Raw genomic sequence first — 60,948 nt, forward strand, 5'->3', positions numbered from 1 at the left:
AACGCCTTCCCGCCACTGAGATTTGCAGTTTATCAGGGATCAATAACCCCTCTTTGAACAGAAAGGATCACAGGGTTCCCTGGATTCACCTTGTCAGTCTTCTTCACAGGAGGAGTGAAGCGCTTCTTATATTTAGCACAGTCAGTGTGGATAAACTCAAATGCTTAGCAGTTCGGGTGATGGCTCAGGATTCCCCCCCTGCCACAAGACATGTGATAAATGCTCTGGAAAGTTTAGATGTGACGAGGCGTTGGAAAGTCCAGCACGTTGTCAGAGGACCCTTTAAGCACGTCACAGTCATGACCAAACGCTCACTGAGAGCACCAGGACGTGAACCTGCTGTACTCCACGTGGAATAAAACAAGTGTGAAGCTGAGGAACGTCCGTAAAGGAGGCTGTGTCTGTACACACGCTCGCAACAATAAACCCATTAACGCGGAAGGATGTTACAAGTTCTGCTCTGTAAGCCCTGATTATTAAAAAACAGAATGTATGTGTGTTTGAGTACTGAAGACACAGGGTTCCTCTCTGTATTAAAATTTCTGTCGCAGGACGGCACCATTGGAAGGGTCTCGGGGGGTACAGCTAGGTCATGCACTAAACCTCAGATAGCACAGTAGTTCATTCTAGCCAACCATGCACACACACTCCTCTGCCTTGGCCTCAAAGTGATATACACACATCTGTACACTATTATACACAGTGGGGCACACACTTCATGTCGCTACCCCAGACAGAGAAGGGATACCAGGGTGCCCAGATGCTACAACAATGGTGCTTTCCACCATTTTCAAAAATCTGGTTCAACAATGAAATCGCTGGTAACAGTGTTCCCTCCCACTCGGCGTGTAATGTTGTTCGTTATTTCTTCAATTCTACCTTCAGAGGTATCACAAAATCCAAGGGTCAAGTACTACATGAGTATATAAGGACATACAGCGAGTATATATGCATTTCACACAATTCATAATGCATAAATACATACATGCATACAGTCGGCTGTGCTGTATGCACCATGAGGGATAGTGAGGGGTTACACATCCTTGTGAGATTAATTCAACAGAAATAAACTCCACAGATAAACACGTACACACATTAACATGTACTCAGGAGATACAGGAAGTCACCTGCAGGAGCACCAGGCGTGTCCATGAGGGGATGTGTGTCACGAGTCCCGACAAGAGGAAAAAAAAACAAAAAAGCCATGACAGCAAAACCAAAAATAACAGACCGCGTGAAGTCTTAATCCTGATGTTTATCCTCCTCCTTCCTCTTCATCTTGACGGCCAAAAGTTCACAGGTTACAAGTTCACAAACACAAACTGTTTTTTTATCAAGAAATGTTAAAATACCGCTAGAATGTGACTTGATGTTACTTAAACGGGAAGCCTCCCTTTTCCCCCCTGAGTGATTCTATATATGCATAAGAAGCCCCACAAGCTCATGACAAGAAAACAGCGGAGCTTAACACAGATCCCTGGTATTATTATTATCTACTGTATGTGTGTGCAATATATGTGTGTGTGTGTGTGCTGTGATTTGGCTGCCAGCATATCCTACTGTTTGTTTCAAGTAATTTGGCAATATACAGAGATAGCTTATTGTTTTACTCGAGAAACAAATGGCTTCTAGAGGAATGAGCCTAAAAACCCTGCTCCCCTCCCCCCGCCAGCGCCGCCGCCGTCTACAGGTTCGCCGTGCTACAAGTGGCAGCAGCTTTGGGCTTCTGCAAGTCGTGGGTAAAAACGTAACGAACAAACAAATTGCACGGCTTGCTCTCGGGGCAGGATTCAACACTGTTTACATAGCACCTGTTATGGTGTGGAAATGTTCACAACCCTAGGACACAGGTATTCATTTTGGCTACATCATATGCAGTGATAAACGACCTCGACAGAACTCACCAGAAGTTAAGAAATCTAAGAAAAGACAGATCTTTCCCACGCCTTCTTGAACTTTACACTGCCCGGCACTGTACAAATATCCATTGATGATTCTTCCTCTAGTATTTTTTCATATTTTTTTACAGTTAGATATACACAAAAGGTAGCAAATATTTTTGTAATATTCAGCTAAGTGTAATATAACCCTCAGTATGCAGCGTTTAATTTAATTCAAGCAATTTATGAGAAAAAAACTGGAAGTGCATGGCATTGAGACGTAATTTAACTTCTAATGTTTCTGGAATTTTTGCAAACTGAGGAAAAGAGTAGATTTGTCTGTTTGTGTGTATGCATGTACTGTATGCGTGGCCACTCAGCGAGTAAGATACTCCATTTCCATCCTTTCATTTCATCAATACACCTTTTTGTGAAGACATGTATGATGCAGAAACAATTATGATAAAACAGAAAATCCAAAAAACAAACACTGAACATTTAAAATCACTAAAGTGAGGAACAGAGGGAAATTCTTTTTTTTTTTCAGCATAACACATCCCAGGAAACCACTGGAGCAGATTTACACCACATCACTTCTTTACACTTTTTTTTTTTTTTTAATGTCTTCAACGGGAACAACTGCACCGTGCACTCCTTCAATCTTCACTTGATATTTAGTCCTTGTATTCCACCTGAATCCTCTTCTGATAAAGCAGGGTCTCTTTGATATCAACAGACTGGGTGTCAAAGGAAAATTGCATAATTCTAAGATTTGTGAGTTTGAAATAGCTTCCTTCTTTTTGTTGTTGTTTCACAGGAGGGCTGATGTGCAGTATCTCTAGAGTCTGTCGGATTGTTCATGGTTCACCAGTGTGGGAGCGAAGGTAAAGCTCTCGAGAGGAAGTCTTCTTCTGTAAACACAGGGTTCGTATTTTACGTTGTGCTGATGGCAGGTTTGGCAAAAAGGATGTTGTGTGTCTGATCTTCTCTTGCACTACACAGTTCAGACCTGGAGAGGTAAAGGATGAGATTATTATGAGAATTCATGCTGTACTAAAAGCAAGGAAATATCCAAAGACAAATGTCACCAATCCACATTTATTTTCACTCATTTGCAGCAGCTAGCTATTATCCTAAAGTTACTGCTGGTACTTCCTGCATGTGCTTTACAACAGTGTTGTACTCAAGATCTGTCTTGGACATGAAGCTGGTATCAAGACCACTTGTTTAAGGTCTTGGTCTTTTGTCTTAGAATTTATAGCATTTTTACTTTGTCTTAGGCAAAGAGAACTTTTTATTTCAAGACCGGTCAAGACAACAACTGTGAGGATATCATTAAATTGCCTGTGCATATTAAACATCATTACTGTGACTGGATGTAAAATTTCCTGCCTCAAGTGCAACTAATAACTTGACTTATTTCTAATTTAAAATTTTTGTTGCTGTCATATTTTTCATGGTACACTTACACATACACCTTAGACCAATGATTGCCAACTGGTGGGTCGTGGGTCCGTTCCGAATGGACCGAATGACTTGCAAACGTGTCAAGTTTGTAAAAAACATACTTTATTTTTAGGTACAGTGAATTTCCGGTACAGAGCTTTTATTTTGAAGTGCAGTTTCCTGCTGTATAATGAATGAGAGAACGGACAATTATAGAGACAGTAAACTAGCTAGACGACATGGCCAAACGCAAGTATGACGCTGAATATATTAAACTGTGTGGACCTTAAACTAATGACTAAGGAAGAATCTGGACCCTGTGGCTGGACCAGTTGGGAACCACTGACTTAGACTGGATGATGGACATAGCTTCAGCATTTCGGCTGCCGCCAACTTGTTTTTTTAAGTTGGGCAATTTAACAGGGTGGTGTCTGGGGATTTACTCTGTCTTTTAAGCAGCCTCTAGTGGCAATCTGATGAACTGCAGTGTTTGGCACTTCCGCTATGACTCGGAGGGTGCTGCTTGACATACACGCATTTAAACAGTATGTTTAACAACATACTGACAACAACAAACAGTTTGTTGTCTGTGGATGTTTTTATGGGAAAAGGAATCTTTCAGATTGAGTTGAGCAGTGCCTTTGGTTTAAATGTTCCACAATTTATCATAATTGTGTCATGCAGTTTGAACACTGGTCTGATCTTAGTCTTGACTCACTTTTGCCCTGTCTTGGTCTCGGTTTAGGTGGTTTTGACTGCAGCTTCACAATAAATGCATTTTAATGTGAAAGCAGACGTAGACCTTTAAATTGGCACCAGAAGTGCTGAAAGTTACTTTTACGATTAGCTTGTGTTTCCAAAAATCTACTACATAAACACCAAATAAATACTTTTTTTTTTTTTTGCACTTTCTGTGGGAACATTTTTTTTTTAACCTTTGCATGGATGTAAATGTAAATGTGATGTCTTGAAAAATGAGAACAGTTCAGGAAAGGAGGTTTGATATCATATCTTATTAAAAACAAACTTTTAGCAGCTGCAGTTGGAAAAAATAACTAGTGGAGAAGTTACGTTGTTCAGCAGGTTGCTTTTGGTTTGGGGAAAATGATGAACTCAGTCAAAGTGGTTTAGTGAAGAGATGCAGAGGCATGTAATTACTTGAGAGAATCTTTTCCATGTGGATTCACAGAACAATGGGCGCAGCATCGACTCTGATTATGGTTTATCACAGCAGTTCACTACTTTTATCTTCAGGTCTGTAACTGTTCACAACACCAGTAATTCTACAGCACCAAAAACCTCCTAAACAACATAAATACAATTTTTGCGAGTCTAAAGTTGAAAGTATGGATGTTTCCACTTCTCGTACATGGTCATGTTAGCTGACACATATCTTCATCAGGTCTGCACAGAAACCTTTACAGACTTTACATTTTGGAAAAAAGAGAACTAGTACCAGATCTGTACTTGGCATCAGCCATACCCTGAGTTTAGGAGTTGGAATCAGGGGAGAAAAGGTTGCATTCCTAATTCCTGCACCAAAGTAACATAAATAATTTCCCCTCGGGGATCAATAAAGTATTTCTGATTCTGATTCTGATTCTGAAAGAGCCTGTTAAGACCTGGTATTAACATGTGTTTCATTGATCTGAACACAAGTGGACAGCTGAGACACATTGCTGTTAACACCTGTGTCTATCAAGTCTACCACTTATGTTCAGAATTTGTCTATGTCACTCACGCTAGAAAATCGAAGGACCATGCGCACGGTTATAATGCCCACACTCTTGCTAACTGCTCGCTAATCATGCTAGCAGTTGTGTTGGTACAGTTGCTGTCAGCAGATTCCTTTCACAAAATGATGGACAGCCACGCAACATTTTTTCCTACTTGTTGCAAAATGGGCAAGTTATAAAGCATTAGCATGTTATCACCAAAACAACCCTCACATCCCTTCATTGATGATGTAGCCCTTTATGGAGATGCATTAGGTTACATTAGGGTTTATACTACAAAAGATATTTGGTCAAATGCAGCCCAGACCAACTCTGCAAGTGGTCTGTGTGATCAGATACATCTTGGTGGTCATGTCCACTTGTGATTGGATCACCCAAGACGCATGATAATACCAGGTATAAACAGGCTCTAGGTATGCTCACTTTTGCTCACATGCCACATGGTTTACTTTAATGCACCCAACACTCAAACATACACACCTGCTCTGCTCCTCCCTGGCCTGACCCTCTCAGCCAGGTACCCAGCTCTGAGAGGTCTGCTTGGTGCTCGTGAAGTTGCCAACTCCGTTCATGTTGTCCACAGAGTCAAAGGTAAAGTCCAGGTCATCTGCCTCCATCAGCTCATTCCTGATGATGGAGTCCATATCACACTCCAGGCTGCTGTTGAATATGTCCAGGTCCAGATCTGTGGGGAAACGGTCCTGGCAGATCCCTCCACTGTTGCTAACTGTTCCGTTTAGGAAGATCGAGGTGTCGATCTGCATGGAAGAGGAACCATTTCCTCCCAAGGGCGAGAGCAGGAGCTGCTGCTTGGCATTAGCCAGAGCGTTAGCCTCGTTGGCTAGGTTCAGGCCTCCGTTTAAAGACCTCAGGGAGCTCTGGTTGTGGTTGTTACTGTGTAGTATCTCCCCTTGGCTGCTCTGAAGTCCAGTGGTCCCAAACGTCATTACGGGATCATTACGGAGCATGAGTCCACGGCGGGAGTTCTGGGAAATGACGGCAGCGGCGCTGGCCTGTGACATCAGAGGGTCAGACTGGGTCATCATGACATCGCTGTGGCTGTGGCTGTCAGAATTGAGCAGGTCTTGTAATGTCTGACTGCCAAAGCGAGACAAGCTGATGCTAGAGAAGGATGTCTGCTTGTTCTCCTGGATGGTCTGCATGGGGGACGGACGCAGAGAGGAGCCCGTCGTGTGGGGGCCAAAAATGGAGTTACTGTAGCCATTAACTCCACCGTTAGAGGAAGAGTTGTTGGAGGGAGAGGAGGTGGAGTTAGGTGAGCTTAGCCCATTGGGTTTGGACCCAAAATTGAACCCTGAGGAGCCATTTGGAGTGGCTGGTCCTGAAACGGTTGGCACCAGGTTGATGTTATCCAGCAACTCATCCATCAGGTCATCTGTGAGTCCGTCATTCAGGTTCATTGTACCTGCCAGGTCTGCCAGGCGGGGCAGCTCAGTTGGTACGGCCTTCCCGTTGGTCGTGGCATTGCCAGGAGACAGTGCTCGGCCAGGGCTGGAGTACAGCATTGGCGAAAGAGGAGGCTCGTCATCGGGCACCTCGTCTAGCTCAGGGTTGGCCAGAATAGGGGAGAGGCGACCGCTCAGTGTGCTGGCGTTGGAATTAGTGCGAGAGCGGAAGTCTGTCCAGGCGTCCAGCTCCTCACTGCTGCGTGACGTTGGGCTTCCAGGCCACTTGGAGAGACCTGAAGGACTGTCTCCGCCGCCTTCACCAGCTGCAGCAGCTGCAGCCTGCAGGGCTGCCTTCTTCTTGGCAGCACGGCCACGGGCGGACTTCGTGTACTTGTTGCTGTTGTCCATGGAGACTGCACGGCGGCGAGGAGCCTTGCCACCCTTCCCTCCCTCTGGGTTGATCATCCACCAGGAACTCTTCCCTGTTCCCTCATTCTGGACACGGATGAAGCGGCTGTGGAGGGAGAGATTGTGCCGGATGGAGTTCTGTAACACAGAGAGGAAGAGAAGAGACTGTTGAGTGATGTGTGCAAAATCCTTTTGAAACAATTACTCAAACAATGACTGGCATCAATTTTGATTTGTTGTATTCTTTCTTTCCTTTTACCAATACAACATTCAATGAATACCTCTCATTAAGTCCAACAACACTGATCCATAAACCACCCACTACTGATTCTGCAGCAATGTAAACAGTTGCTCTGGTGACTAGACACACAAACAAAGCAAAAATCCTTTTGTTTCAATTGTTCACCCACTGAATATAGACAGGAACACACATTAACGTGCAGCAGCACTTAGCGCTGATGTCTGCATTGTTCCCACTGTAGCTTTTGTGTTGCGGTTATAAAGGAGAAAACAGAGACAGTGGTCTATAATCAAGCGTCTCCTCGATTATGAACGACACATACAAAGAGCCCCTGTGTTGCTTAAGGAGCTTGTTCTATGTCAGATCATGTGTGTTAGTGTGCGCCTGTGTGTGCGTCTTGTCTGGTTTGTATTGATCAACTCTGAGCTGCTTCCTTGTGTGAGCCCCAGAGGCCCATTGTGGGGGAACTGGTGCACATGACAGCCCCTGCTAATGATCAAGAGGTTTATTCACAGCACACAGATGTATGTACACATTAAAAGGCCCAATCTGCCATATAACACGCCTGTTGAATCACTTGTTGCCACACTGCTTGTTTTGTTTACATACACACTGATCAGACAGATATTCTTTCTTAGTTTACACACATGTTGTGGTGGTTGTACACAACTTTTTAGCCTTGACAGGCTAAAACAGTGACATGGCTCTTTATGGCTATAGATTTTGGTTTGTCCACCATCTATTGGATTAATTTCCCTGAAATTTTTTTCAGACACTGCCACTGACTTTGATGATTCAAAAACTTTTCGATGTGACTATGCTCACATTTTTTACAGGTGGATCTAACTTCTATAACCTTTGTCACATTTCAGTCCAGCTAATAATTGCAGTGTTAATCCTGGGAGAAAACAGTTTTAGTCAGAGAAGGAGAAGAGGAGCAGGATCTGATTGAATCACTGGTGGACCAACCAGCAGGGATTTTACATTGATGTCACAAAGTTCAGTTATATTTAAACCTCAAGAAAAGAGACAAAGGCCAGGAAACCATATTAGTATTTCACGAATCTAGAGCACAAAGAGCAGATCTTGTAAGTTTCATTGTTGCGTGTCATAATAGATTTCCATTTGCACATTAAACAGAATTCAGAAAACATGTTTACACGGCAGAGATGTCATTCCAGCTCAGCCACAACTCGTCTTCAGTAATTGATTAGTGCAGGTCAAAGTAAGGATTGTATAATGTAAGCTCTGGCTTTGCAGTTATTTAAGGCTCAAAATTCCAACTTCACTTGATCTGTAAATTACACCCATGCACATGTGCATTTGGACGACCCCCCTCGCTTGCACAAAAGCACGCACAGACACCCACACAAATGCATTCTCAGCCATCTGGTTACTGAAAAAGACATAATTTCATGGTTCTTGTGTGGCAGCGTAAGAATGATGCTGAAAATGCTGAAACAAACATGCACATGCATTGTGTCACATTCTCACAAATCAACCATAAACCTTTATAAAACTGCATTTTAAAGATAATTAGTATATATTTTTATTTGACATGTCTCAAGCTTCTTCTTCCCTCGCTTCTTGTGCCCTACAGCCCACTGAAGGCTTTGTTAAATTCATTATTTTGCCTCAGTGTCCTTCTCTTTCCATACCCCCTTCCTCTTCCGCAGTTTCTGTTGTTTCACAAACACATAGCTCTTATGGGCCCTGAGGGACTCTGGGGCTATGCTATATCCTCCCATATAAACAACCCAACCGCCATCCACAACATGCATGCATTTTTCCCTCCCGTGTATATTTTTACTCCCTAAAACAGAACAGATTTCTGGGTTCCAAAAGGCGAGGGCCAAAATCTTTGAGTTTTTGTGGGAATCACAATATTGTTTTCCACGAAGCAGTCCCGTCTTTCCTGGGCAACCGTTTACAGACAATTTGGTCTGGATTGTTATTCTGGTCAAAGGCAGTTCAATCAGAGAGGAAAAAAAGAGAAGCTTAAGTTACAGTTCTGAATGCTACGTTGGCAGAGTGAGAAAGTCTGATCTCTGGAGCCAAACTGAACCTATGACCCCATGTGAGTGTGTGTGTCTGAGCACGTGTGTGTTTGTGGTAGTTATATGAAAATGCCCCGTTTTGCATTTGCAGGTTCTTGAGTGTTTTGTAATTGCAAATGCAAAAGTTGGTTCTGCAGGACTGTGTGCTTTTTGTGACCACTGCTGTGCATTTGCAAACCCATAAAGGAGCAGTGTGGAAGATTTAGGGGGATTTGGTGGCATCTAGTGGTGAGGACTGCAGATTGCAACCAGCTGAAACTTTTCCCAATTAGAATTCCTTCAGTGTTCATTGTTAAAGAGGTTTTTACCAGGAGCCTAAATTTCTGCAGAAGTCTCTTCCTCACCCAAAACAAATGGACCGGGTGATTTAAACCGGTAAAAACAAAGAATAATGTAGTTACACGTGACAAATAAGTGTTTCTCTGATGCTGTTTAGCACATTGCAAAGGGGCCACTAGCCTAGCACATGCTATTCTCAGTCCACATGTCAGGATGTATATAAAGGCAGACCACTGCCATCAATATTTCAACCTCCTCCACCGTCGTCTCGTTTGATGTTGTATGAAACTTTTGACTCTGCCCTTAAGCGCCATCTATTGGCTGAGTCTATGCCATCATAAAGGACTCAGGGAAGTATGAGAGCAGTGACGTTTACAGCGTTTGAAACAGATGTATCCATGGCACCTAAGGGGAGTATACATGAGCCTTAAGATAACGAAACTCCCCAAACTCGTATTTTCAGGTGATCATTCACTAAAAAAAAACATACTTATTATATTATATTCCATTTCTGCCAATATAATCCCCCTAAATCCTACACACTGGACCTTTAATCATGAATGGTGTGTACATATGAATGCACGTTTCCCAAGTGTGTGTGTGTGTGTGTGAGATCTGTGCAACGAGGTAAGATGAGAAGAGATACCAGGGAGACCAGTGTTTATCCTCTGCCAGCATCTCTCGAGGCCTGACGTAATGTTGCTTTATTACAGAACATTTTACAAACACACACACACACACACACACACACACACACACTGGCTGAATGTTTCCAGCTGCCAGGGAGATGTAAATACTGGCAGAAGATAGACTTTGTAACGGAAAAAGAGAAACTTTCGGAGGGATGAATGAGAGCAGAATGAATGGAATGTGAGTTTCCTTCTCCCGCTGCTGTAAACATTTACCTGCCAGCACCCGACACTTCATCAATCCTTCTCCCTCGCTTCATCCTACACCACCTTTATCCCTGCACTCCCTCCTCCCAACATAGCCACTTGTTTAATGTTTCTCTTTTCCGTGCCACTGCTCGTATCCTTCAAATGTCAGATGGGATTTTTCTAACTCGGCGTGATGGAGCAGCAATAAAAGAAAACGGGACATCTGCAACCGAAGCACGGACAGTGATAAAAAGAGGAAGGAAAAAACTGGGTGCCAAGTGAAAATGTGTGAGTGATGGTGAGAAAAAGGGTGAGAGGAGGATGATTACATGATGAAAGAAAGGAAAGTGTGCCTGCTATGTATCAGTATTACGTGTGATGCTTGTGTGTAGCAGTAGTAGATCCTCCCACATATTCTCTGTCACTTCCATGATTTCTGAGCTATATTTTCTGGAAAGACACATTTTTCAAATGTCATTTTTCAAAGCTTTGAGCACCACAAACAAAATCTCATTCACATCAGTGGTATTGAGACGGAGGAAAAGTCTCAGTGGCAGAGATTTTGGCACGTAAAACAGAAACACTTGCGGTTCTGTGAGTGGAAAGTATGTTGTTTTATGATGTTAGCTGACGGACCTTTTAACCATTTGTGTTTTGACATTTCCTTTGCTTCACATTTCATGTAGACATTCAGTCTCTCCTGCAGACCACAACATCTCGTTGCCGACTGCCACGATTCTCACTGTGTCTAATGACAAAACCAATCATGTTACTTTACTTCCCGGGGGTTCATTAAGCTACTCTTAAATCACACCTGGGTTTGATAACAGCCTTCATACTTCACTTAACATCACTGAACTCTGGAGGCTCAGATGTGGAAAGAGAGTCTCAAAAGGTTCGCTGTGTACAAAATATTAGGAAAATCCTCATGACACACAAGGGGAACGCTAAATCACGTCTCCTCCCCTACATCTGCATCTCCTCTTCATAACTGAAACAGATGTAATAGTTCAAGTCAATACAGCATTATCCAAGTGTGATTGGATAAACAAAACTATTTTGTTATTTGCAGAATGTATGCTCTCCATGTGTGTGTACATGTCACATAGCAGTGTGAGTGTGAGTGGGACACTGTATGCTTACTACTGTGGCTCCTCTGGGGTATTCCCAAAGCCCATTAATAATAATAACAGCTCACTGAAACAGCAGCTCTGATTCATAACTCTTACTATGCAGCAACAAGAGTTAAATAACAAACACACACACTAACACAGCTTGCAGCAACAACCTTCCAAGAGATAATGACGCTGTTGACACTGCCCGGCTAATTTTAGGGAATTTCTGTTTCCTTTTTTTCTCTTTTGACCTAATTTCCCCCCCATTTTTCTGTTTTGTACCCTTCTCCTTATTCTCTCTCATCTGAGCATTTATCTCAGAGATCTATATTAACACATCCCTGTTTTTACAAAGGTAGACAAGTAGCTAACTTTGGATTCAAAAAGGTAGGGTAAAGTAAACTTTAATGTGCCGGAGGAGCAATTTGAAATACAGACAGTAGTCTTGAGTACAATACATAACACACGGTAAACAGGACGGTGTGATGACGTTGATAATGCCGATGAATCACCCCAGCCCTAATTACAATGCCACTTCCTGAGTACCTCCTTGTGGTTAGAGACACAAAACCATGGTATCTTGTGTCAACCCCAGCTCAGCCATAATCTGCAAACATGATTAACCTCTTATGTTTTTGGCTTTTTATCACGTCTACAGGAGTAACATTACTTCGGTTGTGAATAAATGCGAACTGAAGGAATACTCGTTGTGTAATGTGATGTCACAGGTATCTTCCTTGCACCAGATAATGCTTAAATTTGCTAAATGCATCTATGCCGTTGTAGTGCTCAGTGTTTGCATACTCTAAGACAGGTTTCACAGGAAACGGTATGCAATTCATGTAGCTACTGTTGGACTCATACTAAGGTTTCAGACAAAACCTGACAACATGTTTTGCCCAGTTTCCAGTTTTCATGCTAAGCTAAGCTAAATTGCTGCTAGCTGTAGCTTCATATTTAGTGTACAGTGATCTTCTCATCTAGTTCTCTGCAAGAAAGCAAGTGTTTCCCAAAATGTTGAAATGTTCCTCTGAAGTAGAATTGGTTTAGCTGGTTGGAAAAACTGGTCTCAGTCAACAGTCAACTGTTCATAAGACCGGTTATCCAGGTTCACCAGTGTTACATTTTTTAAGCAAACTGACTCAAAGATAGCCTGACGAAGCTGAACTCGCTTTGTGAGACAGGCCCCAGCTGTGTGTGTGTGTGTGTGTGTGTGTGCGCGCGCACACCAGCTGCAGCCAAAGCTCAGGAACACAGAGGCCTTTTTGTCCGTCAGCAACATGTGGGAACAATTAATCACTGTCAGCAACCATGCTAGGAATCTCACTCTTTTCTCTCATTATTCTGATTTTTGAAGGTGCGTAGGTGGGAACTCATATATTTGCATTTATGTAAATTCAAATATAGAAGGTGTGTGTAGACTGAATTATTTAGGGAAGCATTTAAATAAGATTTTCTGTCTACTTTGAGGGAATAAAATCAAATTAATTCAACAGATACATGTTTTAAATGTATAGAAATTAACACCTCAGAGCCCTGATGTTACTCAGACAGCAGGCTCCTCTGATTGGTCCAGAGGATTCTTGGAGTGCTTTCTAATTGGATGTAGCTGTCCTAGCTCCAGCAGAGGTGATTGGTGGAGTGAAATTGGTTTGCGTAGCCAGGCAGTACAGAACAGGGAGGGTCTGCATGGTGTTGCAAGTGTGTTTCATCACCCAGCTACAGCACATATCTGAACTCCAATGTATGAACTGGGTCAGTTTCACTTTTCCATGTTCCTGTACTCTGTGTGTGCCTGAGAGAAACATTTTACTGGCCGGCCAAAGCCTGATACAACCTCCCCTGCCTTCAGCTGTGAGAAAATGCAGAGAAAAACACACACACACTGCTCTTCATTTGTTGTTCTACAGGAAAGCGTCGGGTCAGAGGGTTACAGTGTCACGGAGCCAAGAGACAGCAATGTGCCAGAGGTCAAAGTGCTTTGAGGTTACAGCTCTCGCCCTGCACATGTTAGCTCCGCCCCCTTGTCCCTGCTCCTACTGCCGTGATTGGTCCAACCCTGTGACCTGAGCCTTACACCTCTGTTGTACTCAACCACCCACTGACACAGTGTGTATGTGTATATGAGTCCTGGCCAAACATAACCGCACTTTATCAGCCATTATGTAAACCAGCACTAATCTGAGTATAATGTCAACAGTGACCGCTGCTCGGTGGAGCGGATGACTTGCGCAATATTATTTACCATTTAAGACGAGGGATTGACAATGGGCTGCGGTGAAAATAATGCTTGTCCTGGCCTGGAGTGCTGTTTGGTTTTTTTTGAGAATGGAAACAAGATTAAGCTTGTGCAAACAGTTGACAGGTTAGTGTCCTAGCAAATGAATGACAAATATGTTAACGACAGTAAAATGTTATAAAACAGACATGAACAAAGGAGCTCATTGTATTTTATTTTTTAGAAATGACAATAACCAAAAGACAGATATTTGTTTGTGCATTCCCGCTGTCCCTCTGAAATAATCCAATCAATCAATATAAAGAGACAAACATGAGCCGAAGCCTTTTTTAGCCACAGTTATGTCACATTCTAGACAAGTAACTCTTCTTTGGAAAACAGTGAACAACAAAGCTGTATTAAGTCAGTGAGCTTTACCTTTTGTATTTCGCTTGAAAAAATAATAATAAATGACAAAAACTGTGGCAACAGGCATATATATTTAAAACATACATGCATGCAGAGACTGTCTGTGAAAAGCTTTGTTCATACTCCTGGATGGACAGCGGGCACTCCTCTATGCTACAGTCTGGAGATATGCGCACACAGACATGTGCACTATATGATGCAACCTTCTGACAGCAAGAGGAGGAGCTCCTTTGTTTGGTACATTTGCCTCACGACAACATAAAACAGCAGTGTGTGTGACTGCTTAAAGCAAGAGTGTGGACTTTTACATTTCAATTCATATGAATCCAAAGTCTGTCACATTCAAGCCCTCGCCAAACAAGTTCACACAATGCTGATTAAGCCTATTGCCGCCAGGGAAAGAAAGCCCTTTGTATTTGTCAGTATACCAGAGTTTAGGTGTCTAATGTCTGTAGTGACTTTCCTGCGCAGGCGTACCGGAAATTATGCGATTCACGTCAACCCGCCAGAGCTAAAGGAGATTAATTAATTGACTTTACATTAAATTTGTTGCATTTTTGTTGTCTTTTTCTGTTTGGTGCTGATTTTGTTTTCTCAATGCTTCATCTGTATGTGCGTGATTCTGATGTTTTCGGCTGATATTTCGTATGTTGACAGCTGGAAATGGAGTAAAGGAGTGAAGGAAGAGGAGAGCAGCTGCTACTATTCAGAGTATATTGGAATTGGGGTTATCCTGAGTACCAGTTTTTGGTCATCCAAAATTTAGTGAGAAATAGCCACGATAAACCGAAGCTTTGATTAAGCTTGATGTAGATTTGTAACACGCCAGTTTCGCAAATTTTGAAACTATTCCAGACACTTGACTTTTTTTTGACATCTTGCTAAGGTATCTGGAGGCCTGTGACTGGACTGATGTTTGATGAGAGCGAGTCAGAGTCCCAAAAACTGCCATTAAGTTTAAATGTAGTATTTCATGTTGATGCACAATTAATAATGTTGGATTTCTTTATTTATGGCCTATTTGGAATTTCGAGGGTAATGCATATACCAGTATCGATATATATAAATGGAGCATTCAAATACTGATTTGGATGTTGATTATCACGGCAACAGTTGAAGCTTTAAAGCATTCAGATCAGCCCTAACTGGAAGCCACGTCAGATAATCCAAAGAAGTGTCCAAGGAAAGTTTCTTGAGTGTGTACTCCAGATTAAAAAAAACACTCCGCGTCCAGACACAGGATTAAACTCAAAAAGGACTTGAATAGAGCGCTCCTGGGGGCGGAGGAGATGCATCAAGCTCACCTGCAGGCATACATTATAAACACACTTTGACAGTGTTTATGTAATTACTCTCACTGCCAGTTCTTCACTGCAGCTTTAACAAGAACAGGACAACAGCTGGGGAATACAGCGGACAAAACAAGCGTCCAGTTGCCATGCTTGTAGTGGGGACACAATTTTAAGCATGTGCGCAGCCATATAGACACAAAAAAAAACCCCGCCATGAACTAGCCTTAAGTTGTAGAGGAGAGCGGTGAAAGTGTAGCGAGGTGGTGTGAGGTAGAGGTGTAGACGACATGCAGGCCTTTAACACGTATGAGGCCGTTTATAAATAACCAGCCTAGCCAGTCTGCGTTAATACTGCAGAGAGAGGATGGTTATTTATACTGTGACCCTACACTAACACACACAGACACACACACACACACACACACACACACACTAACAAAAACACACACACACATTGGGTCCAGGTTCCAGCTGCCCTGAGCTCTGGACTGCAGACAGAACATTCCATTCTCTTCAATCATATGTGCGTTTCCCGGCCAGCGGCTGGGTGTCTCTCTCAGCTTGTGTGTGTTAAAGTTGTATTTATGTGTGTGTGTGCTTGTGTGTACACTGGACGGGGATCTGGAGCTTGGCAGAAGAAATCCTGTCACACCTCATTCTGCTTATATTTCTGCTCTTATTTCCCCTCCGCTCCTCTTTTTGTGAATAGAGTCAGGTCTTCATGGGAATGCAGACACACGCATGGAGAAACACTTTCAACATCAAATCAATTCAGGAAATAGATCTTCAATTTTTTTTGTTATGAAAAGGGTCTATCTGATCTATGATGCCTTATTGAGACTGACAAATCCATCGTTATGGTGTGAACAGCAATATCAAGTTCCTCTTAGAATTAAATTGCAGTTAGAGTGAACACACACAAACATGCACACACACTGCTTCCCAAGAGTGTGACCTTGTCAAATCACTAAAAAGCCTGCTCTTGTCATCAGCGAGACCTCACTACTGCAATGTCAAACCTCTGCCTCTCGCTTTTTCTATTATTCCCATCTGTCTCCCTCTGTACTCTCGTTGTTTGCCTGCATGCAGCGTGTCGTGTGTGTTGTGTAAGGCCACATGCTCAAAGAACTCCTTGTTTACTCTTACGTTTCCTCCAATCAGTTAGCCTGAGGTGGGAGAGTTAGCTGACCCAGCCCACCTCAAACAGCCAATCAGTGCAGGCCGATACAAAGGCAGGGCCAGTCACGTTACCCTAATAAGGCTTCATTAGGTCAATCTGTTTTGATCAGTGCTGGACGACGAGTTCCTTTGGAGCGTTGGCTCACGGTCATAGTGGAAAGTTAAGCACACACACTGGAGGGAGAATCAAGCAGCAGGGAAATCTATCACTAGATATTTTCATGATTTGGATCCTGAAAAAAAAAACAACCAAAACTATTTCTTTTTTCTATTTTATTTAATTTCTGTCATCCCACGCAAACAAAAAGCATGAGCTCATGAGGCATATGCAGCGAGTGTTTGTTCACAAACACACCGTTCATTACACAGCTCAGTACTGGACGTGTACTCTTTGCTTTGGGACAACACAGGACATCCCTGCTGGGCTTTATCAACCCAAGTTTCAGGACACGCCGTCCTTAAGCTACGGAGCACAACTGCGCCTGCCAAGAACACACACGCACACACACAACAGACAACAGAAACATCTCAGCCTAGACAAAGACGACTTATTCAGACAGAGATCCAGAAGGAGAAACAGGCTCGCAAGAGAGGAAAAGAGCAGCAAGGAAAAGAACTAACTGCGTACAAACACATCAACAATTTTTTTGTCTATATTTTCATATAAACACCGACCAGCCACAACATTAAAACCACTGACAAGTAAAGTGAATAACATTGATCATGTCATTATAATGCAATGTTCTGCTGGGAAACCTTGGGTCCTGGCATTCATGTGGATGCAACTTGATGCCCACCACCCACCCACCCAAACACTGTTGCAGACTAAGCACCCCCCCCTACATGTTTACGGCACTCCCAGATGGCAGTGCCCCTCCCAGGACAATGCATCATGCCATACAGAGAAAACTGCTTAGGAGGGAGCGTGACAAAGAGCTCAAGGCGTCAACCTGGCCTCCAAATTCCCCAGATCCCAATCCAACTGAGCATCCATGGGGTGTGCCGGTACCCCTGAGCCAAGTCTGATCCAGGGTGGGGCCTCCTTGGATCAGGTTTGGATTGGACTTGGCTCTAACCTGTTGAAGCATGGACACAGGACCTCTGGGTGGTGTCCTGTGGTGTCTGGCACCAGGACGTTGGCGGCGGATCCTTTGAGTCCTGTGGGTTTGGAGGCGGGGTACTGGCACGACCCATGAATGTGTGATCCGATTGGGATCTAGGTAATTTGGAAGCCAGGTCGCCACCAAAAGTTCTTTGTCACATTCCTCGGGTCAGTCCTTAGCAGTTTTTGCGGTGTGGCATGGGGCTTTGTTCTGCTCAGGAGGCCACTGCCATCAGGGAGTGACATTGCCATTAGGTAGGGTGACCATATTTTGATTTCCAAAAAAGAGGACACTCGGCCGGCCACGACAAAGCCTACTTAAATGATACTCGCAGTTTACTCAAAGATGCCTTATAATTTTTATATATATAAAATTTAAATGTATGGATAGAAAATTCAGTTATATTACAAAATAATATCTCTCAAAGACAGAAATTCAGATAGGCCCCAATAGGAGACACATACACACACTAGAGTGTGGCGATCCGAGCCCAACGGTACCCGACGGGTCGGGCCAGGTTTGGTCAAAAATGTAGCTATAAATTGTATTTGGGCTTGGGTCGGATTCAGTCAGCTTTCAGTGAAAATGTAGTGTAAAAATAAATAAAATCCTATTGTCTGTCCTGTTTATTGCTTGGGCACTGTTATTTACGTGACAACACCTGAACATAACACACAGACACACACTGGCTGTTTGTTTCTACCTCTCCCCTCTCTGGAAGTCTCGGACCTCCAGCCACCCGCCTCCGCCTTGATTAAATGCTGAAAATAAAATAAAAGAGGGAGACAGGTTTTTCCTATTTTATCTTATTTTGTTTTATTTCTCCCTCTCCTCTCGCTAGAAGTGTCGGACCTCCTGCCGCCCGCTCCCGTCTCAAATACGGAGGTCTCCCTCTCCGCAGCTGAGCACCCACGGCGCGCCCGGCCTGTTCATTAAATAATGTCAGGCTCGGTTCGGGTTCGGACAGAAATATGCTGCCCGTGCCGCACTCTAACACACACACACACAAACACATGGAAAACTGGACATTATCATCAGTTTATAAAACCCCCCCGGACGCCCTGGACGGGACGTGAAAAGTGGACATGTCCGGGCAAAGAGGACGTTTGGTCAGCCTACATTAGGGGGGTATTTGGACTGCAGCTGTGTTTGGATGGAACATCGACATGAATGCCAGGACCCAAGTGGTATTGCAATGTCTCCAGTCAAACAATATCTGCATTCAGTCCTTTTTGCACATGATCCAAGATCAGCAAACTTTCTGTTGCTGTTGTCTCCAGACTGTGAACGGTCAGTTTAATGTCCCGCTTAGCATGAGCTAACAACGCAGCAGTGGCTAACATCCGACACTGAGCTGTTACATAGTTCCAACACACTCACACAGACACCAAAACGTCTTGACTCTGTTGTTAAACCCATTAATAACTGTGAGGTAACATTAGCCGTGTGATGCTAACAGTTAGACCTGTTACTGTGTGTGTGTGTGCGGGCAGGCTCACATCAACTGTGGTGTATTTGACGGAGCTTACAGTTCAGCTTGCTGAGATGTCACCAAAACATCTCAAAGTATGACTATACTTCACACCACTCCATACACATCATGGGTATCTAATGAAGTACTCTATTACAGTGGTTCCCGACTGGTGGATCGAGGTCCAAAAATGGGTCGTGGATCCATTCTGAATGGACCACAAGTGACTTGCAAACATGTCAAGTTTGTACAAAACACACTATTTTTAAGTACATTTAATTTCCGACACAGAGCTTTTATTTTGAAGTGCTGTTTCCTGCTGTAGAGTGAGTGACTAATGGACAGCTACTTGACAGAGACAGCAAACTAGCTTGATGACATGGCCAAACGCAAGTATGACAACCCTTCTTGCATATTATACATAAATCCTAACAGGAGGTCCTTTGACATGAAAATGTCAATCTCATCCGTCAGACTCTTTCAGCTCGTTGTAAAAATAAAAACTAGACTCCAAGCAGCACTGACGGGAACTATAAGCCATCTGCCAGTCAATAAGTACAACCAGAGGGAACATGCTCTACATATTTTTGTTGATAAACAGCTGGTGGATTTAAAATTATTTATTTGCCATGTGACATGAGTGTTGTTTGGGTTTGTCTATGGGGTTGGGTTGACAGATCCTGTGGCCCGGCTTTATGAGGATGCCGCGGTGACTCGCAGCCTGCCCTTTTTAAGAACTTGAACTATTTCAACATCTGATGTCTAAAAATAGAGAGGGACCAGAGGGTAAATCTGCCAGCGACGATTATTGTATTTATCCTGGCGTATGAGCGCACTGATGACAGACGCACTCTAATACACACACGCACACACTGAGAATGAGAGCACAGTGATGTGTTGGTGCATAAAGTACATGACTATAGAGAGACAAGGGTAAAAAGACAGGGGAGGCCAACCACCAAATGATCCCACTGGTATGCATTACAGAGCTTTTCTATGTGAACAGGTGATTAATGAGACCTTCAAGCTCAGTGTGTGTGTGTGTGTGTGTGTGTGTGTGTGTGTGTGTGTGTGTGTGTGTGTTGTGTGCGTGAGGGAGATTGAGAGTCATTGAGGTAGACAAAGCTAGATAAAGAGTATAGGGGGAAGACAGAGAGATAGAGAAAAAGAGGGCACCCTTAGTATTAAGACTAGCAGGGTGTCTACATGATTAATTACATCTTCGTGCAATATGAGCAGCACAGAGGAGTGGAGGTATAGAGGGAGAAGGGGGGAAGGGCAGAATCATTCATAATTATAAGAAAGGGAAATGTTGCTGTTCCTGTGGGAAGATACAGAGCGGGTGACAAGGAGTACATTTGGGAAATGAGCTTGCCATCTACACCTCAACCCACAGTCCTATTTCAAGGGCAGTGGAGTAGTGAAGTGGGAGGATTTCTTTTTGTCGTTCAGATTTGAAAGTGAAAATCCTGTTAATTTTCTGCATAGACAGTGTCAGGTGACAGGGAGTTGGAGGACTTCCTGGGCTGGAACGGGCACGAAAATCTGGTTAAACCATGGAGCAACCGTGGTGAAAGCGCACTGGCTCAATGATGAAAACCGTAAAGATTTAAGATTTGAACACTTAAACTTTAGAGAGACAACCAAGCGGCAGTTCCCTGAATGGCCACTAGAGGCTAGCTCAAAGAGTGAGTCAATCCTCCCATGTTAAAATGCCTAACTTAACAGCAGCAGTTAACATGTTTACATCTTGGTACAAAAAAAAAAAAACAATTTTGGTCTCAACAGTTTATTTCCCCATTCATGACAACTGTAGGGAGGGTAAATTTTTTTATGACTCACTTGTCTGTATTTTATTAAAGCTTAAAGTTACGCATAATTAAGGGCGGGCCGCTTTGAGTGACAGGTGGGTGCTGTCCATTGACAAGTCACTACCATGGTCACAATATTGGTTAATTAATAACATAATCACAGTGTAACCCCCCAGAGTATAGACGTAGCTGTAGCCTTTGGTATTTCAGTGTATTCAGTAGTGTAGTTCATGATAGTTCATAGTGAAGTCTTGGTTGCCTAAAAAAGGTCTTGTTCAGTGTTTGGTTGTACTCAAAGACCCTCTAAGGAATCATCTGTCCAGTTTTTCCAGTAAGTACATTTTTTTGCCAGCGCAAATTAGTGTTGGAAATATCACAGTTAACTATAGTAGTAAATGCACCATGCTAACTAAGCTAGCAGCTAGTGTTAGGTCAGTTATAGCTCCAAAAATCCAAGCCCCTAGAAACAGCACTGAGCTTTGAGGCCAATTTTACAGAGCTGCCAAATATAGGCTTATAACTGTATGTGGCGCCACTGATCCCAAAAAGGCTTTTTCTCATAGATGTACATTGTTAAAAAAACATCTGTAAAACAGAGAATACAATTTTTGAGCATAACAAACCCCACAAAATGATTTGTTTCACTATCAGGATTTGATCCATTCCGTCCGATAACATTTAGAAAGTCTAGAAGAGACACACAAGCAAATAATTTTTTATCTCTATTCAAGATAGCAGAGCGCTAAACCAGAAATGGCCCCGCCTCCAAAGCTGTGTCCAATTCTTTTTATACATCCATGGCCAAACTTGAGGGTTTAAAACCAGAGTCCACAAACCAGTGGGTGACTTGTCTATATGTATGACTTGATACAGTCATGGGTACTGTACTCCAGTGGCCAAACTGAAGCCCAAAACGTAACCTGGTACAGCTCTCTAATAGAGAACCATTTGTACAAAGCTTAGAATGGAGTAACTAACTGCTTTATTAATTATAAATAAATCTTTGCATTGACTTTATGGAGCAGTTCTGTGTTTCTGTGAGGAGAAAAATTCAAGAACTTGTGAATTTCCCACTTCCCCACTGCTATCTATGGATGGGACGCAGAAGGGGGAAAAAACCCAAGTAAGAGAGGCCGGGTCAGGCGAGAGAAGTACAGGGACAGAGGGAGGAAGTAAGGGAGGGGGAAGACGACATGCTGTTTTTATGTGCGTAGCTTGGGTGAGGGATTGACTGAGGTTTATTGCCTCCCTTAACACCACTCTGCCCTGTGTGCATACTTGTAGTTCCACTGAGGACCAGCTGGAGTTCTGCACAGAACAAAACAGTAGATTTATGGATTACACTGGGAATATGTAATAGATTTATGGGAGATCTGTATTAACTCAAAATCTTTCTGTAGAGACTCAGGTATCAGCTGAACAGTCATCCTTCTGAAACTGAGAATGTGGATTCCTCTTAGTAAGCCACATTAATTTCTGGTATCTAGTGACCGGCTGTAAACCTTGTGCATACACAGGAAATGACAAATCTGTGTCTTCCTGACTGGTATCTCCCTGGTTAGATCAGAACACTGATTTCTCTGTGGTCTGTTGTCTCCATGTACAGTGAAGCACTTTGTAATGTTTTGAAATGCACTTTACTGTACATAATGACTTCAAGTCTATGATTATAAAACTTCAAATCTCAGAAGTGAACTTTTGCAATATTCAGCATGAATGGAAGAAGAAACTTAGGTCCCTCTCTGAGAGTCTTAATCCGTGGGAGTTAGGAGATAACAAAGACAATATATCAAGCATGTATTTTTGTGACATGTTATTCTTATTTTCTTCTGTATTTTCTCCTTTTTTAATATAAAATACAGGATAATTTTACCTCTGAAAGCCATTTAAAGGAAACAATCTGACAATGAAAATGTCTCACAACTCATTTCTAAACTGAGGCTCTGTCTACACGTATATAGATGATTTTGAAAACTGATATTTTCCTCCATGTTTTGGCCTCTTGTCCTCACGCAAACTGAATTTTAGTTCACTAAATTGGCCTTTTTTCTTTATAACACCTTCTAAAGTTCAGATTTTTTAAAACTCTGGTTACTTTGTATGGGTGGGGACTTGTAAAACTGAATGTTTGGGAAACAGTGACGTCATAACCTCAATTTGCGCATGCCTATTGTTCCTCTGTTTAATAAGCATGAGCCAGAAACAATAACAACAATGCTGACAACCTGCTTGGTCAAATGACTACTTTGCATCTTAAACGCTGTATCGCTGCACCACTTCACAAGGCTGCCCTTAATGTTATTTAGTCCACCTTAGCATCTGCGGTTTAAAGTCTGTCAGAAACAACAATTTTGGATCAGGCCTGGTCAAGCCAGCAGATGGCAGGACAATTTTGATAATGGGGCTGTTGTCAACGTGGAGTTGAAAGAAAACTTTTGCATATCCAGAGCACGGCTTGAGACTTTGAGTGAGCTCATTCATCCATATATCAAAGGGGAATCAATGCTAATGAGATCTCCAGTCAGTTTTGAAAGAGACAGGCTGTTCACTTAAGGCGGATTTATACTTGTGCGTCAGCTCTATGCAGAGTTTATGCCATTGCCCACGGACCTGTGTCTGTGTCACTCTGCAGTGACACCTCCAAAGCACTAGTTGGCAGTGGGGTTTCTGTGAAATGCTGTAAAGTTTAGCTGATACAAAACGCACACAAAACTCACAATAAACATGGCTTAATAGCAATATTTTCAAACACAAGTACACAAATCGGCTTCATTACAGCTCACAAGATTCACCGACAAATCAACTGTCTTACACTAAAGACGTTTTCCAAAAAAATACAGCATGCTAACGTCATTAGCACAAGCCTATGGCATTTTACATTGTATAAATTAGCCTAGCGACTAGCAGCGATTTCCTCTACTCATATGATAAATCACACACAAAAGACTTAAAATGCTATTTTTGTAGGGCCTTTACTGTCCTCACAATTTATTGTTTCTTTGTGTAGTTACATTTCTGGGGAGGTGCACGTCAGCCTATGGCCGTAGGTACAGCGCTGATTTGAGGCAGAAGTAAAAATCCTGCTAACATCCTAACATCCTTCGCAACAAAGGGAGACTATAGAAGACAGCTAACACTGAAGAGTGTTTTGAGTTGTTTTTGCGTTCTAGTGTATACGGAGATGTTTTGTAAAATGAAAATCGTGTGGACAATATTTTGTAAAAAAAAAAAAATATATATATATATATATATATATATATATATATATATATATCAGTTTTTAAAAGTATCTGTTTACATGTAGACAGAGCCTAAACCCATAACATGTGACAAGAGTCACAAAGTACACTGCCTTACATACTGTAATCTCTTGGGAGGCAAATTTAAAAGAGTACTTCTTGCTGAATGACATGCTGGGCTGCCAACGAGCCAAACCGCCAGCAGTAGAGGTGTTAATATTCAGCATGATGTCATGATTAATGACAGTTGTAAGTGAATTAAAGCCAATACACTGTCCGTCAAGTTATATAACGTGCAAGTGCCCTGCAGCACAGCGCCCTTCTCTCAAACTGTCTCCTGTGTTAATGCATCGCACAAGTGTTTATTGGCTCTTCTTTTTTGGTGCGTTCAGTAACATCTTGCAACTGTATGAAGCTGAATGGATCCACACGCATACTCAGACTTAAAGACACACACGCACTCATGCATGCGGGCACGCGCGTGCACACACACACACACACTGACTTTTCTTCTGTGCACTTCAGCGTTTGCACATGTCATTTATCATTATACGTCTGCTTGATCTACCTTTGCTCTGTGTGTGACCCTGAGGTGTGCCGTCCCTTTGACCTGCTGTTTCCACAACACAGCCTGCTTAATGCCTCGAGGCTCCATCCAGGTCACGCCCACGGGACTTAGTGTGGCTCCGAGAGGGGTCGACTCATTTTCTATCTGTCGACGTACGCGGTTTAATGACCTCTCAAACCTTCAATTAACTCCGCTGAAGGTGAGCTATGATCTCATTTAGACAGATTATGGCGATAATAGCATTACACATAATCATGTTGGCTAACTAAACAGTAGGCTACAAATCTAGTTTGAGCTCGAGTGTTTGGAACCGGTGACGTGCCCACTCTTGTTTGTAGTGTGTGTATTCGTGCGTGTTATGTGTGTGTATGTTTTGAGTTTTGTGGAGTTCACATCTGGGCCGGATTAGTGTCGGGGCCCCGCTGGTGTTCATGGGGCTCTTCGCTCTAATGGTGCTAAAAACAGATACAGTACACAATCCACACTCTGACACACACACACACACACACACACACACACACACACACACACACCAGACCACAGACCACTGATTCTTACCGTATGTCGAACCATGACACACACTTAAAGGACAACTCCTGTTTACTCTGTTTTATTTTCCTAGTTTTGGCCATCTCTCCTGGCTGTAATAGTAACATAACACTCGCCAGGTTAATTTCTGAGACCTGGGAACTCTGACGTGTCTAAAAAGACGTCAGACACAGCAGGAAACGCAATCAGACAGTTTTTAAACAAACCTCCAAACTTCATTTGAAGAGAAAATTAAGGCGAATCATAAAAGTTTTCAGTTTACTGTAAACATGTGTCTCAGTTTACAGACAGACTTCGTAGTTCAACTCTGACCCGCCACACCCACTGTAGCTGTGGGATGAGGAATTATCTTGGGTGCGCTCTGTTTCTGTTTACATCCAAACTAATGTGGTTTAGATAATCCAGTAGTTGACAGATTAGTGGCTCATTTATACTCAGCATTAGATACGTATAAAGACATGGATGAGCCTTTTTTTCGCAAAACAAACTAGTAATACTTGGAAGGATTTGATTGAACTCTTAAGCAGAAATGGTTTGTAAATGTTTGTGCTACTGTTTGTTAGCACACAGTAAATATAATTTGGTCTTTCAACATTGGGTTGTGTTGCTAATATGCTAACTGGCTAACTAGCGTCTTGAATCTGTCTTGTCGGTCATCCAGTTTCCCTTTTTGTATGACGGCTACAGACTACTGCAGCCTGCTGGTATGAAGAGTTGTTTCCTTTCACACAGGAGCAGAACGTACGTGCTAGTTGGCTATCTGCTGTCGTCTTTGTGATGTGCTTAAGGGCAACTTTTTGTCCAAGAAAGAGACTCCTTGCGGCGACTCAACAGTCAGCCTTTGTCGACACTAGTTTGATACTGATGTGGTGAGTCTTGACCTTATACTGATAATGATGAATGAGGTTCCTTAGATGTTTTATTTTTTAAGATTTACACCAGTTTGACCACTGAGCTTGCTGGTTTACTGAGCTATTAGAGCCAGTAAGAGCACTCATGAAGTAAACTGGACTTCGTTTCTCTCCAGCTCAGAGTCTATAGGTCAGTTTAACTTTCCTGACCTGATCTACCCAGCACCTCTGCACCAAAAAGTGTTTCTGTTTGACCCTGTGTGTGTATTCATGTATGTGTGTGTGTGTGTGTGTGTGTGTGTGTGTGTGTGTGTGTGTGTGTGTGTGCGCCTCATTCTCTGCTGATGTCAGCACTTCCAGGCCTGTCAGCCCTCTTCCTCCTACACACCAGCTGAGCAGCTGGAGAAAGGGAAGGAGGTGGTGCTGGAGCTTTTTGACACACACATGCGCTCACACAGTCTATCTCTGTCCCAGAGTGTGTGTGTTTTATATGTATGTTTTAGCACGAGGCGAGAGCCTAACCTTTGCAGGGCAAACACCCAATGGCTGACATGCACACATAGACACACACAGACACTCACAGACACACACACACACACACACACACTGTTACACAAAGTGCACAAACACACACACCTTGGGAGAGTTTTCTCCCAGCAACAGCGAGCCTCTTCCTCAGCCCCTCTGAGGAGTCACATGACTTCCTGCTTTGAGACAAAAAGGCAGGAGAGCAGCAGTTTGCCTTCACTCTCTCCTCTTCGTCTCTTATTCTGACCTCGGTTTGGAAGTGTGTTTCAGAGTTTGTACCAGGACTGCTGTGATCTCCCCTCTCATCTGTTATTATTACATCACTTCCTGTGAAAACTGATCCCCTTTGAAATCCTGGTTTCTAGAGCAAAGCTATTGTTTCATGACCGCTTGACCCACTTCACCGCTGTCTGTGCTTGCATGTGTTTGTGCGGCCGATATGATTATGCCTGATTACATGTGTGCATCATTGTGTCTGTGTGTGTGCAAACGTGAGCGCCCCAGCTTTTGTTTATACAGGTCTACTTGCGTGTGTGGAGCGTGTTTCTGTTAAGCTTATTAATCATTGCCAAAGGAGATGATGATGACGTAGCCGCTGTGTCACCACTCTGCGGTGTCAGCTCAAAACTGCACGTCCTCCTCGTCTTCATTCAGCCATTGTTGTGTGTCTGTACGCATTTTTATCTGTTCCCCGGGACTCTGTTCACAATGTACGACTTTTCATCCACATGTCTTACAATCACTTCACTCTTAATTTAAACTGAAGCTGCAGTTCCCGGTATGCAGGTTTCATTTTGCAACACTTATTCACAGATTTGACTTTCTCTCATACAAAGAACTTCTAAACTTTCGCAATGTTGAATCAAGAATTAAATCTAAATCTCCCTGCATTGACTAAAACTGTGAGTGACTTAAAACTAAACCCTGATATCATCTGTGCGTGTGGTTGTCTGACTCTGGACTTGAACTCTAAACAGAGACTTTAAACCACAGCTGTAGGAGGGTGTGCTGAGCCGCACACAACAGAAGCCCACTTTCCTTTGTGTTTGTCAGCTGCTACTCCTTCCACTTTTTCCTCTTGAATCTTCCTGTTAACGAATAGAAAGGTCCAGTTTTTGGATTGTTTGTCTGGCACCTCAGCTCATTTAGGATATTACTGCACAAAAACAAAGTCTTGCACACTGTTTTTTTTATCTGTTTGTCCCTGTCATTAAGACTCAGGCAGTTGCTGCCTGTTGAGATGATTTACTGCAGAGAGAGACAAAGCAAGAATGTGACGACTGTCCTGCCAGGACTCCCCATTCTTCTCAGTTATGCTGCTCTTTAATGCTACTTTGTTTATATCAAAAAAATACTCAGAGGAGAATGACAGGAAGTCTGGGATAGAGAGGACATGCTAGAAGAGTTGTGAGCCAGATTGCAATGAATTTTCAAACATGCATCTTTGTCCAAAGGGACCCACCACTCCTTCTCCAAATTTCTCATTCGCCCACTCTTTAGCTTTCTTTCTTCCACTTTGCTGAGTGTACTGCCAATTACATTCTTCACCACTTGGACGCCAAGCTGTTTCCATCATGAAACAGTGCAGTGCTCCTTTTATTTGCTTCATGGAGTAAATAAAAGGAACACTGTGGAGGATTTAGTGGCATCTAGTGGTGAGGATTGCAGATTGCAACCAGCTGAAACTTCTCCCGGTTAGGATTACTTCAGTGTTCAGGAGGTTTTCACCAGGAGCTGAATTATCAGCAGAGGTCTCTTCCTCTCCAAAACAAATGATTTAAATCAGTAAAAACACTGAATAAACCAGTTTCATGTAAAAAAAAAAATCAGGGTATTTCCAACGCTGCTCATCACAAAGGAGCTGCTAACTATGGTGGCCAATGCTAAACGCCACCATGGCTAAGAGCCAGTGTTGGGTTTGTCTGTTCTGAGCCACTGTAGAAACATGGCGATGCAACATGGCAGACTCTATGGAAGAGGACCTGCTCGCTATGTAGATATAAACAGCTCATTCTAAGGTAACAAAAACACAGAGATTCTTATTTCCAGGTGATTATACACTAACGAAAACACACTTATTATATTATATTACATTTCTGTCAATATATCCCTCTAACTCCTACACACTGGACCTTTAAACTCTATATTCATGTTCATATTTGGAAGGTTATCATTAATTTTCATTGCCTGGCTACATTCAGACTGTCTCCTCCTTTCTGTCCTCGCTGCATGAAGTGAACTTCAACGCCATGGTGACCATGTTGGAATTTCATTAGCCAAGCAGACTGTATATTGTTATCAGGTCTCAGTATTTATTTTGGGCCCAAGGGCGGTGTGAACTTAAATACCCCCGTGCTATAGGGGGTTATTTGGGGGTATGAGAATATGGGCATCTGGGCCCCTGGTTTACCAGGAGCAGAGAGGGTTCAGCGGGGACACAAGAGGCCCTCCTCTGCCTTCCTTCATCCTTGTCTTTGTCTCTGCTCTCTCAGGCGCTCACAGCTTAGTGCTCCGCTTCATACATGACAATATACACACACATACACACACACTTACAACCATTCACAGGTCAGGGTGGTATTTCCTTACACCCACTAACATGTTATACACATCCATGAGGATACACACACACACACACCAACACACAGACACAGTCAGGTGAACAGTGGCCTCCATTGAATAAGAGTGTCCCCTCCCCACCACATCACCTCACCCTCCCTCCAGTCGAGCTCTTTTCCCCACACGCAGCACTTTGTATTTATATTACCCCGCTATTAATAGACCACTGGCAACCGCACAGCTACCCCTTCTGTCTCCTGTGTGTGTGTGTGTGTGTGTGTGTGTGTGTGTGTGTTTTTTGCATGTGTAGCCACCAAAAGTATAGTTTGTTTTTCAGCTATCCCTGCTAGTTTTGTTTTGAAGGTTACTCATTTTGAGATGCATGAATGTGTGTTGGCATGACAGGAAATGACGGTCTCACAACTAATCGGCTCATCTAAGCTGCAGCTGACGGCATTACCCAGAATTACCAGACAGTGACATCAGCGCACTTCCCCTGACCTCACCTGAGGAAATTAAACAAAACTACGGAGTGGGATGCCGGCATGTAAAGGCACTAGCTGGCCCTTGTTGGCTTTTATTCAGCCTATTCAGTGTGTTGAACTGATATCGGAGATGGCGGAGCTCGTCAGTCAGTGAAATCCCTCTGATTGGCAGTTCAGCTAAGCGCACAAGAAGAGACACAGAGGCGAGGTAGCAAAACAACCTTCTAAAGTCAAGAGAGCGTGAAATCAAAACAAACTTCTTATATTAGGTACGATTTTTTTGTTGTGATGACATGCCGATGATTGATTCGTTTTACTGAGGCCTCCGCTGTCAGCCTTGAGTCAGAGTGCACCTTATAGGCTGAGACAAAGGCAGTGTGAGGCGACGCAACAGTTGGCCTTCATCACCACTTGTTCTTTGATGTTAGTTTGGTGTGTCTGAGTGTTTGCAATTACTTTGTGAGATTTTAGAAGCTAGACTGAGTTTTGGGGGGAGGGTAAAGAGGGATGGAGAGAGGGCCTGATCTCTTTAATCTACTGTACAGGCTCATGAATGAGTCTCTATCATCTGCTTTAAACCCTCCTCCCATTCCTCATTTTCTTCTTTCTCATTATTTGTCTGTCCTCTCCCTTACAGCTGCCTTTTGTGATTATTTCTCCTCCTATTTTGCCCCTTTCTCCTCTTGCTCTGACGTTCTCTCATTGCCCCATTTCTGTATTTCCCTGTCATCTCCCACTCTTTTCTCTGCCTCTCTGAAAGGTCCTTTCTAAGTCAACTCGCCGCACAAAAGCTGTATGGTGGCACTAGCTGGCTGCGGGCCAAAACGCTGCTCTCTGGCTCTTTCTCCCGCTCTGTGTTGGTGAGCAGCAATCACTCAATCTGCCTCTCCTCTCCACCCCGCTCTCTTCTTTCCACCTCTTCTTTTTTGTTTTTCCTCCTCCACTTTCTTTTCTCTGAGGAGGCAGAGTGGGTAGAAAGTGTGAGATCTCGAATGCTCAAATGTTCACTCGCAAACACACACACACACATGCACACTGTGAGGTGGCTGAGGAGCTGTAGGGCTCAGTGCCTCTGAAAGGGGTGTGTCTGGTAATCCTTTGGAGCTTGTGTGCGAAGGCCTTGTAAACCGGAGAGGAGGGGGAAAGGGGAAGAAGAAAGGAAGAGTGGAGGAGAAAAAACTCTGGAGAGAAAGAAAGCGCTGACAGGCTTTTCAGATGAGCGGGCCTCTTTCTGATAGTAGGCTTAGAATCACAGCTTCCACATGCTAATAAAAAAAAGGCACACATATGTTCGCACAACACACTGACCACAGAGTGTGTGAACCTTTCATGGAGGACTCACCTCACCTCAAAGCTGATTGACAGCGCTTTGACCGAAACGCACACAGTAATGAAAGGCTTGCTCGTGAATGCTAGTCACGCAACAAGTTCACATCACTACAGACAACGCGTCTACAAGGAAGTGAAATAAGAGAAAGAGGGTGAAAAAAGTGACAATAAGGACAAACAGTAATCAAGGAATAAACCAAGTGCAACACAGAACAAGCTGCAGCCCGTGCAAGTGAAGCAGTCCCAGGTGTCCTTTGTGCAAAGTCATAGAACAACCCAACTTGTGACTTTAACCGCTCTGAACTCACATGCTGACCTCGCCCTAGTCACTACGATGTGGCACGAGCAGTCAGCAGCCGCCGGCCTCAAACTGACTGAAATAACCAGAGGAAAAGGGAAGTGGTGGTGTTACATTAGTTGGTCGGTCTGTCGCTAGCTTCTCTGGTCACGAGATAGGGGTGGAAGAAAGAGCTGAACTGGCTGCGGATTCGACCCTGCGTTGCAACGAAAAAAAAAAGTTTGATGATATCTGTTTGCCTTAATGTGTGAAATCCTGTGTCATTTCTTTAACGTATGGTGTACATCTGTGCTAATCCCCAGTGTGTTACATAATGACAAGTGTGTGTTTAAGTTTCAAGGTGTGGTCGCAGTCTATATATATATATTACATGCTCTGCAGGGGTGTGACTGTTTCTATATACTGAACTTTATCCTCTACACTTCTGAGGACTTGCTTGCTTGCTTGCTTTTTGCAGAGAGTTAAATGACTAGATTGATACCACTCTCATATCTGACTGTTCAATATAGAGCTGGAGCCAGCAGCTGGTTAGCTTAGCTTAGCTTAGCTTAGCATATAGAATGGAAACAGCAAGCCGGGCTATGTATGAAGGTAACACAATCTGCCAAGCAGCACAAAGCACAACCAAAGGGCAAAAACAATAAGTTGTGATTTTATGGAGGGGTTGTGTGCCAATTTTTTTTTTTTGTCCTGAAACATTAACTTCTGTGAGAGTCTTTTGGTTGCCTGATGATGCAGGAAGTAGCTGCCAAGAAATAGACAGCTACAGAAATCTCCCATCAAACCTCACATTGGTGTTTTAACACTTTGGTTTTTACAGAGATTTAACAATGAGATATAGGCCTAGTCCACACATACACAGGTATATTTGAAAACATAGATTTTTCTCCGCCTTTTGGCCTTTCGACCACACGCAAACTATTGTTTAGGTGACTGTAAAACTGTTCAGAAACAGTTTCGGGCTTGAGACAAGTGTGCGCTGTTGTCTCCTTATTGAGGCGGCACAAATGAGGTGACATTTTGTGCGATGGTGAACGTGACCAAAACAGTTCTGCCTCTAACCTTGCTATCAAGATGTTAAACATGTTTACACATACATTTACAGTTACTATTGAGGAACAGAGGTGTCACAATGCACAATAGAGGTCACTTCTCCAGGTAGCCAGGTAGAATAGCTTTTCTTCAGGCCTCTGATTGGCCAACTTGTTCTTTTTCTTTATTGCGTGGCTTAAGGGTTAAGATTGAAGTGCTGCCTGTTGGTTTCGCAGTATGCTCTTGACAGTGCATGTGAACAGGAGTGTGAACTAGATAGGTTTTAATGAACTTTATAGATCCTGATAGGTGGATTTTGTTACCTTGGCTACCTGTTTCCTATCCAGTATTTATGCTAAGCTAAGCTAACTGGCTGCTGGCTCCAGCTTCACATTGAACAGATTGAATAAAAGTGTATTCTGACCTAACTCTCTAACCTAATTTTCAGTCACATAAGCAGCAGAAAGCTGAGGCAAGAGGTCCTCATAAATACAGTAATGCATACGCAACTGTCTGCATTTCCAGGTATCAAGTGATGACCTCACTGGACCAGCCAGTATGGGACTACTTGATGGCACCAATGCAGACTGTGCTTTCCATCGACTCTTGAGTAAGCTTGTCCATTGTATGTGTGTGTGTGTGTGTGTGTATGCATATGCATCTTTTGTTGTTTTTAGCTTAGTTTTCCCAGAGTGCCCTGGAGTAAAAAGCCTGCCGTCTGTCTGATGCTCTATTCCACACTAAGTGGGTCAGTGGCTGGCTGAGTAAGAGGGTAAAGTCAGGCTAAAGTCACCCAGTGCGCGCGCACGTGTGTGTGTGTGTGGATAATTGTGGGTGGATGGGGAAGAGTCGCCTACATCCACCATAATAAGTTCAAAGCTAGGGCAGAGCGAGAAGCCGAAAGAGACAAGAGACACGAGATTTAAAAAAGGAAATCGAGAGAGCCAGACAGGCAGGAATGTGCCTTACCTCATGTGGGCAGGGCTACATCTAAAATGCAATGAGTGCTACTGTACGAAATGACGGGTTCCTAATAAAAGAAAATGCAGGCGGGCATAGAACGGCGAGATGTGTAGATGGAGAGACAGACAGACATAGAAAGGGAGGGCTACAGAGAACACAAACTGCTGCGGGGTGCTTTTAATGTGAAGTATGCAGACAGACATGGCTGCAGAGGGAGTAGTAAAGTGAAGTGTACAAGACTTTATTTTGTCTGCTTTTCACAGTCTGCTTGTCTGGGTTAGACTGCTATGGGCAACGCCTAGGGACCACCACTTACAGGGGGTGCTTGGGCATGTGTGTGTTTCTGTGTCTGTGTGGGAGCACTTAGGGGTAGAGTAAGCACTGTAGAAGAATTTGGGTTAGCGTGAATTATTCACTGGTGTAGCCGAGCACAGCAGCGCCGAGCGAGCTTCTCCTCGGGCGGCACACTCACTTTAAAAGCTGGAATAGGATGCGTGGGGTAGCTGTGGCATGATTGCTGTGTGTATCAATCGGTTTACAGTGTCCGCAAAGTCACAAAAAGCAGATTAGATAGCAAAACTATTCTCCAGCTAAGTCACTGTGGAATATAAGTCTGTGAGGACGCCCTGTGATCAGCGTTGGGGAAACTCACTGGGTAAACTGGGTAGCATGAATGGTTTGTAATGGTAGAAAATCAAGACCAATCTGTTTTCCGTCTTTCACACCACCCTTTATTCATGATTCTCTCCGCCTCTTCCCTCTCTCCCTCATCACATTCAAACAGAGAAAATAAATACCCTGCACTGCTATATTTGCCAGGAGTTGTCTGTTTGGATAGTGTGTGTGTGTTTGACTGACTTACACACTGTACTATTGCACTGTTGAGTGCAACAGGGCACCCCATGTTAAATCATTCCCTTCCCCCACCTACCCTCCTCTGCCCTCTTCCTTCTCCTCCCCCTCGCCTCTTCAACTTCCCTTCCTCTTTTAACCTCCCTGCTTTATTCCCTCTTTCCTCTCCTGCCTCAAGTCTCTCTGGGTTTGAAAGTTGGAACGTGGCCAATTAACACAACAGCCGGTTGAGGTGGTGGAGGAGGGGAACGGAGAGAGAGCGAAGGCTCACATCGCTACACACTGACCTACATACACTTCCACCCAGCTGATTGAATCTTACGTTGAGGCCTGCGGCCAATCACGAGTGGGGGTGGAGTGCCAGTCAGCCAATGGCGTCGGCTGCTCTCGGCGGAGCTCTTGCACTGTCTCCATACAGTTTTCAGTAATCATACAGGGGCAGAGAGAATGAGGCAGACAGAGAGAGAAAGGGTGAGCTTGACAGATGAGAGTCACAGAGAATGAGCGAAAAGAAAGAGACAGAAGGGAGCGAGGCTGAGAGACAGAAAATAGAAAGGAAAAAAGCGTGGAGGCAAAATGTGGCTCAGACAGACAAAAATAAATGGTTGTTGCTTCCTTGTTTTCCCTCGGCCTGTGTGTGTTATGGCACTACAACTGCAGACAGATGAAGGCTAATGCTGGCTAATGTTAAAGAGTGGATTAGTGCCCCGTATTTGTCCTTGCTCCTTTCACAGCCCGAGTCCCAGGATAGCCTTTTCTGTGCCTGAGAAGTCTGTGCTATCTAAAACAATCTCTTAACATCATTAAAGGGGTAGTTTGGATGTTTTGAAGTGGGGTTGTATGAGGTACTTATCCATAGTATTTCCTACAGTAGATGGCAGCTGGTGTGCCCTCAATTTGAAGAAGCAGACAGGAGTGCTGCCAAGGAAGCTGCAGCAACATATTTTAGCCGCCTGAAAAATGTCCAACCTACAAAAATCAAAATCATTTAAAGTGTTTGCTTTATTTAGGATGATTTTATTGCCATCAGACAACCCTTTCCAGCAGGGAACTGAAGCTGTTATATCCATCTATGCTCTCTTAAATGCCAGACTCCATTGACAAAACCAGTAATTTTACCTCACACAGCATAGGAGCTGCTGTACTACCACTGCCTCTGTCAGTTTGTTTGTGTTACTGTGCGACTTTGGTGGATCCGAACTAACCCTTTAAAACACCAAAGTCACACAGTAACACAAACTATGTAAACGATCAAGGCAGTGGTTCATCAGCAACTCCCCTGTTCTGCGAGGTACAATTATTGATTTTGTCAATGGAGTATGGTGGCTTTAAAGAGGGCACTATCACTGCTTCAGTTGCCAATCAGAAAAGGCTGTCTGACAGCAAGGTAAAGCGTGAAAATATTCTAAATCCAGTGTACACCTAAACCAATATTGATTTTTTAGGTGGCTAGAATTCGTTTTGCTGCTGACCCTTCCACAGCAGCACACAGCTTAACTTCCATGGCAGCGCTCTTGCCTGCTTCTCCAAGCTGAGGGCGAGCCGACCGCCATCTACTGTAGATAATACATTGACTATGGATAAGTACCTCATATACACCACTTCAAAAAATTCAAACTATCTGTTTAAGGGCCACTTGAAAAATATCAAAAGTGACTCAAGGTTTTAGTGATTTTCATGTTTTGACTTCATGACCTCCTGACTTGTATTAAAGTCAATAAAAACCTGGAATGAAGCTCAAAAATGCTGAATTCCTTGACAGCAGACTTTTTGAGGCTTTGTGGTTTTTATTCAGCACTACTGAAATGACCTAAGCATCCATTTTTAGCCGTTATCCACCTCGTGACTACTCATACAGTAGCTGCTAAACTGCATAATCCCATGATAAAGACTGGAGCTGTTACTGCATTACATTTTCTCCTATTATCTGTAGAGTTGTTATCCTTGTAAAGTAAGAAGAAATCACACATGTAGGTGGACTTTGAGCCAAATAAAACAATCAATAAAAGTGTACAAGATTTACTGTAGATGTCTATGGCTGAGACTGACAAGAGAAACACTGAGCTCATCTAAACACAGCCTAGAGACAGAGATACTGAGATAACTCTCGCCCACAAACACACACAGACACCAAACTACACACAGCGTGCACTTTTCTACACATGCACAACACTTAAACACACAAACACCTTTGACAGCATGATGCCACCACAGAGAGGATGAGGGCATCCCTGGCACCGAGCGAAATGGAAAGTTCAACCTGCAGCCAACAAACTGCAGGCTCTGGGAGAAATCCTTACATAAGCGTTTATATTTGAGTCCAACATAGATAATGCATTCCTCTTCTATGCTGTTCTGCTCTATGTGCCATCGTTTTGCTGTGGTGGCAACAAACGGGAAGGAAGGAAAAAGCGAGACAATAAAAAAGCCAAGAAAGGCAAACTGAAGGAAAAAGAGGGGGCAACGGGGAGGTGCAGAGAGGTGGCGTGAGGCACACTAACCCATATTTAAAGAGATGGAGGCTTATACATCTCCCACAACAGAGCCAACACTCTGGAAATGATGGATTATGGGAAGTAGAGGGAAGACAAAAAGCTATAATATGGTGCCAGGGGAAAAGATGGGATTTGAATCATTGAGTGTGCAGAGACAAACATATTTAAACATGCACACACATGCATGCATCGAGTTAAACTACATATAGACGCTTGCATATTCACATTTAAAAACACTCTCACACACCAGATCTGTATGTGGTGTACACACATGCAAACACACACTGTACATTAATCAGACTAAAAGCCTTTCAACCACACAGTGATGTCACTGCACAGCGATAATCCATCCCCGAGGATACAGTGGTCAGCACAGGTCTGGCTTAAACTGGTGGTCCATACACGACGCCCCCCCCGCGCCTCATTCTTTTTCAACGGACAGCTGCGCCTATCAGGGGTGATGGGTCTTCATGAATAATGCACACATTGACTCAAGTGCTCATATGAAAATGGATTCCTGACCAATATTGACCCGTCTACTTGAAGCAAACAAAAAAAACGAGCAGCACTCAACCCGCTAAGGTCTAATTAGACTGTACTGTGAAAGTGAGAGGGGTGGAGGGCTAGTGTGACCCTACAGTCTGCACGCTGCACCATTACAGAGTGCTCTCATGGTGAATCAAGGGGTCGGAGCCGTAATGGGGCCTCTTTTACACAGACTGTTCAAGGTGGGAATGCAGAAACAGCAGCAAATTGAATCTGTGTAAAAAGTGAGCCGGCAGGACGGGACAGCTGTGATGTTTTGACAAGTGTTGTGTGTGCAATCGACCACCAGGATATTTAAAATGCTAGCAGCAGTTAGCAGCTAACTCAAAGAAGAGGAACAGCAACAGAAAAGCTGCTATATACTATGGGCAATAAATGATTGTTATTGCCATGTCTGCCATTGTTATTTATTTTAAAGTGCTGCCTGACACGTGTGTTCCGGCCCTGACACACCAAGCTGATGGTCTGCTATTGGTGAGCAATTGTTTTTTTGTGGTGTTTCCCACACCACAGGCACTAGTCATTGGCACCTTGTGGGCTTTTTTTCAGTCAATTTAACATGTTGAATCAGTGTCGGAGATGGCTATGCCCACTGGTAAATGAAATCACTGGCAGTTTAGCTCCATGCATGAGAAGAAAAACAGAAGTGAGGAAAGTAAACAAACAGTAAAGTCAACAGGACGTGGGTTGCTGTGTTGTTCCCTAGCGCAAGGTAAATATAATTTGTTCTTTCAGCATTGGGTTGTGTTGTATATGTGTTAACTTGCTAACTAGCTAACTAATATCAGTTTGGTTGTCTGGGCTTTAATATACACGCCTGTCATGCCTCTTTTGCTTCTGAAATGTTGGCATGCTATCTATAATCACCCACTGGGGTGGTATGTTGTTTGGTTCAGTGTAAAAAAAAAAAAAAAAATCACAGCTAGCATAAAGAAGGGTCTTTGTTGCACCAGTGCTGCAGATCTATTTGTAAAACAACTGTAGTGCTCATGTCTCTCTCTCTATGTAACAGACTTTTCACCTTGCCTCCATGTGTGGAACAGCTATAAACACTTGAGCTGGATGGGACTTCATACATACTAGTTAATTTCAGGCATACCCAGGCCTTAACAGATGATGCTAAGAATGTATCAGGGCAAACAGAATGCACCCTGCATATCAGAGTGGCAGTTGCTGACAGTGCACTCCAATAGATTGGCCAATATGGCGACTGATATCAGCTTTTGCAGATATTTCTACTTCTGTTTGAGTTATTTCCTACATTTCCTATAATGCATTTGGACAAACAAAAAGAGGTGTCTGAACTTGTTTCTTTAAGCTGCAGGTGCAGATAGTATTATGTAAAGCAAAAAGAGTTGAGAGATGGTGACCTTTGCTCAGAAAAAGACGTCTTCTGGCTGCAACACATTCTGTTCCACTGAGCTGCACCACTGAAAGCCAAAATGCTCTCCGAGATGTAAGGTATATCATCAACAGTTGTTTTTTAAAACTGTGTTGAAGTTTCTCAAGGAAGTGTATCCCTTTAATTATCCTCTGCCTCAGTCGTCTGCAGTGTGTAGAGTCTTCTACGTAGATAGTAACAGTGTAACAGGGTGGGACTGCACACACTGTCTGCTTGCTTGACTCTCCAGCCAGATCACATGAGCTCCAACACTGTACGTACCCATCCCCCACCACCACCACCAATATGCCGCGGGAATGACAGAAGAAATGGAGGGAGAATGAGGGAGAGGGGGCAAGACGCCCACTTTCTCTTCCTCAGCTGTGCCGCTGTAAGTCCTCACATGTCACGGTGACCTGAAGGCTTCCTCCAGAAAGGAAAACAGGAGAGAAAGTTGGCTATGCAGGGAAAGTGAGGATCTCTCTGGGGGGAAATGTACAACAACAGCTGAGGCCAGGGCTTTCCCCTGCATTAGCCCAGCCCCCTCTGCGTATAGTACTACACACACACGCGTGCCTATATATTCATGGTGAACACAAAGCCTTCGCTCCATCAGGGCCCCTCCATATTCAAATGCCTGGAGCAGAGCATGGAAATAAGAAACACACACTGGAGAATGTCTCCTTGGCTGGGTGCTTGAGTGTGTATCGCTCCAGTTTAATATGTGTACATGTATGTATACTATTGCATGCTTGCTTCCCTCCAAATGTGCATGTGTGTATCTGGCATTCTGTCCTTGACGTGAAGCCATTTTGAGACCCTTCAGGTCTTACGGTCAGTGTCTCTGGGTATCGGTTACTCTCCTCAGCAGCACAGAGGGACTAAGTGATTGATGGACAGATGGCTCACTGGTTGGGATGAAGGTCACCGTGGGAACAGAGGGATGAGCTACAAGTTGAGAGGAATCACACATGCATGCACCCATAATGCCTACAAACACACCACCACACAGGGCGAAGATGAAGGAAGGGCTGTGTAAAGCAGAGCGGAAGGCTCTCTGTCTGGGTAGAGCAGTGCCCAGTGTGCCTTGGGGCTTTGGACCGATTTCATGCCCCCATAAGCAATGAAACGCACAGACCCAGACACACACACACACACACACACACTGCTGGGCATTCTCTCTGCCCAGCTACCCGCATCAGATGAAAAAAAAGCATGGCACGTGGTAAGAGACGGAGAGGGACAGAAGAACAAAGATAAGCAAAGAGAGAAATCTGCTACAACATGCATTCAATAATGGCTGCAGCACAGTGCTCTAACCATTCGTACAGCATTTTCCTTTCAATGTTATTGGCGAAAGAGTGCATATTCAGCTTCTCTGAGTCAGTAATTATTTCTGAGGAAGTAGCTTATGTCTTTTTAACCTTTGCACAGAAAATTGTGCATGGGTAATTTAATTAAATCTGCACCATTTGCAAATACAAAATCACACTTTCATATCCAAAAAGCTGTTGGTCACTCTGGCTGTTCAGTTGAGTGACATCAAGTTAATTTGTGGCACGGTAGTGCAGTGGTTAGCATTGTCACCTTACAGTAAGAGTGTTCCTGGTTTGAACCCTGGGGTGGGGGAAAATGCACAGAGTTTGCATGTTCTCCCCATGTCAGCGTGGGTTTTCTCCAGGTAATCCGGCTTCCTCCCACAGTTCCAAACATGCAGGTTAACTGGTGACTTTAAATTGGCCGAGGTGTGAATGTGAACGTGAATAGTTGTCTGTCTCTATGTGTCAGCCCTGCAATAGTCTGCCAACCTGTCCAGGGTGCACCCCGCCTCTTGCACTACGACAGCTGGGATAGGCTCCAGGCTCCCCCAATAGCTGTTCAGATTTACATTTTGTCTCATATATGCTCAGCTGGTTTATTTGACCTGGTAGACCTTGGTCGTACAGTACAGGCCAAAAGTTTGGACACACCTTCTCATTCAATGCGTTTTCTTTATTTTCATGACTATTTACATTGTAGATTCTCACTGAAGGCATCAAAACTATGAATGAACACATGTGGAGTTATGTACTTAACAAAAAAAGGTGAAATAACTGAAAACATGTTTTATATTCTAGTTTCTTCAAAATAGCCACCCTTTGCTCTGATTACTGCTTTGCACACTCTTGGCATTCTCTCCATGAGCTTCAAGAGGTAGTCACCTGAAATGGTTTCCACTTCACAGGTGTGCCTTATCAGGGTTAATTAGTGGAATTTCTTGCTCTATCAATGGGGTTGGGACCATCAGTTGTGTTGTGCAGAAGTCAGGTTAATACACAGCCGACAGCCCTATTGGACAACTGTTAAAATTCATATTATGGCAAGAACCAATCAGCTAACTAAAGAAAAACGAGTGGCCATCATTACTTTAAGAAATGAAGGTCAGTCAGTCCGGAAAATTGCAAAAACTTTAAATGTGTCCCCAAGTGGAGTCGCAAAAACCATCAAGCGCTACAACGAAACTGGCACACACGAGGACCGACCCAGGAAAGGAAGACCAAGAGTCACCTCTGCTTCTGAGGATAAGTTCATCCGAGTCACCAGCCTCAGAAATCACAAGTTAACAGCAGCTCAGATCAGAGACCAGATGAATGCCACACAGAGTTCTAGCAGCAGACCCATCTCTAGAACAACTGTTAAGAGGAGACTGCGCCAATCAGGCCTTCATGGTCAAATAGCTGCTAGGAAACCACTGCTAAGGAGAGGCAACAAGCAGAAGAGATTTGTTTGGGCCAAGAAACACAAGGAATGGACATTAGACCAGTGGAAATCTGTGCTTTGGTCTGATGAGTCCAAATTTGAGATCTTTGGTTCCAACCGCTGTGTCTTTGTGAGACGCAGAAAAGGTGAACGGATGGATTCCACATGCCTGGTTCCCACTGTGAAGCATGGAGGAGGAGGTGTGATGGTGTGGGGGTGTTTTGCTGGTGACACTGTTGGGGATTTATTCAAAATTGAAGGCACACTGAACCAGCATGGCTACCACAGCATCCTGCAGCGACATGCCATCCCATCCGGTTTGCGTTTAGTTGGACAATCATTTATTTTTCAACAGGACAATGACCCCAAACACACCTCCAGGCTGTGTAAGGGCTATTTGACCAAGAAGGAGAGTGATGGAGTGCTGCGGCAGATGACCTGGCCTCCACAGTCACCGGACCTGAACCCAATCAAGATGGTTTGGGGTGAGCTGGACCGCAGAGTGAAGGCAAAGGGGCCAACAAGTGCTAAACACCTCTGGGAACTCCTTCAAGACTGTTGGAAAACCATTTCAGGTGACTACCTCTTGAAGCTCATGGAGAGAATGCCAAGAGTGTGCAAAGCAGTAATCAGAGCAAAGGGTGGCTATTTTGAAGAAACTAGAATATAAAACATGTTTTCAGTTATTTCACCTTTTTTGTTAAGTACATAACTCCACGTGTTCATTCATAGTTTTGATGCCTTCAGTGAGAATCTACAATGTAAATAGTCATGAAAATAAAGAAAACGCATTGAATGAGAAGGTGTGTCCAAACTTTTGGCCTGTACTGTACATCCTCAAAGTACTATCTAGACCTTGACATCAAATGCAATACTCTCATGTTGAATTTCAACAGAATATGTAGGAGAAGGTGGAGTAGGTTCATTGCTTTCAGCTGACCAGGTGCCCGAAGTCAAACTAGGACTGTAGGTTTGTAAGTGAGAGGTCCTACAGAAACCTTTCTCTTTGGGTTACTGGGCCAGCATTCAAGTTCTGACCTTTCCCTTCATCAGCTTAAGGTAGATATGCCCCAGCCCGCGACCCCAGAGTCAGATTTCACTAACTGCACACTCTCAACCTCAGAGTCATTTGCAAGACTCTTCTGTCAGCTCTTCAGCTCCCAAGTTTTTTTCCTCCAATAAGACAAACTTGTCTAAAAAATATTTGGCTAAAGGTCAAGTCAGTTTGTGCACTGTCAGCAAACACAGAGACGCATGCTTATTAGATCGACCCGTATCTGCTGCTGCGCTCTGCAGGCATATCTGCTGACCCTTATCAACCCCCCACCCTCCCCCACTCTCTCTTATAAAACCCAGGTGTGCAAACACAAAGGTTTACCTAGGCCTCATAAACGATAACAGATAAGACAAGAGGAGGGGAGAAATGAAAAGAAAGGAGGCCCAGCTCCTCAGATCCACAGTGACCTCCTAATCTGGGTTGTGACTTGGCCTAGTTTTTTCATCCCAAGATGACAAGAGACAGAAAAACTGGAAGTTCTTGAACAGATACAAGGCCATTTATTGCTTCATCCTCTCATAAGTTAAGAACCAGATCAGGTAAAAGAGGTGACTGCCATCTGGTATCTACTTTGTAATCAGAAGGTCACAAGCTCGATGGGAGGCATCTACGAATCTTAGGGACATCTCGAGGCATCAGCTAATTCTCTACGAGACTAAGATGCCACATCCACATTTTCATTATAAAATGGCGTTTTAAAACAGAAACGATCTCCGTACACACAAACGTTGTAGCGCCTTTATCGAAAAAATCTCCATCCATATTAATATGCCTAAAATTCCATATCACATGACCATTCACATTCACTGGACAAGCCAGTGTAAACTGTGTGGTTGGTTGCTGACATGTAAGACTAGCTATTCCTTTGGACCAACAATGAGTTAAAACTGTTACCGTAAGTAAGTATAAGGCGGGCAGACAGATTGGGAGTCGTTTCAAAGCAAATCCAAACATGAATGTGTACCAAATTTCATGGCTATCCACCCAGTAGTTGTTGAGACGTTTCACTTAAAACTACAGTGTCAACCTCTTGTTGTCACTAAGTCAGAGTGTCACCAATATCATTACGCATGTCTGTACAAAAAAAAGGTACTAATCTATGACGTAGAGGATGAGATATTTTACAGAATATGTGAAAAGCCTGTGAAGTATGAAAAGTGTAGGACATGGCTGAAACTACAGATGCAACAGACCTCAGATCCAGTTTTTCAGCTCAAAGCGCCCCAGAGCAGATGGTTTCCAGCTTTTCAAGAGCGACTTGAGACAGAAAAATTGTCTAATTGAAACTCTATCCCTGGCGTGTTTTCTCTTTACCCTTGCAGTTAGCCTCTCGTGCAAGCAGTGACATTTTCACATTTGACACATGTGGAAAACATAAATTACACAAGACAAACACAGAGGGGTTTTTCACATACATGAACAGAAATGAACACATAAAGACATACACGCTGTTTGATGTAACTTCAACTGCTGCCGTCAGCCTCGTTTTTCTGTTTCAGCGTTCAGTGGCTAAAGCAGGCTCAACAATGGCTTGCCTTCATCCCACAGTAACCCGCCTCCACACGCACACACGCACGCACACACACACACACACACACACACACACACACACACACACACACACACGTACACACAGAAGTCCAGGGCTGTAATTGTGACTTCATGAAGAGTGGGATTAGTACTAAGAGGCTGGTGTGTGTGTGTGGGACCTTGAGGCCAGACAAACACAATGGACTGCGAACCGCCAGCTTCATGCAAACATCTGAGTGGGCCTCGAAAGGCTAAAACACACACACACACACAGACACACACACACACACACACAAGGAGACTGTATTCTGCGCAGACAAATCACCCCGGGGAAATTATGGGAACTATTATCAGATACCCAGAAAGAACCGAAAACATCATTCCCTTGTTTTAATGATGCATGGAGGATGTGGAACATTGGAGCCCAGCATGTGTACAGCAACACATCTCGAGCTGTGTAATTCATACCAGAAACTGACACGCTTTGCATGTGTGACTCTGACCTATAGGATTTCACAGAGACAAGAGAATCCTGTGTGTTGGGATAGAAAGCCTGTGGGTTGAACAGGTGGCTGGCAGGCTGGCTGCTTGATGGCACTCTCAGTCTTTGCTTATCAAATCTGGGAGTGCCGTCTCTGAGGTTTGAGAGCTTCCACCCATAACAATGGAGGCTAAAGAGTATGTAAAACTGCACACTGGTTACGCAAAATGTTTGAACACTTTGGGGTTTTTGCACAACAGACTGCACTATGGGAATCAAATCTATGAACACTTGTTGATTTATGAGAAAGTAATAACTTCCTGCAACAGTGTATGCTTTGTGATAGCAAACCTAATATCTCTAGGTTAGAATTGTTGGATAAAAAGGCGATTTGATGAAATATTTTGAGTCTTTTTTTAAGTAAACTCTCAAATGTGAGGATGTGCCATCTGTAGACCAAATATGCAGCCCAGACGCCAGACTGAATGTTGGCCTTGTAGGTTTCTGTTAACCACCGATATGACTCATTTGTATGTTATTATGTAGTGGATATGTTGAAACTACCTTTCTACTAAGCCGTGGTTAATGTGTGGCTATGTTTAGGCACAAAAACCACATGGTTATGGTTAGGAAAATATCATGTTTTGGCTTGAAATACCTAGTTTTTGTGGCACAGTCATAGTAAGAAATTTTGGTGGCTAAATCACAGCTGGAAATGCAGGTGTTGTCCTGCTACAAAAAATAAAAACCTGGTTTGGTGGCACAGTTTCAGCTGAAAACGCTGCCAATGTCTCGTCAAAAACAAAAAAGAGTTTTCGTGGTCACGGCATCCACCATCCCCTCCACCTCATGATGACAAAGTCAGTCAGAGTCACATACATGCGATCATAGCCACGTCACTTTAGAAACATCCATATGACACGTTTAAAATGTACAAATGTAACTTATCCATGGTTTGCAGAAATGTACAATGCTGACATTTTCTTCTGCTGACTGGGCTGAAATAATTTTGCCTTTTTGGACTGCTGGTTGAACAAAACATCTTAAGATGTGTTTAGTCTTGTGTCATCCATTTCTTCAAATTCTCAATGATATATAGTGGTGCCCTTTTTCTTATCTGTTCTCAGTAACGGCCATCACCTCTCATGCTCACTACTGAGTTCATTTCATTGTCCAGACATCCTCTTGTGTCTGACAGAAACATGAAATGCACCACTTCCTGTGTGGTGCTGGAGTTTTCCTGGGAAATACCGACCTGAGTCACCCCACATTAAAGGTTCAGGGCAGCAACTTTAAAGCGTTTATGTACTGGGGACTGTCCTGATGACCTAGTTGTTAAAACATTAGCCATGTGACCTCAACATCCTCGGTTTGAACCTGCGTGGGGATCTTTGATAACTGATGTACCGCCCTCCCTCACCCGATGTTTCCTGTCCTCTTCTTAACGTTTTACCAGCCAGTAAAATTAAAAATGCCAGATAAAAAGCTTTTATGTTTTGTATTTGGGTTATGGAAAGACTTCACATCACTTTCACCTCCCATTTGCCACCTCCCCTTTTCTTCTGCCTCCCTCCGCTGACACAGAAAGCTTTATTGTAGTCAATTAAATGTTAATCAGGAACAGTAGCTCAGCGCATCCTTTGCCGACTCAGTGATGCCAGATAGGTGGAGTGGTGTAATTGAAAGAGACAGTCTCAGAAGAAAACAAATTAAAGTTTAAAAGCCAAGAGTCGCAATGGTGAGCCAGATTCAGAGATGATCTTCTCAATTCAGGCACGCCTTGATGACTGTTGACAGAGTTCGGATGATGACGGAGGACAAACAGGTAGATACTTAGATCTTCACCTGCTTCTACATCCCCCGAAATACACAAAACATCTTTACTTTAACTCCTGCCTCAAGAAATATACACACTGTTAATTACTTAAGAAAATATGGCAGAGCAACACACAGAGGGTGTTTGTGTGGGTGGTGTGTAGTGGTGGAGGGAGTCGATTACAGAGGAGGAGATGGCTGAGAGACGAGGGGCCCACTTCAGCAATGTGGTTATCGGAGAAACTGAGAAGCAAGGCCAGAAAGGGAGGTATGTGCAGTCTGACTGTATGTGTGTGCGTGTGTGTGTGTGTGTAAGAAAGGGGGGAGGGGAGACGCTTTTCAGTGGGTCACTCTGTTATCAGCTGTCACCCAAACGGCGAGTCGTCCCCCCCACCTGCTTGACAAGTTAGCAGTTGCTATGGAGACAAACAAGTAACAACCCCCCTCCCTTGCCCTGTCGACACAAGTATGCATGCCTCTATGCATGTCGTCGTATGAACACACACACACATACACATTTTTAAGGGGACAGCAGTTGTCTGTAGTCAACTCCTACAGAGTCCCCCAATTCTGTCCTGTGAGACTTCCTGTGCTCTGCTACTCATTTCCTGTATGAAAGTCCACTATTGTGTTTGCTGTAGCAATACAGACATGGGTTGGTTGACAAAGGGTGGAGGAGATGAAGAAGGGAAAATGTAGGTGACACACTTGATGAGGTGACAGGTACGTGTCATCTGTTATTGTCGAACCAGAAAGACGAAGTCAGAGATGCAAGTTTACTTAAAGGAGAAAAAAAGAAGCTTATTAGCTTTCTTGCTGTGAGTTTGAAGAGAAGAAGAGAAGTCTCATGTCTGTAAGGTAAATATGTAGCTGGAGCCAGCAGACGGTTAGCTTAGCTTAGCACAAAGACTGGAAACTTATGAGGGACTGTGCAAAAATACTGGCAGGGGACGTGGGATCACAAAAAGGGGAGGATACTGTAATTTTTATTTTTGCTGAAGGAACGTTAATATTAAATGTTTTACCTTAGTAAAACAATCTATCAGCTGAGCATCGGAATATTTGATATTCTCCTTGTTGACTGCCATCGGCCTATTATCAAATAAGATGCCATTCACCAAAGGCAGTGCTTGATGCTTTTGCACTGTGTCATATCAATTTTGCATAGTCTAAAAAAGAAGGGCTCCAGACTAACAGCGTCCTGTCACTCCCCCATCGTCCCGGGGACCATAGAAAATATGTTTGGGATGAACATAGATCTTCCTTGGGACAAAGTTGGGACAGAAGGACGCAGTAAACACACACTATTTTTTCTGGATAGTGCTATATTGTGAACAACAAATCAATGTTGACACCAGCAAGAGGAGAGCTAGTCTACATTAGCTATTAGTTGTTAGCTGTTAGCTGTTAGCAGACGGTGGCCGAAACAAAATGCTGATGGGAGGTTGCATTAACGTACATTATGATGCATTCAAGTTCTGTTCATTAAAAATTACAATTGTTTGACTGTTTCTCGGACAGGACCAATAACTACCTGGAGACTCAGCTGGTTGGTGGGCGACGGGTACATAACCTCTTGTAAAACCACAGCTTGTTGTTTTTACACTTCAGCTCTGGTATGGTTTAAACAAATGAGATATAACTTGTGAGCTTTGTTGATTTTGTTATGCTGTGATAGAGCCAAGTTAACTGTACCCTGTTTCTAGTCTCTACAGTAAACTAAGCTAACTGGCTGCTGGCTTCAGCCACGTATTTACGGTGCACATGTGAAAGTTGTATCTGTCTTCTCATCCAATTCTTGGCAGGAAAACAGATAAAACATGTGTCCCATAACGTCAAAGTATTCTTTAAGATATGCACATTTACTGTGTAAGAAAGTCCCTGGAGCTCACTTCAGCACTGATGGTAAAACACACTGTTGACAAAATCTTGGCATCGCCTCAGTCCCCTAGCTGTTAACGCTGCTCGCAACTCATAAAAATAACTGAAATACAGTAGTGCTGATGCATCAGTGTAATGCTCAGCAAATTCACCTTCACTTGAATATCTCTGCGAGCACGTGTGCTTGCTTAATAAACACTGGTGCTTCTTTTGGCACGCTGATTGACATATACCTCAGATAAAAATACACTTCTGCAAACAGTGTGTGCAGAGTTACGGTATGTTTTTCTTGCCTATGAGCACTTTTGTTTTGCATATGTGCATTTGCAGAGATATTTTATTTAGACAGAGCAAACTGGGCTAAGGATGACGTGTAATTGCAGGTTTTCTAGATGTTTTATTTATTTTTCCAGTGGCAGACAGACAGTATGTCTTGGAGTGACATGTCTGTAGCATGATTTTCCAGTCAGACTGGTATTTCTGTATTCTTTCTGACATTGCTAAAACTTTTCTTCCACTTGTAAGGTATTGATCTGTCTAGGGAGAGTTGTTTGCTTGACCTTTCTCCAAAGAGGTCAAAGGTCAGGGTCAACTACAGATCAGCAAGTTTAGAGCTGGGAGGATTTGAACTGGTGCTCCAGCTAAAGACTAGTCTTTAATCACTGGACAAACCACCACAGTCCTCTGCTCATATTGAATTGGTTTGTTGTGTGCTTGTCCTGGAGGGTAAAAGAAGATCTCTTCTTCCTGTATATCCCCTTTTTGTGAGTCTAAGGACGCCTACATACCAGCATTTCTATTCACCACCTCCTGGTGAATTTTTGCACCTTCAGCTGTGTGCTGTGGTTATCTGGCTCGAACACCAGTTTTGTGCCGCAACAGTTGGAAAAGATCAGTGTAGTCTGATGTTGTATACTGAGCAATTGCTTTACAATGTGAGGGTGCTTTGAGAGAAGGATCAGAAGTGTTGGTGATTCAACAGGCTGCAGAAAGATACTGAACCGTGATAGTTCTGCTCTAGTTTTGTACAGCAATGAAGTTTAAGTTAATCATCTGGGAAAATTCCACCTATGATTTGTTATCACGCGGGCTGCAGAAAATTACAGCATCAGCATAACCAGTCTGACTCACTTTTCTCAAGAGTCAATTTCTGGTCCGTTTTTGCTACGTAGTTATGACGTGGGGGAAAGATCATGTCCGGTATCGCCTGCGGGGCAGAGAACTGCTCGGAAATTTAGCAAATAAAGATTGTTTCCTTTGTGACATCAACATGTAAACATGCTGAAGGGCTGCTGTTAGATAACTAACAAGAACAATAATCCAAGATGACTAAACATCAACAAGAGTGTCAACCAAAACAGACCCTGGTCCTCCGAGTCTAATCATGCATACGCCTGCTCTGACCATTTCATAGCAAGTGAGAATAAGAAACAAACTCATACAAATAAGTCACATGTTAGTATGACTCCAGAGGACTGTGGATTTCAGGAAGACTGCAGACCCACCTGTCCCCATCTTTCTGCCTCCTGGGCTCCTTCATCACTCAGGACCTCAAGTGGGAGCTGAACATCAGCTCCCTCATCAAAAAGCCTCAGCAGGGGATGTACGTCCTGCGGCAGCTGAAGAAGTTCAACCTGCCAAAGACAATGATGGTGCACTTGTACACTGCCATCATTGAGTCCACCCTCACCTCCTCCATCACCATCTAGTACGCTGCTACCACAGCCAAGGACAAGGGCAGACTGCAGTGTATCACTCTGCTGTGAACATGATTGGCTGCAATCTACTGTTCCCCCAGGACCTGTCCACTGCCAGGACCCTGTGGTGGGCAGGAAAGTATGGCCCCTCTGACCCTGTACGCAAACTCTTTGTTGCACTCCCCTCTGGCAGGGCGTTGCGGTCCCTTGGGGCCAAAACCTAATACCACAAAAACACTTTTTTCCAGGCTGGCACACAACTGTACAGCTTCTTTATTCTGAAGCAGCTATATTGTACATATTTCTTATGTTTTCATGTAGTTTTTAGAACCCCCCTCCCTCCAAACAAAGATGGCAGCGATCTTGTGATGTCATGTTGAATTTGATAAAACGGGAGCGTAAGCACATTTGCTAACCCAGTACCTAATCTGTCTCCTTACTGCTGCCTTAAAATACACAAGTTTAGAACTATGTGTAGTCAACAGTAAATATGAAGCTACAGCTAGCAGCTGGTTAGCTTAGCTTAGCATAACAGAAAAACAGCTAGTTTGACTATGTCCAAAGGTAACAAAATCGATACGTCGTTGTATTATGATGGGGACCTACCTTTAAACAATCTTTGTGCTAAGCTAAGCTAACTGTTAAGTGCACAAACATCAAGAAGTGGCGTCAATCCTCTCATCTAACCCTCAGCAATAAAGCAAATAACTATATTTTTAAAATATTTTTTGCACTATTCCTTTAAGCTACTGTATGTCCTTAAAGAATTTTCACTGACTGTACATGAGGCAAAATGCCAGTTTAAATCCAGCCCCCATCTTTAGTATGTTATCAGTGTGGGAGATACAAGTGTATTTTAGATGCTATCAAGGATTGGGCATGTGCAGGCAGCTGGTTTCTCTTTTGCTGTCTGCTTGTGTCTGTTCAACACACTCAGACACACACACAAAACACACAGCGTATAAATCCTGTGACCCATCTGCCCTCAACTATCATCATCATGTAGAGCAATTCAAAGTCATGCCTAAAATCTGCCTCAAACTCTTGGATTTCTGCAAACAGCTCAGCCCAGCTTGGCCACATCGAGGTTTTAAGACTATTCATTTCATTTTCACAGCGACAACAACAACAGTGAGGCCATAATGTCTCAAGTCTTTCAAAAAATGTGGCAGTGTTGCCATGATGGTCACAAAAAGACAAGGAGGAAATCAAGGGAGTGCGGAGTGTAACAAGCGCTGAGGCTCGAGATTTATCTCCATTCATTAGAGCCCACAACAGATTTCAAGAGTTGTGCAGTGACAAGCTACGGGGGGATGGCTTGTTTTTGCTCACCACAGTGTTTTACATCCAGACAAATGAGGGAGCTGGCAGGAAAATAATGAGGGATGGTGTGTGAGAGGGAGAGAGTGGAGTAAAAAAGAGGAGTGAGAGCGATGAAAGAGAGACAGAAACTGTGAAAGAGGGTTAGCCTTTAGCCAAGAACAGGGTCTTAAAAATTAATACAGTGATCTGAATTCATCCCGAGCGCATTGAATAATTGAGAAGTGTCTTTGAGGAGAACAGATCGTGCAGAGTGTGACATGGTTGAGATGGCAAGGATGCAGAAAATGATGGGAAAACCAATGAGGGAGACAAAAAAATCTGCTTTTCTTTTTCTTTCTTGCAGATACAAATACACGCACATACACATGTGAGACTTCAAAACAGAACAGACAGCTAGATTACTGTGTGTCTGCAAGTTTCAAAGCCTGAACTAATTATGACAGAAAATGTGACAAATTATGTGTCCACCTTCACACACAGCAGATGGACAGACAGTAAGATGGTGAAATGTCTACAGAACAGCCTTTTTTACTGTCCGGGATGTACCGTGTCAGCCTGTCGTACGTCATGAATGTGCTCATGAATCCCCAACATTCCCCACTCGCCCACTCGCTGTTATCGTAAGGTACTGCTCACACTGCCTGCTAGAGTGACTAAACAAGAAGCGATCAGGCAAGTCCTCCAAATGGCGCCTTAACATGTGCCTCGGATAGTCATTCTTCCGACTTTGGTGTGAATGTGCTTTAAGGTGTAAGTAAGTTGCTACAAAGAAGATGTGTTGTATTTCATTCATTTCTGCCCAGGTTGCCTCGGTGAGTTAGCGGCTCAAATTTGAATAGCAAGCACCTTTACTGTTAGCTCTGTTAGCACCGTTAGCAGTATCAGCACAGCTAGATGCTACCATTGGTAACAACACTAAAGGGGATTTTAGCCTTACAATGACGCTGCTTACTCATTGGGGCTACCTGGGGGAGACCAGAGGGAGGCCACCATTTTTCCGTAGCGACGTCATCTTGCTATCCTGATGGCATTACTAGTGGTAATCACAAATGAGCGGCGCTGCTAGCTAATCTAGCTCCCACTTGACCTGAGTGGTGGGTACTGCAATGCGACCAAGGCTAACGGTAGCTAACCGGTGGGCAGTGGGCACTATGTTTATGCATGTTAACGTGGCCGGCTGTCTGTCAGTAAAGCCAACAGAAAATAAAATAAAAGGCAAGACATTTACATCATAAAATATTAAAATTTCACCACTTCTAAATGGATAGCGCTTCAAAATGCAGTACTGCAGCTCACTGAGTCAATGTGGCAGTGGACTAAAAGGAAAGACCTCTTGTATTTCACATCATTTTGCTTTCTTTGTCACAAATTAACCTCTTAGTTACTGGTTAATGGGTGTCAGGCTATCAAAAGCAAAATTAAACATAACTGACATCACTAACTTCAAAGAACCCATACTGTGAAAAGAATCAGTTTGCCCATCACTAAACCCTGCAGCCAGGTTCTCAAGATCTTGTGGAAAGCCATCAAAGAAGAGTGGATGCTGTAAGGCTCAACATCAATGTAAATTTTCTTGTTATTGGATGGTCAGCAATAACATATGGTTGTAATGCTCAGTTGTCGGCATACTTTTGTCCATATGGGGCAATTTTCAGATGTAAAATTTTGATGCAGTGTAACTCCTCAGGCATGTAAAGAAAATAATGTGTTCATTGATTGGAAATGGAACTAGAACAGAGCCTGGGGGTTTTCCTCCACACAGAGGTTGACTGCTCAGGGTGACACTATTCAGACTTGGAGGGGTGTCTGGAGCTGGTGTGTTCCCATAACCCATCGCCCCCTTTAGCCTCACACACCCACAAACCCCTCCATTGGGAATCACAGCCAGAGGGCAGTTGTAATACACCAGTTTGGAGCAAAGCTTGTTAATTTACTCCTTCAGCTCCCCCTCCCTTCTCCTCCATCTACTGTCTTCACGCCCCCCTCGACCCCCTCCACTCCCCTTTTTATTGCCTTTTTGCTTCAGTTCCTTCAGCTTGGCACAGTGCCAGCTCCATCTGAGGGGCCTCCTGATTGTGCTCTGAGTACCTGAGCGCACACACAAATTCACACAAACAGAAACTTTTCCCACCTAAGCTTTTTATTTATTTTCATATTTTCCTTTCTACAATTTCCTTACTACCCAGTTATCTCATGTACAGACCTCAGATAATGCTTACAAGTTTAAATTCCAGCCATGCCTTGCAGGGATATCCATGGCCGACTTTGGGATCTTATCACACATAAAGCTCACTCGGCTCCCCATTGATTGACAGCCAAAGAAAGGATTCATGTTTTGTTCTTTTTTTCTGGCAGCCCCTTCCCTTTTGTCAACCCCCGTCCTGCTCTGATAGGAACAATAAATAATTTCAGCCCCAAAGAATCAACACTTTCAGCGTGCTAGGCCATTAAAATGATAATCAACATGCCTGGCGGGATTATAGGAGCCTGTTTTCCATACGCCTCCAGACAAAGTCAGATGGGGGAATGTGTGTAGAGTAGCGCAGTAGCCTCCTTGTGTGTGTGTTTGTGTGTGTGTGTGATGGTTTTGCCTGGGATGGGCCTTGGCTTTTTTGTCTCTTTGTAAAGTGATAGATCAAATGAGAAAAGGTGTGTTTAACACTTGTGGTCATGACTCACAGGTTTGTGGGTTGAGCTGTACATAAAGTACCTGTGAGTATCCATCAATTAAACACGCACATAATGACTAATGTATCTGTTAAACAACACGTTGACAATCACTACTAAACCCTAGAGGGCTTAAAGAATTAAGTAATCTCATGTATGAATTATAATGAGACAAACTAATTTCAGACCCCTGTATAAGTTGCAGAAGAGGCTCACAGTCATGAACCCTGGTGATAAGCCTGAACATGACCGGGCAACTGTGCGGTATATGTCTGAGCATGTCTGTCTGCATGGGAATGTATACACACTTCAATGGTCAAGTTGAGGTAGAAAGAACTGTATGTACCGTGAATGGGAGGGAGTGTTGCCCCTAAAAACTCATAACATAAAACGAGAATGTGTGTGTGTGTGTGTGTGTGTGTGTGTGTGTGTGTTTAGTTACGTGTCACTGTGACATAATCAGGTCTCGGCCTATGATGGGCAGCTGCTGGGAACAGGGAGCATGTTACAGCAGGGTTAAGTAACACTGGAGCACAAGGTTCACTGCAGTCAGAAATACTTGCGCGCACGCGCACACACACACACACACACACACACACACACACACACACACACACACACACACAAGGATACACCTGCCTGTGCACACAAATACACACTAGTGCACCTAATCTTTTGATTATGCAAAGACTCACAGGTGAAAGACACAGTCTCAGTGTCACAGGCGTGTTTACAGGTGCTATTTTTGAGACGCAGCCCGTCACTCCCCCGCCATACCAAAGCGTCTCATAGCACACATTTCAGCTGCTCTTGAACCAGACCGGCCCCTCTAGACAAGGGCGTAGATTTCATTTCAAAACTGTGGGGAGACGCATATGAAACAGGGGGTTTGGAGGTCCTATGCCAGAAAAATTTGAGCATTTAACACTTAATTTCCTGCATTCTGGTGAATTTTTAGGCACCAATTTGTGCGTTTTCTGCATCAGTTTATGGTGTAAATGTTTTTAATTTTGTCAAGATAAAAATATCTACACCTACACCACCAGGACAGTGTATTGGTATGATGTGTGCTACTAAAAAAGACCAATGAACACTTAAGCTGAAAAACTTAACTTAAATTAACAGCACACAAGAATGATTTTGATTTGACTTTGTATCATGACCAATGTAACTATGGCTGGGACAAAAATGCCTCAATAAAAAAAATTTTTAAATTGGCAAAAATTTGATTTAATTCTGTAACTATCTCCTCACAGAATAAATCAACATTATTATGAGACATTTGATGCCAGTTGGCAGCACTGATGTTCAATACCTTGCTCTAAAAAAAGATTTAAAGAAAGTAAAAATAGGGTTAAGTCATGGCTGACATAGTGTACACTGTGTTCTTCAGTGGGTACGAACAAGTAAATGACCAAACATTGTGTTACTATTAAAAGCTTGCGCAGTGGCCTCTCTTGGTTAATGACAATCTAAGGTGATAAAAGATTTCCTGCTGTTATTCTTGGCTGTCTTAACCTACTTTTACCGGGGCTAATGGTTAACTGACAGAGATATGAAATGCAATGACGTAAGTGGGAACCTGGGACAGAAACCCAGGGGGATTACTGGGATTTGCTCAGCAAATCTCCTCAACAAAGGTGCCCTGGCTGCATGAAACTGTAGGTGTTCAAACCCGGCTCTGTGTGGAGGTGAAACCTTAGAGTCTCTGAGAGTGAAATGGAGAGCGAAGGGGCTGTGACAATGTGCCCGTACAGAGGTAGTCCTCTGAACACCTGGCTCTGCAGGCTGTCTTTGGTTTCATGGGTTTTTCACTAAAACCATAGTGCATCTTGTGACATGCTTGGGCCTTAAAGGTCCAGTGTGTGGGATTTACGACCTTCTATTGGCAGACATGGCATATTATCTTCATAACTGTTTCTATTAGCTTATAGTCACCTGAAAGTAAGAATCGTTGTGCTTTTATTGGCTCAGAATGAGCCGTTTGTATCTACATATATGGAGCGCGTCGTGTTCCACTAAGTCCCCCATGTTATTTTGCAGTAGCCAAGAGTTGTGAGTGTTGGAGGCGGGGCCACGTTCATTATTTTGAAAGTTGCTCAGTGGCACATAAAGCCAAAAAAGCTTGATTTCCATGGTATGGAATTACCCAGATCTTCCGCATCGTGGGGCCCATAGAGCAAGCCACAAAAGACTTATGGCAGCCGAGCGGCTAGCTTCCTTTTTAGCCTTCCGCTAACTTGAATGTGGATAAAATCATTTAATCGTGCTGCTCTTCTAGACTTACTAAATGTTATCGGACTTAATGGATCAAATCCTGACAGTGAAACGAGCCATTTTGCAGAGTTTATGACGCTCAAAAAAATGTATGCACTGATTCTCTTTCACATTATAAGTCTATGGGGAAAACGTGACAGTACCAGATGTTGTAATTCCATGTTTGGCCACTATGTAAAGTTGGCTTCAAAGCCTGGTGCTGCTCCTGGGGGATGCCCAAATGGACCAACCAAACACTGGTTCTAGATTGGACCATTTGTGTTTTCGCATGGCCCACCATAGTTCTTCTACACGTTTGGCACATGGGAGAAGTTTCAGTTTTGCAAATTCACTGCTAGATGCCCCTAAATGCTACACACTGGACCTTTAATGCTGAGGAACATGCTTGTCAGTCTGGAGCTGCTGAGATCTATCATCCTAAACAAAAGTAAACATCTAAACTAATTTGGTGTGCTGTGTGTCGCCACAACTCTGTGTTTAGAGACAAAACAACTAGAGTCTGTAATGAAAAGACTCTCTTATAAGAAAACTAAAAAAAGGGCTGAGACCATGCGTAACACTAAACCACCGACAGCCTGGCCCTCATGCCCGAAATTCCAGGAGTAACAGCCCTGCATGGTGACGGTGAACCCGGCCTTGACTTGGTGGGGCTACACACATCCTCCCTCTTTGCTCTCCACTGAAGCGTACTGCATAGCAAAACTTGAGAAGCCCTGACAAAATATGGCCTATAGGCTCCACGTCCCATGGGACTGGTCCTCAAGCCTCTGATGGGTGTTAATCTCTGCTCTCTGACCTTCTGTGCCGCCCTCCTTCCCTGTCTGTTTTCGTGGGGCCCCCCATATGTCTTTTGGGTGACCAGATATCTGCCTTTAAAAAGAAAGCTTTACCCTTAACAGCTCACCTAAACTCACGCAGCAGTTATGTAATCCCCGCATGGCAGGAGCAGCCACCTCGGCAGTTGCCTACCTGACTCAAGAGACAGATCCCTGCCAAGGTTTACATAACAAATGGCAATGCCACTGCAGTTACAGCAGCACGATGGAAATTTAGCCTCTAAAAATAAAAACAAAAACATAACGTGACTATAATCTTACTACTCACAACCACAAAAAGACTACTGTGGATCTGCACATGGATTTATTTAACAGCAAGGGTTTGTGCCTTCAAGCAGAAGCAGAGGTCTTCTCAGGATTCACGTTTTCTTTCCTCCACATATTGTTAAATCGTTTTGTTTACATGCAGCTCCTAGTAATGGATTGGCTGCTGTTCAGTAAACTCTTATGTAATTGTATCATTCTCTGAGAGTCTTAAATGAGGTTGCATCACTCAAAATAGGCTACTGTGTTTCCAGACAAACCGGTTACAACGTTTCTATTTGCTCTAATTCCAGCCATGTGACTGTGACTGTGGCCTCAGAGGAATATTATGCACACCAGAAACGTCAAATAAAAGGAGACAAAGGGACATGCATCTGATGCTGCTTTAATCAAAACGCCACTATTTGTCTGTTAAGTGTCTGGGAATAAATGCAAGATGTCACGTTTTGGTCAATTTATGAGATAATTACGTGTAGGTCACCAAACCCCACGCTGCTTAAAGAGATTAATGATCCTAAATGCCTCCCTGATGTGATTCCCCCCCCCCCCCCTCATTTTCTCCACGTTTTCAGACTGATCTGTAATTTCCATTAGAATGATCATGCGAGGTAATAATGAGCGCCAGACTTTCCAAATAAGCGCTCGTAAAAACGCGACTGCGCTGGTTTCATCTTGTGAATGTGTCTGTCTGTGTGTGTGCGTCAGTGGGTTTACAAGCCACATGCTTTTTGTTTTTGTTTTGATGGAGGAAGGAGGGGGGCCGGGGGGATGGGTGGGTGAGTGAGTGGGGCGACTCTTACCTTCCATCCTGCAGAGCTGTTGCTGTCGCCTTTGTCTTTGAAGTAGGGGATGGATCTCACCATCCAGTCATAAATTTGGGACAGTGTCAGTCTCTTGTCCGGCGCGCTCTCAATGGCTTTGGTGATCAGGTCTGCGTAGGAGAGGTTCCCCCAGGCGTTACGGCGAGATGATGCTTTCCTTGGAGTCTGCTGCGCGGCCAAGCTGCTGGGGGTCAGCGCGCCTGAGGTGCCCGTCGGGGAGTGCGCGGAGAGCGGGGAGCCTCCGCTCTCCTGGCCGGGGGAGGAGAGCGCTCCATCGGCCGCGGGGCTGCTGCTGCTCTGGTCCTCTGTCGCCAAGCCGGAGCCGTTCACACCTGCGGCCGTAGGGGTGGCGGTATCATCTTCATCATCCTCCTCCTCAGGTATAATATCAGTGTCATTGCTCTCCGGTTTCACCGCGTTTGACTCCGGTCGCGGCAGCGGCCAGGTGCAAGACCTGGGCCGCTTCTGGGGCTCGAAGTCCGGGTCGATGACCACGTCCAAGTCCGGGAGTGCAGCCTCAGCCATGGTCTCCCTGCTCCGGTCAAAATCTCGCCCCCGCTGCCAGGTAATAAAGTTACAAGACAAGAAATGAGGAGCTGTCAAAGTCGCGTCCCATGAATGCGCGTGCCCGTCCTTTGTTGCTATTCCACACCAGCGAAGTCCCAACAACAGGGCCACAGGCAACTTAGTTATTAACGCCTGTTGAGGACATAAAGACAGAGAAATAGAGCCAACACTGAGTTAGAGCCGAGTTCAAACACAGCCTGACAGATAGCTACAATACAGCCACTGACTGTGTGCGTAACGCTAACATATTTCTGTCAATGAAGCTGCAATAAACTACTTCATAGAAATAAGAAAACAAGGCAAAAATAAAGCAGTCGCGTCTCTCTTCATTATGAAACACTACTTAATCATCAATAGGAGCTCTACACTGAATCCCCGTCCTGGTGCAAGGCTCTGAATCCACCCACTGGAGATCAATGGCTGAGGAGAAAGTGCTCAAACCTCATCTCCTGTGGGAAATAAATCCGCTCCCAACACTTTAAATGAAATACCTTGCACGGCCAGTCACTTGCGCTCCGTGGTACCTCCAAAAAAAAAAAAAAAGAAAACCCGAATAAGACTATATCCCGGATTGTCCACAGCCACTTTCAGATGCCATCTTGACTCTTTCCTCCTTCACTCCTCAAGTGCGCTCCTCCGCGATACACAGACAGATAGGATGTATGCAGGGCAAGTCAGTGTCGATGTGGAATAAGACTGCCACCTCACTCTGGGTTACTACTGTATCTCGATTTGCTCTCCACACACACGCTCTCACTTACACACATACACCCTCTCACACACACACACACACACACACACACACACACACACACACACACACACGTACATACACAGACACGCGCATGCAAGTCGATCAAGGGCCAGCCCCCTGGATCCTGTGCATGGGATCGCCTTTTAAAGAGACACTGCAGCCCAACAGGACGGGGCTATGTGAGCACAGGTGAAGGCAGGGACACGGGACACGTCCTGACATGTTAGTGGCAGAGGGACACCACAGAAGAAGACTCTAAATCGACTTTTGTATTGGTTTTATTTTATACTTTTTACAGTCACAGCCGGGGTGTGCTGGGGAAATGTTTTTTTTGTCTAACCTTAGTTTGCAGGACACATCTTGGTGCAAGTGGCACTACAGGTGTGCTACAGGTTTCTGCTTTGTTAGAATTCATTCAGATTTTTATAAAGCTGTTTAGGGCTGCAACTAACAACTGTTTTCTTTATTGATAAATCTATTATGTTCTCCAATTGGTCCATATAAGCAAGCACACTTGTAGTATGATGCACATATTTGTACATATTTTACTAATTTCTATTTCTCATACAACATAGGCCTATCTCTTATATTTTTCCTCATATTTTTATATTGTGTTATATATTGTAGGATAATTTACCTTTTCTTTGCATACTTCTTATTTTTATTTTCTTATAATTTCTGTATAAGAGCCACCATAACATCTCCTAATTTTCTTCTGGAGATTAATAAAGTATTCGACCAAAGAAGCCAAAAATTCAAATATATTTAGCTTACGATCACACATAATCATATTTGAGAGACACCACCGAGTGAGTTTGGGAATTTTTTTACTCAAATAATTTGTTTTCTAAGTAATACTGGATCAATTGACTAGCTGTTTTAGCAGATTTCTTAGCAGGTTAATTCAGCTGGAATACAAATTGTGCTTTCAAAAAGGCCTACAATCATCAACCCAAAGCTTCAAATGAATGAATAACTAAATAATTAAATAATAATCAATGGTGTGGAGCCCCTGTAGAAATAGGTAATCAGTCATTCAATAAGAAATTAAACATATTTCAGCGTGAAAATACTGACAAATATTACAATATTACTCAATATGGCATCATATTAGTACTTGTGGCTTTTGGTCTATTTGCACTTATATTTACATTGTATTGCAGCCTATTTGTATTGTATCTGACATCATCTTATTGACATGATGAATTACACATTGTAAAAACATGATACATATAATATCACGTGCCCTTATTTTAGCTTTATAACATCCACATATATTTCTTAATCACATCACCCCTTGTTGCTTCACTATAATGTCGATTGTGCCTTTAATCAGCGGACCAGGTTGTCAGTCACGGCGCGTTAGACCACGCCCCCTTTCTGGAGCCTGTTCCACCTCGCTCAGGGTGACGTCATCCCGTTTATTAGCCAGGGATGAGGGCAGAAATCCTAGATCGTTCTCCATCCTGTAAGTGATGCTCTGGACCTCCCTCCTCCTCCACCACCACCTCCACCTCCACCTCCTCCTCCTCCTCCTCCTCCTCCTCCTCCTCCTCCTCCTCCTCAGGATCAAAACAGCCTCGTCTTCTTTGTTTCGAGGGCTGCCTGCCGT

At 43.6% G+C, this 60,948-nt stretch overlaps 1 protein-coding gene across 1 annotated transcript; it reads right to left on the reverse strand.

Annotated features, from left to right (window-relative positions):
* Positions 1-2,677: 2,677 nt before the first annotated feature.
* foxo3b (forkhead box O3b) lies at positions 2,678-59,387 on the reverse strand. The gene is made up of 4 exons (XM_033648397.2): positions 59,074-59,387; positions 57,995-58,714; positions 5,543-7,017; positions 2,678-2,889 (listed from the first exon to the last, which is right to left on the reverse strand). The coding sequence occupies exons 2-3, from the start codon at positions 58,538-58,540 to the stop codon at positions 5,572-5,574; spliced, it is 1,992 nt and encodes a 663-aa protein (XP_033504288.2). The 5' UTR covers positions 58,541-58,714; positions 59,074-59,387; the 3' UTR covers positions 2,678-2,889; positions 5,543-5,571.
* Positions 59,388-60,948: the final 1,561 nt, after the last annotated feature.

Source organism: Epinephelus lanceolatus, chromosome 13 (genome assembly GCF_041903045.1).
Source record: "Epinephelus lanceolatus isolate andai-2023 chromosome 13, ASM4190304v1, whole genome shotgun sequence".
NCBI classification, from domain to species: domain Eukaryota; kingdom Metazoa; phylum Chordata; class Actinopteri; order Perciformes; family Serranidae; genus Epinephelus; species Epinephelus lanceolatus.

Bases quoted from the DNA above. Each gene is read 5' to 3' on its own strand.
- foxo3b (XM_033648397.2), bottom strand. From the start codon at position 58,540: ATGGCTGAGGCTGCACTCCCGGACTTGGACGTGGTCATCGACCCGGAC. The intron at 7,018-57,994 runs GTAAGAGTCGCC...TCTGTGTTACAG, and splicing joins ACAGCTCTGCAGGATGGAAG to AACTCCATCCGGCACAATCT.